The sequence below is a fragment of the Scatophagus argus genome, chromosome 13 (genome assembly GCF_020382885.2).
Source record: "Scatophagus argus isolate fScaArg1 chromosome 13, fScaArg1.pri, whole genome shotgun sequence".
Lineage (NCBI taxonomy): Eukaryota > Metazoa > Chordata > Actinopteri > Scatophagidae > Scatophagus > Scatophagus argus.
The window spans coordinates 9687130-9755788 of NC_058505.1; the positions used below are offsets into that span (position 1 = coordinate 9687130).

Genomic DNA, 68659 nt, shown 5'->3' on the forward strand with positions numbered 1-68659 from the left:
AATTAAACATATACAACATATGCCCAACCTGTCAGGTGGATTATCTTGTCCTCTAACACGGATGTAAACAAATTAGTTAACAAAATGTGAGAGACGCACGGTTTGTATGCATAAAAAAGTATTAGATCTGTTATTTAAACTCATGAAAAATGGGAGCATATTCATATTCAGTAACTATTTCAGTTTTAAAAAATCATTGTAGCTGCTAAAACACCAAAATGTTAGTTTATAATGACAAATCTATGTGTCTGCGCTTTAACCACGCCTGAAGGTGCAGTTATTAACAACCGGATTAGCAACAAAGTACGAACCAAACAATGAAGCCTGCGAAAGTTATATTTAGCCTCTAGTAAAGTCAGCAAAACGAGTATTCAAATGTCATCCTTTATCTGCGAAAGCGATCGGGATGCCTCAAAAACGCGGAAGCAAGTCAAGTTTGGTATCTTCACACAGACATCTCTGGCCAATCCAAATCCTACCCATGCCTGAATGCAGATGAGTATTGAGGGTTGGGGGGGGAGAGAGAGCAGCCCAGTCCGAAACAGAAGTGACCGCTAGCTTCATGTCAACCATACAGACGTTACTCAACTAGCCGGAGCGGAAATCTTTGACAGGGAAGAAGGAGAGGGAGAGATAGGGGGAGAGTGAAGGGTCCCGCTGGAAGGGATACTGCACTTCATTTCCGTGCGTTTGAACCGACTTCATGTTCATATCGACTTGAGTTTTACTTAATTTGAGGAGCTCTGGAATATCAGCTGCAGGAAGGTTAGTTAGCCACCGCCATCTCTTCTCAGTCGGAGCGACCACTGTGTCTTCCACACCATGGGGAACGCTGCCACCGCCAAGAAGGGCAACGAGCTAGAGAGCGGTGAGTATGGGCTGTTGTTTGGCCTCAGCCGTGTTTTATGTTGTATCGGGGCGTTTGACACTTATCGAGCCTCGTCGACGTAGATAGCTAGTCTGTTATAACACATGAACTGTCCGAAGTGGCAGCTAACGTTACAGTAAAACCAAGGAAGGGCCGTCCGTTATCCGCCGCACAGTTATCCCACAGTTATCGTCCTTGAGCCGACGATAAACGATCATGCAGGGAATTGTTTGTGTCGTTTTGTACATATAATTAATAAAAGGCCTAGCTAAGTTAGCTGGTAGCAGGAAGACCCCGTGGATGTTGTGGAGTTCTTACGTGCAAGGGGGTGGGGAAGAGGGACCACTGACAGTGTTAACAGCCTGTAAAGCTTGTTGGAGAGACCTCAAAACGTCGTTTATCGATAAATTCCACCCGTATTGATTTCACACGTTATTGGGCTGTTTGCATGCCAGCTGGAGCACAAGGAGAATCAGACTTGATGGCCAGCTAGCCTGCTAACTTTAGCTGTGAGAGGAAGGGGGGATTAGCCCTCTGAAGGCCCCTGTAATTTCAGTGCCTCTTGATGGTGGTAGCTGTTCAGGCCTGTACACACACACACATACACACAGAGTCAGCCTTGGCGTATAGTCGATTCCCATCTAAAGCCCGAGATAATGGCAAAAAATCTTCAGGCTAGCATCACCTCATCCTCTCCTCCGTGGTGTCATCCTTAACTTGGGTGAATAACAGTCAGGATGCGTTTCTTACTGTATCTTTAGCTGCAGTCTCAGTCAGCACAGCTAGCTGCATCAGACAGAAACTTTGCACTGACGATCTTAAATTTGCAGCAATAAACCACAAACCCATGAGTGATCGTTATAAAAAGGCTATAAACGTTACTCGAAGGCAGTGTGGGGCTGTTTCTGCCCAGGGCTTTACTGCCACATTTCATTCTTGGCTAAATAAACAAAGCTTTCCCTCTGTACAACGCTGTGACCAAATATGGTGAAGAAATGACAAATGCCCTCTTTCCATTCATAAAACTGGGACCTACTACTGTCTTTGCGACATATGCACAAACACGCTTGAGTTCCTGTCCCCTGTGTTTATTTAGAGCACCTTTTCTAATCTTGCTGTGGTAAAGGTGCATCAAGGCTCACTTCTCACACTCAGCTCGTCATTGACTGGAGCAGCTTGTCATCAGACCTTCGTCAGAGGATAAGGGGTATTACAAGCTTTGAAAGGTTTGACGTAACTAGGCCTAGGCAAGTGTTACTTTGCACTTGTCTACTTTGATGTGTGCAGCTTGTCAACATTGGGCATCGCATGTGATAAATCACAAATGTTTCCCTATGTCTGGTTGTAAACATAAAAACTGTAGGTGTTTATTGTGCCTTGCAGAATTAATTGGATTTAATGGCTCAAAATCAAGGCAGTTCTGCACTAAAATTGTCGACTACTTTCATGCATTTTTATAATCTTCAAAACATGCAGGGCATTCAGTTCGTTCAGTTTCATGCAAACTTTGTTGACCGTGGTGTCACTTTATGATGCAGTGAATGCGTTCCTTTTAGATTTATTGCCCTGCTGAGGGAGACCAGGCCGACACAGTGAGCCTTGCCAACCACAGACACCTAGACAGAGATGATCAGATCAGCAATAGTTCCCATACTGCCAAGCATTTCTTTTGAGTGTAACAATGATCCCTAGATCCTGCGGCGTGGCTAACTGTTAAACCTGTTTAAGCTGACACTGTGCCCTGAGCTGCAGATTTACCTGGAGTGTAGCCACTCTGACGAGGCGACCTGGTTACCTACAGTGCTGTATATAAACTAGAGTAACTGTGTTTATTGTATATAGCTGCCATGAGCTGGAACAGTTGGGAGGGGACCAACGCAGTCACACTCACAGTGAGATTAAACAGCTGCCACCATGACACCTGTTTTATTTCACTGTGCCCGTGTATTGTGTTACACTCTGTAGCGTAATAGGACAGACCGACATAACTGAAGCGTGTTATGTTTGATTTTGGCTTTGCTGTCAATAAGCTTGGCCAAATGCGCTGGCTTGGGATCATTTGATTTGTACCTCCAGGTGCGAAATGTCGGTGAGGCGTTACTGCGCTCAAAAAGACCAGATTCTTTAACGCTTCAAAATTTCTGTTCAGATGGGGCATTTTATGGTGTTTAAGGACTGCAGCTAATGATTAATTGGTCATCAGAAAATTAATCAAGAATTACTGAATAGTTAATTCACTGTCAAAGAAAAAATTTGAATATGTGCTGAATTTTACAATATATATTGGTTGGTTGTACATTTTGGGCTCCTGAAAATTGTAATGGTGAGTTTTTTGTTGTTTGTTTGTTTGTTTACAACTTTCTGACTTTGTACAGACACAAACAATTAACTCGGAAAATATATGCCCGGTTGATCAACAACGAAAACAATTTTTAGTTGCATTCTATAAAAAACCAAGAAAAACAGCAAATCTTTACAACTGAGAAGCTGAAACTAGGAAATGAGTGGCAGTTTTACTTTCCTATGGACTATCAAAATATTGATTATCAGAGTAGTCACATATTGTTTTTCCTCTCTACTGCTAATTGTTTCAGCTGTACTGCTAATTGTTTCAGCTGTATTTTTATTATACAGCTGTTATATAGCTGTAATTTTATTTTGAAGGTTTTCTTCTCCAGTACGTTTTATTATCTCGTCAATCTGACCTAATATGCACGACTGAATTTCTGCTACATGGCATTTTGGTACACCTGTTCTTCGAATGTCACAGTAGACACTCTGTCTCTGTTTAAATTCCTCAGATGAATGTCAGCTTTGTTTTCATTCCAGTTGCTTTTATTCACTACATATGCTTCATGTTTGTTGATGTGTTATACTTGTTGTTATGTACATGAACTCTATATTTCTCTCTGTCTTCTCTTCACCATCCATGTGGGTGATTGTTCCTGCAAAACCTTGGTGATCAATAGAGACTTTTGGTATGCTCATTCCTCCAAAAGATGACCAGAATGGCAGAACGGCATTGGTCTCATTGTGACAACTTGCTAGATTTGCTTGCTTTTTATTGTGTGCTTTGATAATAAGTGTGTGTTTTTGTTATCCACACTCTCTCAATCTGGATTTCCCATACATTGGTTTGTCTTTGCTTACCATTTTTACGCTGTTTTTAATAGCCTTTCCCCAAACTGTCTTAAGTGATGCACAAGATGCTCAGAAAAACCTCTCCTGTAATTCTCAGTGTTGTGTTTCCCCTCCTGTTTGAATAATGCTTCTAAATAACAGAAATATACTGAGTGTCTTGGCATGCATCACTAGTCCGCCTGTCTTGGATGTTGTTGTCATGTGTTTGTGTGCTTTGTTCTCTAGAACAAAGTATGTGATATTTTTAGTATCCCATTTGATTTATATCCAGATGAGAGTTGACTTTGCCCATATTCTTCTCTGTTGATTTACACTCCCCACATTTCTTCCTTTCCCTTTAGTACTATAACGTTTGTTTTTTTGCCCGTTAAATCTAAAACCCAATTGTGTTTTTATGTCCATAATCCAGTTTGTATCACTTGACAGGAGCTGTATGCTGACTAGGTCTGTTTTTGTTTCTTTTTTTTTTTAATTTATTTAGTGAAAGAGTTTCTAGCCAAAGCCAAAGAAGATTTCTTACGGAAATGGGAATGCCCACCACAGGTAGGAATGAAAAAAAACAACTTGATATTATTGGTAGCTACGTCTACAGAATAGGTTAACAGGTTGTTGTTTTCACAGAGCACAACGTGCCTAGATGACTTTGAGAGATTAAAGACCTTGGGTACCGGCTCATTTGGGAGAGTCATGCTGGTGAAACACAAAGGAACAGAGCAATACTTTGCCATGAAAATACTGGACAAGCAGAAGGTCAGTGCAAGCATACATCGAGCCTCATGGAACATTTTAAAATAAACAATGTTTGTTGACATGGGGAGTAAATGTGCAGTAACACATAATTAAAAATACCCTTTTATCTCCCTAAGAAAATGACGTTGAACAGTGTTGCTTTTGGTACCAAGGGATACAAGTAAAGTAATTAAGTAAATAAATAAATCACTAAAATCTTCGTTTCGTGTGTCTGCTCTCTCAGTTGCTACAGTCAGTGAGATTTGCCCGACAAGGTCATCTTATCTGCTTTTATCTGTCAGGTGGTGAAACTCAAGCAAATAGAACACACGCTAAATGAGAAGCGGATATTACAAGCTGTGAGCTTCCCCTTTCTCGTCAAACTTGAGTATGCATTTAAGGTACGACTTTTTTTTTTTTTTTTAATTTAATTTGGTGTCTGAAATTCCCTTATTCCCCTTGGAGCGTGGTTGAAGTTGCTTCTTACTTTTAGGACAACTCCAATTTGTACATGGTGATGGAGTATGTTCCAGGAGGGGAGATGTTCTCACACCTAAGAAGAATCGGAAGGTTCAGGTGAGTGCTATAACGTCATCGTGTCATTTCTACTGTGTCTTACACATTGATTAGTTCTTGGGATTGACACATTTCTTTCCTCCTCCTCCTCCATAGTGAACCACACGCACGGTTTTATGCCGCCCAGATAGTGCTGACATTTGAGTACCTCCATTCGCTAGATCTCATATACAGAGATCTGAAACCCGAGAACCTTCTCATTGACCACCACGGCTACATTCAGGTGAGCCTCAAAGCAACACATGAATACGTAATGCTGCTCTGTGTTGTAAGTCCAAAGCCCATGTATGGCATGTATGTGCTCATGACTTTTAGGTGACGGACTTTGGATTTGCCAAGCGGGTAAAAGGCAGGACTTGGACGTTGTGTGGGACACCGGAGTACCTGGCGCCAGAAATCATTCTCAGCAAAGTATGGAGCTCCTATTTTTTAATGCCTGAACAGATATTTTGATTGCAGGAACATTACAGTGTTCATTTACTGTTCTTTGTAGACACCTTTCTGTTTCTTTCATTTTTTTTTTTTTTTGCTTTGCACCAGATTGTTGGTCCTGTGCTAGTTAACTGCAACTGAAACATGGACCATATTTAGTGATGTTGAGGTTTTCCAGCACAGTCACAAAGGAGTTTTAAAAAAGATCTTAGGTGTCTTCATTAAAAGTCAGGCTTTTTTCTAGACTTGATACTATGCCTGATGAAACAATCATACAGGACAAAATCCACTCTCTAAGAGGAACTGCCAGTTGCTTGCATGGTCAGTTGCCTCAACAGACCATAAATGTAATGCAGCAAAAGGACACACCTTTTGTTTTTTTGTTATCTTAATTTTTATCAGTTAGAAAAACTCACTCTATACTATGCCAACAGCTCTCTCTGCTGGTAAGTAAAACCTGCAGCAGGATAAATATGAAAATACATGTACTCACAAGTAAAGTAGACATGTCAAGTTGAGGAAAAACACAACAGACTTGTGTATCATAAATGTATTGTATCTCAGACTGTGGACGGTGGATTTTTCATTTTAGTACATGGGTCTTATTAATAGATTCAGAAATATAATTTGCTAGTTTGTGTTGTTACAGTGCATCACAGTAAAATTACTGATGATAAGCATTTTATTAACGAGTGATTTTTCCTTGCTCTGTGTTTTAATTTGATCTAGCTAGTCACGACGTAAATATGCCGATCAAGTTCAAGTATGAAGTTTGCTCTCTGTGAGTAGTAGATGTTTTGTTTTTATGTCCTCTCAGTTATAGCAGTGTCTTTCTTGAATCCATTTAGGGCTATAACAAAGCTGTGGACTGGTGGGCCCTCGGAGTCCTCATCTATGAAATGGCAGCTGGCTACCCTCCATTCTTTGCAGATCAACCCATCCAAATCTATGAGAAGATCGTGTCTGGGAAGGTAAGCAGGTGTTTTTGGATATTTCTGTGTGAACAAAATAAAAGTCCCTCTTTTAATGTGTGCTTGTAGTTTGAGAATAAGTCAGGTATTGTAAATGTGTGCATGTACACGTACGAGAAATTCTCAAATGGTTTTTTCTTCCTCTTTCTAGGTGCGATTCCCCTCCCACTTCAGCTCTGACTTGAAGGATCTGTTGAGAAACCTGCTCCAAGTGGATCTGACAAAACGTTATGGCAACCTGAAGAACGGGGTGAACGACATCAAGGGCCACAAATGGTTTGCCACAACAGACTGGATCGCCATCTACGAGAGAAAGGCAAGACACCAGTACACATTTTGTAGCGACATCAAACACTGTATCCCCTCTAAAAACAAAGTTGATTAGATATTGATTTGTTGAAATAGATTTACTTTGCTAGTTGGAAAATTCCCAGTTCTGACGCTCCAACAGTATTACTTTATACTGATTGTTTTCTAGAAAGTTATCAGAGGGCCGTTCATCAATTCTCTTTAATTCATGGCCCCATGCGATGGTCATTATTTGCACATATATTTTTGCTTGAATCATAACATTGATTTCACGTCTGGCTAGTCAGATTTTTTTTTCTTTCATTTGGACATCACCCAGCGCCACAGTTAGCTGTGAGCTGTTAGGGCCTCATGCCATTTTGCAGGATGGCAGTGATAATGGAGCTCTTCGATTAATCAAAGTCGATAATTTGCCCTGGCCTGAATCTCATTGATCTGTTGATTCTGTTTAACCTTATTATTACACAGTTAAACTATGTGTTTTTTTTCTTTTGACTGGCTCTTTCTTATCAAAAACACCCATAAACCTGGCCCTTCTGTGGTTTTCTATTTATGTACTCCCCCCCCCCCCCCACTGCTTCCACATGACAAAATTCTGTGGTTTTACATAATGTAGAAACAGTAATAGGAAAGAAGAGATGTTTAACAAGGTTTGACACAGACACCAGGAACTCAGTTTTCCTTAATGCAGACATTTCCAATAATTCCAGAGCATTGTTAAGTCCATAGGTCAATACTTATTAAAAAAAGATAGACATCATTTCCAAAATCTGATGAAATATTCTGCTTCAATCCATATTTTTTGGTCTTTAGTCTAACTGCACCCACTGATATGCACCTGTGATATAAATGGGACGGCCCAGTAGCAATCTAAGAGCACCATGAATTTCATTAATATAACTAGCATAACAAATCAAATCTATTTCAGCTCTGTTACAAAATAAATTCTAATACTTTCTGTTCTGTTTCTGCATTTACTTGGTGCTGAACACCTCATCAAGGTGTCATGCCTTTATTGGATCAGTCTGCTGTTTGCTTGTATTTGGCATGTTAAACTCTTAGTTGATTTGTCAAATAAAGGAATAACTGATTTAATCTGATGAAACACTTTGAAAATACAATAATGTATTACAGCAGGCCCACGTATAGACACGTCTCTGATCCTGGCTAAAGCTGTCCATTTCTGTATCTTTCCACCTTTATTGTTCTTTCTCTGATAGTCAAACACACTACATGTTTAGTAAATACGCAGCTGATGGAGGTGGACTGACAACGTTGAAGAAGCACACACTGACATTTATTGACAACAGACTGAGCTGAACCTGAGAAAAAAGGGTCAGGAGCTTGAATGCTCAGTAAATGGTACACAGTGGCATTTCAGTGAGGTTCACAAGTTGTTTTCCTGAATATAGAAATGTTATGGGAATTAACATTTCTATATAGATATAGTATGAAAAACCATAACCAACAAAGGTGCTCCTTCGAGTCAATGTTTACAGGCATACGAAAACAAAATGGGGTGTGGTTGAGATGAACTAGTTTTTACAAAGTGTCTTCAGACCCCATTTAAAAGCACAAGTGTTTATAGCTGCTTCAGCTTGGCAGCGCTTGAAGGTGGGATGAAAAGCCTGCTGTAAAACAAAGGGGTGGAAGACACGATAATTGTAAAAATGGGGATTAAAGCGCACATTAGAAAAAACAGTGCAGGTCATCGCGTGAATGAAAAGAAAAGCTTGAGGGAGAAGTTTACTTGCTGCGCATTTTGTTGACGGGCGAATCTCCACATGAAGTGGGCCTGATTGTCGGTTTTTGCAGAAATTGTTGAACCACACTCTCCAATCTTAACGTCTAGACGATGCGGAGGGAGAAAGTTTCACACACTGACCACCTGACAAGTACACCTTTTAAGGCATACGGTCCCCTTTGAGCTGTCAGAATTCAGTGTATTTTAGCATCATTCCAGATGCCTTCTGACAGTGAGGTACATTCCTGTCAGCACGTTTGAAGTTTCTTGAAATTTCTCTGTCCTTCCACGGACAAATAATTGCCTTTCTTTCCTCTGTCATTTGTGTTTTTGTGATTGGCAGTGTAGACGTAAATGTGAATCCTGCCTGGTAAAAGATCTGTTGCTGGTGTTGTTGCAGGTGGAAGCCCCCTTCATACCAAAGTGCAGAGGCCCAGGGGACACGAGCAACTTCGACGACTACGAGGAGGAGGAAATCCGTGTTTCTTTAACGGAAAAATGTGCAAAGGAGTTTGCAGAGTTTTAGGATGCGAGAACATGGATATATCAGGGAAATATGGGGATCTTTGCACTCTTCTAAAGACTTGGGATGGAGCAGAGACCATCATTTTTCAGATCTACTACATAGTCCCTTCATTCCATAAAGCCGAATGAGGTCGCCATGATCCTTGGGTGCCGATAACCTCTCACTGTCATGTACACCTGCGTATTAAAACAGACACACCACTTTTTTTTCTTTTTTTTGTACCTACTCACGTTTTTTGTTTTTTTTTAACTTTGAAGCAGTTAGTCTTGGATGTTGTTACCCCTTTTAAAATGTGATTTTTTTTTCACTTTATGAGGAAAAACTGAGACAATGGCCAATAATAGTCTACATAATGTAAATGACTTGTCTAGGGCAGTCTGACACACAGTTAAATTGGTTGTAGACTGTCCCCTGTGGACGTCAGCGGTGCATATTTAACGGCCTGTTACAAGTCCACATTACATTGGCTGTTTGACCATTCTGGCCGGCTTTCAGAGGTAGCATTCCTCCTATGTGCATATCTGTCAGTTTCGTGAGACATTTGAACCCATTGAGTGTTGAAAGCATGACCAAATAGAAAACATTTGGTAACACAAGAAAAGAGGTCCTTTACTTTCTTTGCTTTTTTGACTAGAGAGCTGAGTCCTCAGACCCCAATGAAAGCATCCTTTCACCGTCTTCTTTGTATCCTGACGGAGGCACAGCAAACCATTGCAGAAATTAACAAGCCTTGTTACATTAGTAAAATGCAAATTCGGCTGTTTATTTGATCCTTTTGGATCTTTTAGTTTAAAAAATTGAAACTTTGTCATTTGGTTACTTACTGTTTTTTTTTTTTTTTTGCTGTGTCTAACATTATAGTCATATTGTCCCTAGATTTCAGGTGTGCTTATAAAGACCCTTTGTTATGAGTCTGTGGAACAATGTGATTCAGTAAATGGAAAAGAGTGAGGTGAAATCCTTTTTAGGATTTTTATTGAGTGTAATGTGAAGTTGAGGAGGTTGGTGTGAATAGTGTTGTGGCTTTATGCCTCAACATTGTTAGTGAAACCTTAAAAGAGTACAGAATTTATAATGTATTAAATCAAAGATGTTTTAAAATGTTAAGAAACAGGAAAACAAAACTGCATATTCACCCTATTCTCCTTGAAACCGCCCCCCTCCCGCCTGATGTCTTTGTTTCATTCTTATCAAAGAATGTAGATTTGCAACTTAGAGGTATGCATATTTGAAAGCTTGATTTCAAGGTACAGTTTTCCTCACAATACACTGGTTAAAAGACTGCTCCTTTGTATCACATGTAACCCTATTGTTAAACTCATTACATCATACGTATATACATTGTTTCATATATGTTTTTATTTATACACATTAGAGATGCTAATAAATTTTATTTTTAAAAGTGTTGAAGTTGTGTAACTCTTCATGCATTGTGCGACTGACTGACTGAGCAATTCTGTTCGACTGCTAACAAACTGTATCTTCTGATTTAACCACACAAAAGTCCAGAACAGCTGTGAGGGGTTTCATGTCTTTGTCGCAGTGTAGAGGATGCTAATGAGGTTTACTAATCAGGTTTCCCTGACAGATTTTCAGGGAATTTCAGTAGAAAAACAAACACTTACTTTCACTCTGCAAATGAGAGCAAAGGCCAGTTTTTCCGCTTTCATCGCTGCAAATATGTTCCCGTCACAGTGAATAGTTCTGCTGTTTCATACCAACACGTGAAGAAGAAAATTCCTGACAAAGTGAGAAGAGTTATTAAATGGCTGTTTGTATCCTGTTTGGGTTAGTAGGGCTTCAGCAGGTGCTTGGAACATGTACAGGCGATGTCCTTATTGACTGTGTCAAAGGTGTGAGTGACGAATAAATAAGAGAATTAACAATGAGAAAAACGAGAAAAAATTGGTTATTCTAGTCCACAATTGTGTTTCTTTTTACTCTTTTTTTAATTTAAAGGTTAATTAAGAATCAGTCAACTAACGAGGAAGGATTAGTCATACAACTTTTCCCCCCTTTATGCAGAGTAACAATATATGTCTTATATACAAACACTGCTTATACTAAATGATAACTATATGGCGAAATATGAAACGACTGCTTTGTTTCAAGGGCAACAACAACAAAACCGCGTTCCCAATCCCAAACTTGGTATGTTTTGGGTCGCCTGGCTTGCCGTACTTCATTCAGGGAGTGAGTGTATGGGTAATGCAGTACAGAAGCGGACACGTGGGGTGTTGCGTTGGCGGAAACATGGCGGGCCTGGAGCTGCTGTCTGATCAGGGATACCGAATAGATGGAAGAAAAGCTACCGAGTTGCGGAAGGTTCAAGCCCGCATGGGTGTGTTCGCTCAGGCTGACGGCTCTGCGTATTTAGAGCAGGGAAACACGAAGGCTCTGGCTGTGGTTTACGGTCCACATGAAGTAGGTATCATGGATGGAGGACTGCGGGTTAGCTCACAATAAGGCTGGGAAAAACTACCATTTGACTTCATAGCGGGCTAATGCTGTTGTTTTCGGGATATGGATATGTTTTAAACGCGTACTACACTTCCCATCATGTTGAAGAAGAGAAAAACTTTCAAATTAGAGGTTAAATAGGATGCAAACATCAAATGTTTTGGTCAGTAATACATGTTGGATTAAGGTTCTGAATCAGTACTGGCCCGAATTAATGTTTACATTTCTCTGACTGTTTGATGGTCTAACCGACAGCCAAATAGGACTGGACGATGTAGCTAACGTAAACATCACGTTGTTGTTATTATTACATGATAAACACTTCCTGAGCACTTTATTATCCACAGTTATACGCGTTAATCCATTCCAGTGCTGCAGCTCTGCCACATATTCTGCACGTACTAAGATTATAATGGGCAGTTTTTTGAGGGTTGTTAATTCAACTATATATTCTTAGAGATGTTGCTGTACTAGACTGCATTATGTAAAGAGTTTTTAAATGTGTTTGACAAAACATTATAAACATTCTCAGCATTTTGTTTTCACAGTTGTGTACCCACAGTGTATCCCATTATTGCTTACTTAGGAGCAAGGAAATAAAATGTTAATGGTAATGTTGTTAATGCCACCCATAGATTCGAGGTTCACGCAGTCGGACTCGTCACGATCGGGCTGTTATCAACTGTCAGTACAGCATGGCCACGTTCAGTACAGCAGAGAGGAAGAGGAGGCCACATGGAGACCGCAAGTCCACTGAGATGAGCCTTCACCTGAAGCAGACGTTTGAAGCTGCTGTGATGACCCAGCTGTACCCACGCTCTCAAATAGACATCTATGTCAAGGTTATTGTGGAACAGTAAGAGGTGGATTTGATGTGTTGGGTGTTGATAGTGTAGGGAACACCCAGGGCCAAAATACTGATCCTGTGACTTGTTTGTTGTGCTGAAATGCATGCAAATCTTTTCTTGTCTTGCAAACAGATTCTGCAGTCAGATGGAGGGAACTACAGCGTGTGTGTGAATGCTGCCACTCTGGCGGTGATTGACGCCGGCATCCCCATGCGGGACTACGTGTGTGCCTGCACGGTCGGGTTTGTGGATGAGACACCCCTTGCTGACCTTTCTTATGCAGAGGAAAGTGGAGGAGTGAGCTCTCTTGCTTTAGCACTGCTGCCGCGGGGCGGACAGATCGCTCTGCTACAGATGGATGCCAGACTACATCAGGACCACTTAGAGGCTCTGATCGAAGCTGCTATGACAGCTTGTAAAGGTGTGAGCAAGGTGCTGGATGAGGTGGTTCGACAACATCTCCAAGAAGTTTCTGTGCTCTCCAGAGAGTGAAGCAGGGACAAAAGCTGAACATCTAGATAGGTTATGGTTGCAGACTGGAACCTGTTATTGGACTTAATGGAGAGGAATGATGGGAGCAATTAATCTTTTTTATGTGTTCATGGAAATTCTGCTTTTGTACAGTTTATATGTGGTGAAGCTAATAATAAATATGCTAGTCCAGCATCATTTGTGTGTTGCTTCTTGGTTATTCACTTGTGAGTAGTTGCATCATGTATTAAAGTAATTAAAGGTATAATCTTTAATTGTAATGCAGACAAAATGGTAAAACCGTAAAAAGGTACAAAAAACAATTACAACAAAAGACGTGGAGTTATTTATGTTTTAGATGCTGGTAAATTTTTGTGTACATCAGCATTGCTTCCGAACTGCAATAAAACTTAAAATAATTATTGGAAACCAAATTCTGACTTGGGATCTGTGAGTTAAAATCTAAAACTGTGTATCTAAAATGCGTAATTAATCATTTTAAAAACTCGAATTGTGCTTTTAATATACAAAATGAATGGTTTAACAATTTAAATAGCTGAGAAAGAGAAATATTATAATGTTGAAATCAAAACGAATAAGAAAAAAAACTAAAGCTGCGTTTTTTAAAGTTTCATCACATTTCATTTTATTCCGATTTACAGCTGTTTTGTTTTGTTTTGTTTTAGCTTGTTTCCTTGACCGGAAATCGGTCCGTCGTTTTAGTGTTCCCACAAGAACAAGGAAATTGAAACAGCCGCCACTGCAGTGAACAGACCCCACCTCTGCAGGTGGATGTGACCTGCTTTACCCCGGAAAGAGGTATGCATTCATACATATTATGTGAAATATAAAAAAACTGAACACGCAACTGTCATAAAAATCGCCTTCGTTGAGCACAACTGTGTAAAATACTTTAGCATTTCGCGACGCCGGACAGCTAGCTAGCTAGCAGCAAGCTAATCATTGCTGTTAGTACGATGACAATGGGTGACAAAAAGTGATTTCACAACTCGAGCTGAATGGAAACCCATTTAATGATCTGCACAAATATATTTTGCAGCGAACAGAAACAGATAAAACCCATTATGTCTAATTTTACGGCTGTCAGTCTCAGTATTAATTGATGTATAATATGAAGTGTATAGTTTATAGGTATTTACAGTTACAGCACGTCTGCTGCCTTCAGGGTTCAGTGTATCCAGGCTCCAGTACGTTACAACGGACAACAAGATGGGACTGCTGTCTGACCCAAACAGAAGACGGGCTTTGATTAATCTGCTAACCCGCCTTAATGCCCCAATCTGGTGAGTCAATAGTCGTATCGAGCCTAATGTACAGAAGTGAAATCTGAAATGCACCAGGGCCTTTTTTAAATCCCTGTGTTAATAACTTCAATGATTTTTGTCACTTTTATTCCATCTCTCCACCTTAGTGTTGTCTGCTACATGGCTGGTGTGGCCTGGTTCATGGGGTTAGCATTTGAGCCTTTCACTCTGCGGACATACATGTCAGAGAATGCCATGGGGTCTACCATGGTGGAGGAGCGCTTTCCAGCAGGGGAGAGGGCCCTGGCCACGGCCAGAGAGTTTTCAGCTCATAAAAAGAAAGCAGAGTAAGTAATGTAAAGGTACAAATAAGAAAGATGCAACATGAGTGATTAAGTCAGTTTATAATGCTGATCTGATCATGGTGACTTGTTTTCAAGAGCATGGAGGGTCTGTATTGATCTGTGCCAAATGAAATGGGTTATTGTGAACAACAATCTGTGGCTATTTGAGAATTATTTTACACAGCTGAGTTCAGTGTACTTACTTAAGACTATAATTAGCACATTTGTGTTAATTTATTAAGAATTTAAATTAACAAATGTAAACATAATTTGTTGAATGTGTGATGCTAAGTGTTTCCACACGATTTTAAATGTTTCTATTATTTTGACTTTTAAGTCCAATAATATTTGCTTGATTCCTCCAGTCTAATGTGACCAGCTGTTTTTCTGCAGTGGGATGCCAGTGGATTGGCTGGTGAAGACCATGCAGGCTCGAGGGCTGGAGGTGTTTACCCAGAGGTTCTCTCGCACGTTGCCCTTTCCTGATGAAAACAAAGAACGATATGTGAGTTTGTGATTGAAGATTTATGAAATGTTTGTATTAACGGCACTTTGTCACTCACATTTCTGCTCTCAACTGGTTTTTATAGTATTTTTATGCTTATTCCGTGGCTGCTCTTCATCTTTCTCAATCCTGTCTCCTCTCAGATGGTTAAAGGCACAAATGTATATGGGATCCTTCGAGCCCCCAGAGCTCCACGGACTGAAGCCCTGGTGCTGAGTGCCCCTTGCTCTCCAGGCGACAACAACAACCAGGCAGTGGGGCTGCTGCTCGGCCTGGCACAGTACTTCAGGAGTGAGTGTGGAATCCACAACCCTCTGGGCCGTTTGAATGACATTGAGGTGGCATTTTTTGTTTCAATGGCTGCTGTGTTCCTCAATAGATCAGATTTACTGGGCCAAAGACATCATCTTCCTTGTCAATGAGCATGATCTGATTGGTATGCAGGCCTGGCTGGAGGGTTACCACCACACCAACACTACAGGTAATCACCAGCATACATCAAGTCACAAAACACATCAACAAATACTATTCAAAAAAGTATTTAATTATTCTCCCCATTGCAGATATGTAAAAAAAAAAACTGTATAAAAAAACTGCTCAGTTTACTTTTCTTCTGTAATGGTACATCCAGGTATGGATTGGTCCCCTCTTCAAGGCCGTGGTGGTTCAATCCAGGCAGCTCTGTCCCTCGAGCTCAGCAGTGATGTCATCACCAGTCTGGACCTGGTACTGGAAGGCCTCAACGGCCAGCTTCCAAACCTGGATTTAGCCAACCTCTTCTATGCCTTCTGTCAGAAGATCGGAGTCCTCTGTACCATCCAGGGCAAGGTGAAGGCTTGGGATGAAATGTAGCAGAAATATGACACATTTTCTCTTCTACCACGTGTTTGGTGGGCAGAATGGTGCGATAACTCGAGGTTGTCTTTGTATAGGATAGTTTTTATTCTTTCTTCCGTCTGTGAATGTTTCTGCAGCTGCAGAGGAATGACTGGGACAGTGTGTCGGGCTACAGCCATTCAGTCCAGACCATGATGCTGATGGTGATGAAGCAGGCCAGTGGGCGTCCTTGGGGGGATCATGGGCTTTTCCTGCGATACCACATTGAGGCTGCCACCATCAAGGGCATCAACAGTTTCCGTCAGTACAAGACTGAAGCCACCACTATTGGCAGGTCAGAGCAAGAATTTGCTGACCTTTCTTTGTGTTTTTAGTTTAAAGTTTTCATGCACTTAATCTTTTTTTGTAGATCTCACCTTCGTAGGTTGACGCTTAAGTTTTGGTTTTGTTGTTTCTTTTATTTGTCTGTCCTCTAGGCTCCTGGAAGGAATGTATCGTAAGCTGAATAACCTCCTCGAGCGCCTTCACCAGTCTTACTTCTTCTACCTCATGCCGTCCCTCTCTCACTTTGTTTCCATTGGTTATTACATGCCAGCCTTTGGCCTCCTCGCTGTCATCCTGCTGCTTCGCGTATCCTTTTGCAATTATTCTAATTTCTGTTTGGTTTAATCTAAAAATACGACACAGAAAAGCTAATGAATGTACTCAGATGTACCCAGAGGCTACCCAAGTTATTGATTACGTGATCAGTGTGTTTTTCTTTTGTAGCAACACTGTAATTCACGCATCCTCGATTGCCAGATTTGCCCTTGACTATCATACAGGCCTTAGACCTGTGGGTTCAACTTGCAACTCCACCTCCAAGAACAGAAGATGGAGTCGCTGATGCTGAGCAGGTTGGACACAGACACGTTACATCGAATTGGACAGAAATTAAACTGTTTACTTGTAATGAGTCTGTTAAATCCCCACTTTAATCAAATCTGCTTCCTCTCTCAGATGTCCGGTCCAGGAGTGCTGTCGGTGTTGACTCCCCTGGTGATCAGTCATTTGACTGGAGTAGCTTTGTACACTTTGCCAATCCACTTTCAGGAAATGGCTGTGGAACACTTCCCGGTGTCTGAGACAGAGGCTGTGGTCCTGACAGCTATTGCTGTTTACACAGCCGGCCTTGCTTTGCCACATAATACACACAGGTAGCTACGCTCTGATTTTTGACATTTGATTGAATTTCTTCCTCACTATATGCCTTTCAAAGGTGCATTTTCTTGGTCTGAAAGACGCCATCACAAGTTGAGAGATAATATTTTCTGAGCTGACTTTCTTAACGGAATGTAATACACAAAGGCTAATTTCTTTGTATTTTCTGTTTGACACGTTTGTCAGGCTCCTGTCAGGCGAGGGGACAGAGCAGGGCTGGAAAGTGCTGAAGCTGGTAGCTGTGCTGTACCTGGCTGTGCTGCTTGGTTGCACCGCCCTCATCAACTTCTCTTTGGGCTTCATCCTGGCTCTCACCCTGGTGCCTGTGGCTGCCTTCGTCACACCCCACATACCAAAGTAATACACCTGCACAGACTCTTTGGCCACCGTAACTCCTGTACTTCCATCGTTTAGCCAAACTTCACTGCTCTCCTCTTCTTCTCCCATTAGGTTTCTATCGGCCTTCATCATGGTCATCCTCAGCCCAGCCTGCACGCTTCTATTTTCTGTCTTTTTCTTCCAAGAGCTGCAGGAAATGCCTGTCAGCTTCCAGGAGGGTTGGTTGCTCTACCTATCGGTCATCTCACAGGGCATCCTGGACCACTTCCTGTATGGCTCACTGGTTTACCCACTCATAGCCCTGCTAGTCTATCCTTGCTGGCTGCTATTCTGGAACATCCTGTTCTGGAAATAAATGCCAGCCATACAGGACTGCCGAAGGCTTTCATGAGAAGGAAAACCCTCTGAAGTGTTCTCAGGTTTGTCTTCACTGTGGCAAATGTGAACGACAATTAAATCCACTGTTTGGAAAAGAGGATGTTATCTATAGTTGACTTGTAAAGAATGCAGTGACTCCATTTTTTGGGGGGGGGGATATTTTGTTGGTTCAGTATCAACTTTAAGTTTTCAGTTCTTTAAACACTGGACTGTACATCTAACAAATAACAAGTGAAAGATGGGACGGTCTTTTCACAAGTAACTACAAAATGTTGGAGTTTCATTGGGATTTTCTTTGAGGTACATAAAGAAGATGAACTGCACTAATTTTTTTTTTTTTAGCTCTTGTTTGATCGGGCAGGATGTTGATGGATGAACGGCTGTCGGAATGGAAGAAACAACGTGTTTGGTTTGTTGCCCGTCTCTGTTACGATGTCTCTACATCTGCATCTGAACAAGCCATTACAACATCCAGTATTTTTATACTTGTTTTGGTAACCGTCTTTGAAACATGTTGAGTTCATATTTATAAATGCCAAATTAAAAGATTGAAAAGTTTTTCCTAGTGTTTCACGCATTATACTGTACTTAACCTGACAATAAGTCATGCGATTTTAAAAATGCCTTCAATTCAGTATTTTTACATTAAGGTCTGTATAAGGGTTTTGTGTGTACAGATAAAGCAAAAATTACAGTCGTAGATTATAAAGAGGTGGTTGCTGAAATTCAAAATGTGGGAAAAATTGAACGCTTGAACCTACATTTCCCACATTTCACCACGCCGGCTTCTTTTGGTTAAAAACGTACCTCATTAATGTCGCGTTCACACAACGTGGAATGGATGATGGAGGCGCATAGTTACGAGCTGTGAGCATTTTGTGAACACAGCATGACGCACAGATCTTTCAACTGCATGTGTGAAGATTGGGATGAAAAACTTTGGAGTGCTCCTTTAAGCTGTGCACTTAAAACCTGCTATGTAAACACAAGTCCAGCAAGAAGAATAAATATTTGTTTAGTTCTGTTATGTTTATTCAGTGGATGCATGTTTTTACAGTATTATGTACTGAAAACAAACCATTCTGTTGCTGTCACAGCTGAGAGGAAACTGAGTAAAATTAGATCAACTGCTGGACAACAACTACAACAATTACTCAGTGAGTCTTGTCAAAAATAATACACTTAATACAATGTTATTTTTTAAAAAAAGCACTTAAGAACCCTGTAAACACACCGTCTTTTCTCAGCCATGGCTTCGAACTTTTTTTTTTTATGGCACCAGCAGATGACATACTAACAGACAGAAGAAGGTACAGCACACGAGGCCTCACCTTCACCTCTCGCTCTGCGGATACTTAGAATATCTTCAACTGCAATCAAACGTAAAGAACTCGCGTCTCTCTCACCTAAAATAAATACTAGGCCGTCTGTGTGGTTTGCACCACACGCACCCTGTAAAATAAATAACAAAGAGGTCAGGCCAAACTCAGTATGGCATGGTCATGTCCGTATCAACGGTCAAAGCTGATGCTCTCTGTCAGCAGTTGATCGTCGGAGCCTCGGCCAGTGCCGCTCTGCGTCATGCTACAGTGCTTCAAACGTCTTCAGCAGCCGGCGAGCTGAGGACTCTCAGTGCACTTGCCAGTCTTTGTGTGAGTATTTTGTCGACATGTACATGGCAGATAGCATCCTCACTCTGTGTGTGTTTGATTGTGTGTGTAAGTGGGTGTGACATGGAGACTAGCCGGCGACGGTGGGCAGTCAGCTGCTGCCGCTGCTTAAACCAGACTCTCCTCGATCCTCTCTCCTTCCCCTCTCCTTTGTGACAGAAAAACAGGCAGAGAGGTAACTGTCAGTGGAGGGAAAATGCTACAAGTTGTGCAAAAGCACCGACTGAAGGATATTTATGCTGTACCTGCTGGCTGTGTGTGTCAGGTCTGGCTGTAGCACAGATTTCGCAGCCTGGACGGGATGGCTTGTTGATGAAAGTGCATGAGGGACAAGCCCACTCCGTCTGCTGAGAGGATCATCGGGCTAATTATACAAATGTGAACATCTACTCAAAGTCAGACAAGACAAATGAGACCACTGGAAATACCGACATTTTCCTCAAATATATTATAAAAGAACAAAGAAACGCATGGCTCCAGGAGGAGAAAGTCCCCACTAAAATCAAACATGCCTTAAAGTTAAAGCTCCGTGTTAACAACAGTATAAGCTAATAACATACCTGTGTTTTATTGGCTTTGTTTGTATGGTCATTCAGGTGCAGATTCTCGATGTCGAGGACATCTCTGGCGTCACCTGGTTTGTCGCTTCCTCCTGGAGTTTACAAAAACAAGTTTGAAGAGCTGTGTGCTCTCTCTTGTTTAAAAGCAGTATTTACAATATGCAGCACATTGGATCTGAAATGAGATCCATCTGACTTCACAGCTGAAGTGGAGGAACAATGTAGGAAGGAAGGACTGATTGTTTTTATAGAATGTCAAACAATACTACAGAGAGTTCAAAAATAAAGAAAACTTACTCGAAAATCCTTTTGAATTATTTTTCACAGATTTACACATCTTTGTGGGAACGACAAAAACGTGTTGTCGCAAGACTTTCTGGCTACAGTTCTTACACTGCAGGAAGCGCAGCTCGTTTTAGTTGACATAAGTTAACACAAACCTAAATTATGCCATCTTATTTAAAATTTGATTGCACATCTTCAGCTGAATGAAGTCCACAGATTCACCAGACACTTAATGTGTATCACTTTTCTCCTGTGCCTGTTTCAGTATGTTTCTGAACACCCAAGCACACAAGCTGAGCAGCAGCTGATAATTTATAGCTTAAATCCAAAGTCCCAAAATTAAAATGAATAGACAGAACGGGTACATTCGTTGAACTCACCCTGGTTGTTGTGAGGGAGCCTCGAGGGCAGAGTGCTGTAACCCCTCCAGTCTTGGGAGGTGGGGCCGTTGCCTAGTGGGAGCGGTGGGGCAAGGAGGGCGCTCTCCAAGTCCTGCTGGAACAGCTGGCGGGTGATGCGTGCCTGTCGGGCAGAGATCAGGTACAGGTACGCCGTGTCACCGTCCTTCTGCACCCCGTAGGAGGCCAGCGACCTCGGCTCAGTGCACAGACATTGGCCGATCACCCAGCGCTGCACGCGAGGATGGAAACCATACTCGAGAAACACCTGAGGAACAAGAGTGGTGGGAGTTAGCCAACGAAAACGAACCACAACCATTTAATTGTAAGCAAAGCTGACAATTTTCTGACCTGTTGCTTGAGTGCAGCCACAGTCATGTAAGGAAAGACTTTCACTGTGACGCAACAGGATGACGAAACGTCCTCCACTACCACGGATAAACTGCAACACAAACATGGCATCATGAGCTGCAAAAACCTGGAAGACACGTCAGTCATAGCGACCATGAACACACCACCAACGCTTTTCATTTCTCACTTGATCTCTCCGTCTGCGTAGTTCTTTTCAGACAGCTGGATCGTCAGCGCTGCTTTTTGCCGAGCCAGAGCAGACGCGTGCTGCGAAGCCGCTTGCGTGTCGCCGGCTTTAATCACCCTGGCGAGTTCTAAGCACAGCTCCTCTAAAAACAAAGGAGGTGGCACTCAAATGGGACATATTTAGGACATGTTCTGAGTGGAGGGAAAAAGAGCAAAGCGTGCGACAGTAAACAGAGGCAAACCCACCGGTGAGCGGCAGCGAGGCCGAGCTCCACTGATCCGCTGGTGTTGCTGTCGCTGTCGCTGTTGCTGCTGCGTTGTCGTGTCTGCCGTCAGATTCACATGAATTTGCAACTGTCGGAGGAGGAATGAGAAACTGTGTTACCAAAGTGCTTAACACACATGGTTGCCAACACATACCAATATCAAGTGATTATTCAGTATTTATTCTAGCTGCACTTGACTGATAATTATTATCATGATTAATGTCAGTAACCCCTTTTCCCTCACTTTCAGTTTCTCAGTATGCAGGTCACAGACTGCATATTTAATTTACACCCATTACTCTGTTAGTTCCTTAATATATCCAAAATTTGTACTGAAAGTACTTATTGCAGCAATTGTGTCTGACAAAGGAGAAATTACACCCTCGTATTAAAACACTTAATGGCTTTATATCAGGCAATAAAAAGGTCCCAGGTACAAGGACGTGCGTCTCAACTGCCATGAAGCTCCTCTCTTCATTTGTTTGTTCAGGTTATCAAACAGGCACAATCCAGACAAACCCTCTTACACAACAAAAAAGAAACACACCAGAGAGAAAACAGGGCATCCAGCTGAAGCAGATTTGCAGGCCTTGTAATTTAAAATCAGAATTACACAAAGTTTTTAAAAGTTTTTTTAAAAAGTTTTACAAGCTGCAGGTTGAGGGGAAAAAAGTCGTCAAACCGACCTCGATGTGCCTCCCTCAACGATGACATCACCACCGTGGCCCACTCCTCGGCTTCGCGGTCGCAGCGGAAGTTGAAGCGGATGCAGTCGTGGGGCGGAGCAACGAGACGCATCTCATGGCAGCGTGGGGATTTGACCTCATACTGCACTGAGCGCAGGTCAAACTCTGCAATTAACTGAGGGTTAACAAAAAAAAAACAAAACAAAGTCATTTTTTTAATTAACCGATTGTCATTTAGTCTATAAAACATCACAAAATTGTGAAAATGTCCTTTAGAATGTCTCAGAGCCCAAGGTGACCACTTCAAACTGACTAAAATCCAAGATATTCAATTTACTTAATTTAGCAGCAAATCTTCACATTTGAAATTCTGGAACTCGGGAATGTTTGGTATTTTTAACTGAAAATGGCTAAAAACATTTATGAGTGATCTAAGTAGTTTGCATCAAGACAGTTCATCGCTTTGTGTCTGGTTCCAGATGTTCAAATCTACCACGTTTTAGCTCCACTGTAGCTTTTGTTTGAAAAGCAGTAAAATCCCATTGAAGCCTTTGACTTTTGCAAACACATATTGTAATGTTGATAACCTTTTCTTAATTGTTTATATCCACTACTACATTTGATTTGAACATGTGATCATGGAAAAACATAAAACACAAAAAGTGGGTGCAAGCTAAAACACACTTTGTAAAAGTATTATAAACCGAGGAAAAGTAAATAATCTTCTTAAATATCGGAAAGCAAGTGAAGCTCTCGTTCTGACAGAGAAACGAGTGAGCTTGGCAGTACATGTAATTCTAACGCTCACTGTGGAAATGGAGAGAAACATCAGGGCACTGAAGTCTGCTGTGAGTACACAAAAGCAGCAAAGAGGGATTTGCCAAAGAGTGTGTGTGCATAAACTCTGATACGACTGCGTATGAAAAGTTTGCCTGCTCACACAGACAAGCCAAAAGAAGCTGGGCTCAAAGGGGAAGCGTGCAAATCAAGAATCGTCTCAATCGTCAGGGGAGAAATCTGTCCGACTTTGAGTCTCTGCCAAGATGAAAAGTCGACTCCGAGCCCAACAGATTTTTTTTTAAAAAGGCGGCACACAAAGAACTTGATTTGACAGATTTGAGAGTAAACTTGGGATGAAGAGAGACAGGCAACAGTGCAGTGCAATGTAAGGTCAACCTCAAGCATAATCAGGCCTGAGTGTCTACAGTCGGGACTCATGTGGACAGGGACGCTAAGAGAAGAAAGAAGTCGTGTTTGTCCAGAAACGAGTCCCACGCTGTCTGAGGAAACTAGAGCTGAAATTAACAGTGTGAACCTCTTTTGGCAGCTGAGTAGTTAATTTTCAGTATGAATTAAACTGCCCATAATTTGCTCCATTAACCGATTGAATGAATAAAATGTCAGAAAACAAAGAGGAGAGGTGTCCTCCCTGTCATCTCATAACCAAAAAGAGAGCGCAACAAAGTGAAACTGGCGCAGAAACTGCTTCTTACCAACTACACAAAATTACTTGATGAAAATACCAAAACTTCCCGAAAAACTTGTTTTTCACAGTAACCAGAAGGGTTTTTTTAGTTAAATGTAACCCTGAAACATTTTCACACTAATGCAGCAGAATTCAATTCCCGTAGTTAACAAAATGGTTTGATAACGGTCAATTTTTGAGAGTGTGCAGCAATGCAATGCGACTGTATTCTACATTCCTCAATACACTCCTGTTCTCTTAGAAAGGCTCTACTCACAACCCCAAATGTAAATGTAGAAACCACAGCTGAAAAGCAGTCTCAAAAGCCACCGTTTTTAAAAGACGTAATGAACATTTTTCAGGTTTCACTGACTCACTATTATCTGGTTAGGAGAATCCCTGGAGTTTCTACATCTCACTCCCATGCTTGAATTACCATGTATAAACAGACAACAACACAGGGGGGTGACAGCTGTGATGGCACGTGTACTATAAGCTTATCACGCAACATTTCACAAACAGAAAGCTGAACGCTGGCTGTTCCTCTGTTTGATGAGTTGCCAACTGAGGAGGGAAAATACATGGAGACTCTGAATGCAGCTGAGAATCTCGCCACCTGGTTTCAGGATTTCCCCTGATGATGTATTGATTCTAATAAAAATTAAACATGTTTTGGTTATGAGAAGGCTGAAAATAAAAATGCAACAAAACCCTCTTAGCTACAGTATCTACAACTAAACAGAGCTGGTATATATGGAGTTATGGTCAGATGGATACAGTTAAGGAGCAAATCAAAGAGGACAGCAAAGTGTTAGTGAACTTCACTGCGTTTGGCGGATCTCTGTTAAAGTAGATCCTGCAACTCATCTGTTGTGCCGCGTGTCTTTACATCCAAATACGCACGCATTCAGTTAAACGTGTGACTTTATCCACAAATCTGAAAGTCTGGAGCTGAATCTACTGGGGCTCCATAAAATGGCGTGTAGCGGCCTATGTTGAAATAACATATAGATGTAATTCAGCAAGGCGTTCACATGAAACATATCAAAGCGGGCAACAACAGCACGCTCTCTACACTCAGGTGTTTGAGTGAAATCTCACCACACTGCGGTTTCCGCTCGTATCTCGCAGCGCCAGTCGGAACTCTCCGGCCCGGCTGGGGTCCATGCTAAGCTGTAGACGCAGAGCCTCGCTTCCCGCTCCGGGGAGGCACAGGGGCCGGATTCCGGAATGGCACACCGAAACCCGCACCGACATTAAAACAGTACTGCAGCAAGCCGACAGCGCAGGCCCGCCGCATGCAGTCTGTTGGGACGAGGCAGGGACCGGGGCTGGAGGAGCCCAGCCGCCCGAGCTGAGAGCCATGTCCCGCGGACGCCAGAGGCGGAGTGAGGGTTTCGGAAGCCCCGCAGCAGGTGTTACTGCTGCACGTCGTTTCTGTTTGGTTTATAAATTCCACCAGTGTTTGAAGAGACCGCGTTTCTTCACGGAGAGGCTGTGGTTGTCTCCCCGTCTCGCAAATTCTTCCATGTCGACCCGACCCGAGGAGGCAAGGAGCGAAAGAAAAGCAAAACAGGAAGTACAGCAGTACGTCTCTTATTTATGTCCGTAGAGAAACCTGACTGTCTTCTTCTTCTTTCCTCCTTCTTGTCCTCCTCTGGGTTTTATTGTCGGTTGGCAAACGACGAATTTGTGCATTACCGCCACCAACTAGTGTGGAGTATGGATCAGGATATGTGATATCTACTATGATATGATATCCGCTATGAATAAACAAGTAAACTATGTTCCCGCAGTCAGATGACTGTCTCTAAGACACTTAAATACGGCTTGGTAACATTCATATCTCGACTCCTTTCATCGTATATTTCACAAATGAAGATGTACCTCCGTCTTTTAAAGATTCTGTATTCTCATGTTTCTGACAGTGAACAATGACATGTTCTATTGTTTCATCTTCTCCACAGTAGTCACATTTCCCTGTTTTGTGCTTCCCTGTTATAAACAACTTTCCTGAACTGTATAGAATCGCCTTTCTTTTCTCTCTTCCTCCCACTGCTTTTGCCACCTTTGCCAGTTTTTGTTAAATAATGTCATTTAACATAAATATGTCATTTCTCTCTTGCCAATACTCCCAGTGATATCAATGCATTTCTTTCCACTGACACCTTGTTTTTGTTGTCTTATCTGCTTCCCCATTCTCTTTAATTCCTATATGTGCTAATATACATAAAAAAAGATCATTGTAATGCCCATCATTTGAATTCTAAACAATGCCTGTTTTATTTCAATCAAAATGTCTGGTCTACTGTTGAATGAATGAATGGCTGGAGTGATTTTTCATTATGTAACAGATCTGGTTTTTGCCTGGTACTGACATCTCTGTTTTCTTGGGTGCGTGGTTGGGTTCCGTTTTTGTGAATGGTCTGTTTAATAGATAACTAACTTCTTCCTCATGGTGCAGCAGTTCTTCATGCTCTCTCATTGTGGCTTCCCTCCCTCTTTTCCCCTCATCACTGAGATTATCTGAATTTTTGCTAGCATCCCTGCCTTCTCTTTATCCTTAACAGCTTTTTTTTTTTTTTTTTTTTAGAATTTTGTATTCATATTCTGTTTTATTCCATTCATACACTTTTATCATTATCCAAACTTTATTAATTTCTGTCTCCTTGCCTTTGCCCGCATTCTTTTATATTCAATGAGGTACTGAAAATTAGGATTCGTCTTTAACCTTTCAAAAGATTTTATATTGAGACTTAATTGCTGTATTACATTCAGCGGGGCCTGACTTCTGGCTAATTCATGCTGATTATGCTGATTATCTCCTGATCTCTTGATGGATTTCACACCGCAGCAATATCATTTTTGGTGTTTTTGCCATTTTTTTTTGGGGGGGGGGGCTCCGCGAATGCTTACGGCCCACACGACCCTTAATCCGTCCCTGTATGGCTGACATATAACGCAGTGGCGGCGCTTGCACTTCCCTCACCTGAACTACTCTCCTCCAACCCTGTTTTACTGGTTTTCCTTGCAAACCAGCTTGCCTCTAACCTGCTCTTGTTCCTCTCCTCGTTCACTACTGTGACTTTTGATCCAGTCATCAAAATCCATGTCATCCTCATCGTCTCCTACTCGAGACGCCATCCCGATCCAGTCACACACCAGCTTATGCCAGTCGCCCAAGTCCAAAATCCAAAGACTGTAGTCAGATACGGAATGCAATATCAGTTTCGAGATTGTTGGCGTCTCTGATTACTTATTCTTATTACAGTAAATCACACTAAGTGATTAAAGTCCATGTAGGTCGTCGGTCATCAGGGCCACGGCAGTTAAAGTGCTGGAAGGCAGTCGGATTTCTTTTAGGTTGTCGAAGACGTTTCGTCTTTCATCCGAAACGCTTGGGGCCACTGAGGGGACCTGGAGTGACCTCAGCTTTGCCCCATGCCAGTGTTACAATTTGCTGTCAGAAAGCTGTAACTGATTCATAGACTTTGGCAAAGAGGAGTTAAGACCTACTGGACTGTACTTAAAGCCTTGGACAATGATTGAGAGCTGATTAATTATGATTTTTGTTCATTACATGTAGAAAATATGTAACTAAACTGTTGACTAGATCAAACCTGTGTACTTCTGGGGTACGTTTAATTTCATGCACGTTCAGAAAAAGTTAATATATAAGAAAGAATTAAATTTTTGTTCAGTTGCCGTTAATTAACAAGTAAGTTAATTAAATCAAATGAAATCCTGACAGCATCAGACAGCCTTTATAGTGTTTTCTGTTAATTATTAATAGCCAAATATTTTCCTTTCCTCCATTTTCCATTAACTTGAACTCCTATCTTTGTGCAAATAATTTCACATACAGCAACTTGGCCAATGACTCAGCTCGGTTCAGAGAACATATAAAGATGTCTGTCCTGTACGAAATCAGCCCAAATGTGAAGAAAATGAAGCCTTTGGAATCTTTATTCCTGGCCAGCCAAGCAAAACAGATCATGGAAGAGCTCAGACAGGTAAAAAATAAATAAAAAAGAAAAATTATTGACATCAATTTTCCAACCTGTGTTGTCATATCTTGAACTTCTGCTTTAAATCCATCTGTCCACAGGGAGCCAAAAAGCCATACCAAGGAATAATAGATGTCTCCTGGGGCGACCCGCAAAGGACGGGTGTGAAGCCTCTGTCATTTGTTCGACAGGTAATCTGTGACTTTCAAAGACGTCTGATCTGTATTAACACTGTATGTCAAGGCAACTTCTTTTGTCCAAAAATCTCTGAACCGTACTGCGTGCCTTCTTATTTTGCAGGTTCTTGCAGCATGTATTTATCCTCAGCTTGTGAACAGCAGCAGCCTCCCTGTGGACGTCAGACGGAGGGCTCAGAGGCTGCTTGGGCAATGCCTTGGAGGGAGTATAGGTAAGGGCTGTGTGTAAGGTCTTACAGTGAGCATCGTAAAGAGTCACTTCACTGAAATTACAAAAGAATTTCTAAATTTCTACCAATGTTTACTGGTGCCACGCCAGACACCACACTTTTTATTTGCGCATGTTTTGAGATAACATTATCAGTCTGTGTCGTGCCAGCTCTTTGTACCCGTCTGTGTGCTTTATCGGAATCTGCATTTGTTTTTCAGGTTCTTATACTGCCACAGCAGGCATATCAGAAATAGTCCACGGAGTGTCTGAATTCATAATGAGACGAGATGGTGGGATTCCGTCTCACCCTGAAAACATATTCATTAGCCCAGGCTCTCAGTGGTCACTCGAGGTCAGTATTACTCACACACTGAAAATGTTTTATCCATCACCATTTTCAAGTTAACACTGTCTGTTATTGTGCCAGAACATTCTCAGAGTCCTGGTGAACAGCGAGAGTTCACCAAAAATGGGTGTGCTGACCCCGGTGCCGTGCCACTGCACTACTGTTATGTCCATGACTGGGCTGGGAGCAGTTGCCATTCCCTACTACCTCAGTGAGAAGCAGGGCTGGGAGCTGCAGCTGGAGGAGCTGCATCGAGCGCTAGAGTCTGCAAAGGGGGTCTGTAAACCTGTAGCTCTGTACATCATTAACCCCGGAAATCCCTCAGGTAGGAAAATTGTACCACGATGGAGCTCATCTAGGTGTATTTTGGTAACTAATAGAATATCACATGGGTGTTTTTGTGCCGTGTTGCCTATAGGTTATGTTCAAAGCAGGAAATCAATGGAAGAGGTGATCCGGTTTGTCTCAGAGAACAGGCTCTTCCTTCTAGCTGATGAGGTGGATGTCTTTTTAAGTTTTGTCATCAATCAAAGCACAATGAGAAACTTACAAAAACTGACAAACATGGCAACGATGCTGTGTGTTCTCCTCCACAGGTCTATCAGGAGTGCATTTATGGGGAAAAGAGTGAGTTTGTCTCTTACAAGAGGGTCTTGTCCGAGATGGGCCCTCCTTTTTCCGACACAGTGGAGCTGGCGTCCTTCCATTCAGTATCCAAGGGCTTCATGGGAGAGTGAGTTTTCAGGCTTGTATCTGAAGTGCATCAGCCACTTCGCGCTGGGCGATCACAGAGATTGCAGACTTGCAGACAAAGGCTAAGTTGTGATTTAGGCAAATCACAACAGACGATAGAAAGTTCATTCTTGGCCTTTGAAACAACAGCTGACATTCTCAACACAAGATCAACAAGACAAGAAGTCCTTAAGGTGCTCCAAAAAATTTAAATATGACTTGAAATCTACGTGTTCCGCGACAGCTGAGCAAACTGAAGCGGATCCAAACGCTCCCGAATGGTTTGGATCCGCTAATGTGGTGAGACTGTTTTCTCGACTGCTGTTTCTAGGGTCAGTGATGAACCTTCAGTTTGACTTGACTGCTGCAGTAGATTTTCTGTCTGACTGAAAGCTCTGGAAAGTCTACTAAGAGGACTCCTTTCTTCCCCACCAGGTGTGGTTTGCGTTGTGGATATATGGAGCTGGTAAATCTGGACCCTGCTGTCATGAAATACGTCTACAAATTGTTCGTGATAGACTCCTGCGCACCTGTGTTGGGTCAGATTGCCCTGGATCTGATGATAAACCCTCCACAACCAGGAGATCCCTCATACCCACTTTATAATATTGTGAGAGCAGAGATGTCTAATAGCATGCTTTTCTTAAGAGATTTAGAGTGTTATTCTAGGCACCAGTTTGATTATTCTCTTGTTCTTGCCTTGACCTCCCGTCTTCTGCAGGAGAGACATAATATCAGGACCACAGTGGTTCACAATGTGAAGAGAGTCTCTGAGGTTGTAAACAGTCTGCCAGGTGTCTGCTGCCAACCAGTGCAAGGAGGAGCGTTTGCATTCCCCAGACTGAATCTTCCTCCTAAAGCCATTCAGAAAGCAAAGGTCACATTATCATCCCGTACAACCAAATATTAACCCCAGACAAAAAGACAACAACAATAATAATAATCAAAAGAAGGTATATCATTCAAAATATTTTATTTAGTCATGCTTTTGCTTCTTTCAGGAAGAGGGAATGCAACCAGATACATTCTACTGTATAAAGTTGCTGGAGGAGACTGGCTTGTTGACCAGCCCTGGTTGTCAGTATGGACAAAAGGAGGGCACCTACCACATCAGGTACAATATCCACACACTATAAATCAAGCAAAGTGTGTTTCATAACAAACTATGATTTAATAAGGAAAAGTAACCAATTTCATAAGAGGGGTTGCATCTATCACATAAGAATGAAAAATGTAAGGAAAACACTTTGCTTTCTCTCTGCAGGTTTTGCATTATGATTCCTGAGGATATTATGGAAGAATTACTGAGACGCCTGACCTGCTTTCACACACAGTTCATGAAGGAGTTTTCTTAAGAAAACAAAAATTAGGAGCCAATTTTCTTCTCTCGCTTAAATCTAGCTGCATTACAGTGATTCATTTCAAACCAAAGATCCAGTCATTTTCCTCATGTTGTCATGTGCACATTTATTGAGATATGTGTGACATTATGTACCGCATGCAGTCATCTATAGACCTTTGATTCTTTGTCTTTACTTGTTAAGAGGAAAATCCTAGACTTGACAAATATTCAACCACAGTTCAAAACCCAAACTAGTGGATTTCCTCACGTATGGTGTTCATCATTTACCTCAAAAACAACAGCAGACAGGAGGCCACTGTCTGTTTCTGCTCATCGAGAGCTGTGATTAGTTTTACACATTCACTACTGACTCCAGTAGATGAAAATTAATTCAATAAATAATAATAATATAAAAATATAAATGATACAGTCTTTCTTTGTTCCTCTGCACCAGCCTTCAGATCCAACACACACATGTACAAAGAGCTCAGCGTCATCAGTCCACCTCACTGTCACTGTTGAGGTTAGGAGTGAAAGGGTTTGAGTCTGTATTGTTAAGCAGCTCGATGAGTAAAGAGATGAGCTTTCCGTCTTGAGCAGAGTTGGTGATTGCGTTGCTGGGATTGCTGAGGTTGCGGTACAGCATGGTCTGGATGGAAGTGCGAAGCTCCCACAGCAGCTCCCAGGTCTCAGCTGGCAACTCACAGCGCACCAAAGAGCATCCACGAAGGGATACTTCCACTCTGTCACCGTTCACTGCGACAGGAGAGAAAGGACAGTGTCAAGTCTGGAAATCTAATATAATAGCGTAATAATATAATAAAACGTGTTTGGGATAACGCCTCTATAATGTTTTGAACTGGAATACACTTGTAATACAAAGATTAAGAATGGGGAAATCATTTTCCTGTGCGAGAGTCATAAAAATGGGCTACTGAATTACAAAGATAACTCTTAAATCAGAATATTTCTCACATCACATCAATTAGGCTCCTAAAACTGCAGCTTTTTGTCAGCTGACAATGACAGGACAAACACGTCTGAATATTCAATTCTATTTGTGTTCATCACTACAAGCGACCCCTTTTCAAATTCTTATATTGTTATCATAGAAGTTTAATTTATAGTCACTTTAAGGCAAAATAACTCTTCTCAAGCAGAAAATGGCTCATATGAACACAATGTCAGACTGAATAATGCAAGAAAATTAAATTCTCAAATGTTATTAGACTCAGTACATGTCCTACCTCTCTCTGAGATATCACAGTCTGTGAACAGCAGCAGGGCGAGTGGATGGACCGCAGAAGAGTCTCTGATGAAAACATTCCCATTGGACTTGACAGCACTGAAGAAGGTCAACCACCGACTAGGAAGCTCTTCTTTTCCTCTAAGAAAAAAACAAGAAGATGTTAATACGTTTACATATACACTATGAGAGTAAATACCTGCTTTAGTAGAATTTTGGATCATTTTCAAACCTGTTCACTGTGGAGCGGTGAAGGAGTACCGGCCCGCTGGATGTTCGGAAACTCACTTGGTTGGGCCGAAAGCGCCCATTTCTGGTCACAACACCTTTCTTCACCTGAGAAAAAAGAATGGAAATCCATAGGAAGTCTGACCCACCCACTGATGGCAGTGCAGGAAACAGACTGTATAAAAAGTAGTGCCACAGTAGTCTTTGTTGCCATGTACCTGAATAAGGTTGGGATAGAGTCCAGCCACCAGTACAGCCTTTAGCAGCTCGTCCTCGTTGCTGTGCTTGTTATAGAGAGAAGTATGATGCTGGCACTGACTGGCTTGAGGCACCAGCTCGGCTTCATGCAGGTTCATACTGAACTGAGAGATGAGACCTGGAGAATGATGGCACAACAACAGAAATCACTTTGTGAAAGGTGAAAAGGGAAGAAAAAGTGATTTTAATATGTAATATGACAATGTCTAAAGCAGTGTGTGTTTGTGTTTGAAACTAACCATTGATGAATCTAAGGCTGAACTTCGACAGAACGTGTTTGTCCAGATACTCATCTCTCTCTTCTCTGTCCCCCTCCTGCTGAAGTCTCCTCCAGCCCAACACAGCTCTAATGAAAACCAAAAAGTCGCTGTAGGTGGAGCCACTCAGAGCCTCTTTGACCTGGACAAACACAGCACACATATTAGTACACGATTGCAGTTTGTGCCGTTTTGTTGTTTTAAAAGCACAACAGGTGGGTGTTGAAAAAATCTCACCTTGTTAATGTGTGTTCTGTTCTGTAGGCTGTTATAAAAAGGGTCTCTAGTCAGACAAGCAGCTACAGATAGCATTGGCAGAACACATCTAAACATGGCACTCAGGACCAAAACTTTGCCCAGACGAGGGTCACATGACATGCACACAACACGCTCTCCTAAAGGTGTCAGGGTTTCTGTCTGGTCCAGAACTCCTACAAAAGTAAAAATCGACAGTTTAATCCCACACTGAACATTTGACACTGAACACAACAGTTGGACACATATGATGGCTAAAACCCAGCCCACACGTAGTTGGAAGTCACTCACCAATATTTTGTAGAATTTGGACCGCGTCTCTCACAGCTTCCAGCTCTGGACTGTCCAACACCTGGGATAAGAACTCTATTGCCTAGACATGCATAAAAATAACAAAATCATGCAATAGGTCAAAATATAACCGGATTTTTTAAAAAAAATCCACTGTTCTCATTCAGTACCTTGGAATTAGGACTGTGGATTTTGGCTTGCAAAACTAAACTCTCCAGTGGGGTGCGCAGGATCTCAGGGATGGGGAAGGTAGTCATAGATTCCAGCTGCTTTCGCGGGAACAGGTGGTAAGACTGTCCTGGCTGACATCGCCCTGCTCTCCCTTTTCTCTGCGTGACATTCGAGCGAGATACCCAAACTGTGTCCAGACAGGATACCTGGGAAATTGGATCCCATTTTAAACATGAGTCCATTGAAACAGAACAAATTGCAAACTTGGCTTTTGTAGATCTGAAATGGTTGACGAAGGAAACACTATGACTCTAACCTTAGTCAGTGGGTCATATTTCTGCTCTTTGTGAGTTCCTGTATCCACCACATGGACGATGTCATCTATAGTGATTGAGGTCTCAGCAATGTTAGTTGAGAGGACGATCTTCCTTTGGCCCACCTGAGGGCGCTGGAACACTAACTGCTGGTCTGCTACCGATAAACTAGAGTGCACTAAAAGAAAAAGAGGAAAGCAATCACAAATGCATTCTATCAGTGGACAGAAATCCCATCATCTCAATTAATGTTTGTAAATTTGTCTGCACTCTCTTACAAGGCAAGATCATCTGTGACCCCGAGGAAAAGTGGGGCCTCGCCTCCAGAATCTCTTGAACTGCTCTGATGTCCTGCCATCCAGGGAGGAAACACAACACTGCACCTGAAGCATGAGGAGAAATAACTGTTTAAGAAATGAATGTGCCATCATATTAAACACAGCTATAAAATCATAATTTTAAAAAAAGCAAAAGTGAGTGTCCTCCAGTTACCAGGCTCTCCATGTCTGTCAATATGCTCGATTACATCAGCCACTAAATCTAGATCTGGTACAGCCTCTTGTCTTCCTCCCTTAAATGAAAGATAAAAATACAAATTCTTGAGATTCAGGACAAGATAAAAAAAAGAATTTGAAACACACAACATACTAAAGGGGGATGAACCTGAAGATAATGCAGCACATGAAATCACCTGCATGTCTGTCTCCTCTCTCCTCTCTGTCTTTGGCATTGGGCGACCCATCGCTGCCAGCACATCCTCCAGGTATCTGTCCCTGACTGGGTGCATGAACCCAGGTACATTTATGACTGGGCAGCCTCCAAAGTACTGCGCCAATCTCTGCTTGTCCCCAGTAGCGCTCATAAGCACCACTCGTAGGTCGGGGTTCTCCTTTAAGCTGGAGCGCAGCAGAGCCAGCAGCAGGTCAGTGTTAATGTCTCTCTCGTGAACCTCATCCACCACCACATGGCTGATTCCCTTCAGGGACGGGTTTGACTGCAGCTTCTTCAGCAGGACGCCCACTGTGAGGAACAGCAAAGCTCCTCCACTATGCTCCGGTGGTCGGCTCTCAAGTCTCACCTATGCACAGTAAAGAATTCCTGACCTCTTGGACAAAAATGTCTAAATAGTAACAGATTTATCTATGCAGTCATATTCATAGTATGTCTAGATGTCCTTTAGCAGCTGTCTCCTTACATTTAACTAAGAAAAGTTGTGAGTTAAAACAGTACCAATGCCATAGATTTAAATCTGACAATTACTCACATACAGGAAACTTAATTAAACTGATATTTCTGCTTCTGTGCCCTCATCATGCAAATCAGTATAGAACAGAAGGCCCTCCTTCAAGATATTATATCTAACTATTGCAATAAAAATTGTTATTGATACATGATCATAGGGTATCTACCTGATATCCCACAGACTGCTTTAGAGCTGGACCCATCTCATGAGCAACACGATGGGCCACGGACACTGCGCTTATCCGTCGGGGTTGGGTCACCAGGATGTTGCATTCAGCACCCTCACCACCTCTCACGGCGTCCTCCAGCAGGAAGCGGGGGATCCGTGTTGTTTTTCCACACCCTGTCTCACCAGCGATCACAACCACCCTGGAGGACTGCACCGCCGAGACCACGCGCTGACGGTGGGCATCGGCTGGGAGCTCCACGCTCAGCACAGGGTTGGCCCTCTCCCATTTCTCCTGTAGGTGGGTGCTGAGCTGCTGGGCTTCCAGTTTTGACAGAGGCCTGTACGGCCTCCCTGTGATGGCATCTGTCACCAAATCTTTCTCCTCCTCCTCCTCCTCCTGTTTTGTGGCCTGCTGTTCTCTAGCCTCTTCTTCCTCCCAAAGGTTCTGTACGTCCGTTGCCACGGGGTACTGTTACAGAGATGAACACATTAGTTTTGACATGATATTAATAAATCACTACATGGCCAAAAATGTTGATCATTGAACAAAACAACAATATGTGAATGATCAACATTTGGGGTCTTTCATATGTCGCCACAACAGCCTCCACACTTCTTGGAAGGACGTCTACAAGAACCTGGCAGCGGGGACTTGCTGGCATTCTAGAACAGTTGGTTGAGGTACTGATGATAAAGCATCGTTTAAACCAACTAAAGTACCTTTGAACAGTGAACAAACTACCTAGTGATTACAAATCTTCATGAACAGGAAGAAGTCTTATAAAATTGGAAAACATACGCAGTGTTTCTTTGTCTTCATATCTCATGATACTTAAAGCAACAATGTCCCCACTAACTCAGCCCTCTTGTATTGTTCTTACAGTCTTCAGTCTGGCTGAAGCACAGAATAGAAGGGACTTCCTTGAGATGTTATCAAACATCTCAAAAATGTTTGATGGATTTGAGGTCAGGCCTCTATGTAAGCCAATCAATTCTCCCAATTCTAAAGTCAAATAACCATTTTAAGATTTAAGGGCATCGTGCCGAAAAACAGTCCCAGACCAAAAATACAAACAAGTATTCACAAACTTTTGGCCATATGGTGCACACACACGCACACAGTAAGAAAATCCATCTGTCTCAGATGAGATGAAGACTGACCTGTGCGAGGTACTCCCTTATGCTTTCCTCCAGGTACTGTGGGATTTCCAGGGGAAGGGGGCGCTTGTGTTGCTCTCCGGCCTCACGCACCTCCTCTTGATGGTACTTGGCATGAGTCAGTGGGTTGTTGTTTTTGTCTAGCAGCTCCAACTCCTGGACCAGGAGACATGATGCACATGTTAACACAGCTCTAACATGTTTGATAAAAGCGCGGTAGGTTTCCAAAAATGATCCTCGCCTTCAGTTTCATGCATGCAAGAGCTGCAGCCATCTTCTCTGCTGTCACTCGGTTTCGGGCTGTGGCGGAGAAAGTCATCTCCTTGGGCCAGCGGACAGTCAACTCACACCTCTTTAGCTTCCCTCCTGTTGTTCTGACCTTCATTAGTTCCTGTAAATATAGAGTGTGAGTAGTTTAAAACTCAAGTAGGATCCAGAGTGTTTACTTTTCATAGTTTAAATGATGAGCGGCTACCAACCCTCATTCTGTTGGATGATGTGGCCACCTGAATGACCCTGGTGAGGAGTGACTTAGGTTGTGGAAACAGGGAAAGAGCTTCATCTATTTTGGAGGTTTCTTCTCTTGGTGGTAGCCATTGCTTTGGTTCATCTGCTTTCATTCTAGACACATGGACAGTTTCTGCCCAAATGCCATTGTTATCACTGTCAAGAGCTGAAGACAGTGGCCGTCTGCCTCTGCCAGCTCTCGCAGGGAGCTGATTATTTGGACCGATGACACCCATTTCCTGCACAAAAACAAAGAGGGTGAGGGAGAAAATGACCAACAATCACTATGCATTAATAGGTCAGGAGGGAAATTATGAAAATACTAATTTTTTATTATTACTATCATTATTATTTCTCACAGTGATTGCAGCTTACTTTGAGTCTGAGACAAGCAGCAGCTGCAGCACATCGCTCTGCATCGATCTTCCTAGAGGCAAGACCCTCCTCTTCAATCTTGCAGGGCCACAGTAGTGTGACAGTGGCTCTCTACAGAAACAAAGTTACAAAACAAAAGTCAATTCAGTCACATTATCTCTCTAGAAACCCCATCTCTTAATGACCTTTATCCTGACCTTGACACCCGCATCTTCCGTGCAAGTGTACTGGATGTACTGGGACAGGTCCTGGACTCCCAGAGAACGCGAGATGGTGTTATTCAAGAGACCTTTAGGATCTGGAAAGTCCTTCAAGAGTTTTGAGCCAGCGTTACCTAAACAGTAGAGGGTCAAACAAAGCGAGATCATGGTTATTTTATTTCCACTACACCCTTAGAATTTGCTGTAAAGGAAGATCCCGGAATAGAAGCACAAATGAGGTGTTTTTACGTGATGGGTGTCCTTGAGGTTGAGCACTGAGAGGGCTGTCACCTGTTAGCTAAGTTAGCTAACGACTGCTTTCACTCACCTCCTTCAGCCTGGACATGTGACGCACCGTCGTCGTGAAGGCCTCGAGCTTTTGTCATGTACCACCGCATTTCTCTGCTCCAGCCCAACGCTGTTTTCTCTCCTGTATGAACACATTTAGCAATATTGCACAGCGCCCTGAGACGCACGAGTGATATACCGGCATGCGCCATATTAAACCACAACTTCTTCTTTTGCGGCGATGCGCTGACGTACACAGCGCGTGTTTACAGCGACACCCTTTGGCTAGGAGTGTAAATTGGTATTTTGTTTTATAAATTCATCTTCTTGTCGAGTTGCATTGATATTAAAATAACACAAATATTTAATTGATATATGTTCATTAATTTGAAAAAAGAAACTCAAAAAATACCCGATTTTCTGAAGCCATGAACTAATAATTTGCGTAACTTAATGTTCACAATAATTGGGGACATTGGGACTCATGTTGAAACAAAACCTGTCAAAAACATGATTTCAAAGCTGTTATTTAACAAATTAAGCTACATGACTCGGTTAAATTGACACATAGATTTAGGGCATTTGTTAAAATCCCCCAATAATCAAGTTACTCTTCTATATTTCAAAGCTCTTAATAAACAAATTAAAGGGATTTTATACCTGAATTTCCTAATAATCAGTCATCAGATTAAGATTGAATAGGTTCCTTTTTCTTTTCCTCACTGGTTTTTGACTTTTCTGTCGGTACACGGAGGCTCTGCCACCTGGAAAATACGAGGCAAGCTCTCAGGCTGTGTCTGGTTTGGTCTGGACTGCTGCCCATAAATATCTCTGCATAATCAGCCAGTTCTTCTGGATGAATGAGAGATGAAACCGGTACTCATCTTCCTCCTGATTGTTACAGCTGGTGAGTTTCATATTCACATGAAGTGAATATGAAACAATCACGTATCATTAAGACAGTAAATATGTCCATGAAAAAGGTGTCTAGACCCTGAGAATTTTTGTCAAAGAGCAGCTGAGTGAATATAAGTTTTGTGAATGTAAATGAACAAGTCAGCTGTAGAAAAACAGGCCTTCTGCACACGTAAACAGACTCTGAGCAAATTTTAATTTTGCTGTTTTTTCTGTGAAGCACACAACCAGCCCTGCTACGTCACACTCGGGTCGTCTCTATTGTAAGACTTCTTGCCAAGTCTGCCATCACTTGTCTCATGCGGGGACAAGTGCTCTATTGTGTAAATCAGAATGTTTCATTACTCTAAGACCTGAAGAATAATGAGATGAGCTGTTACATAATTTTCTCTTTAGCCAGTCTTCAGGCGACCACGCGACAGCAGACCCTGCTTCCTGTGGTGGATCACACTATCTGAAGCCAAAGCCACTGGGAATGGGGGAACAATAAACTGCATAATGACACTTTGATAGATTTGTCTTGTATTCCATCAAAATATATACAGATTATAAGAAACAAATGTTATAATGAGTTTAAACAATGTTTGAAAACACTGAAAGGACAGGACAAAGACAAACCAAGACATACTTTAGCGTTGAACATTTAAGTATCTGATGTGGAAACACAAAGGCGTACTGCATATTTTTACTTATGTGAAATGACCAAGGACTTTATTATGGACATATCTAGAAGTAAATTAACTGTATATGGTTTGTGTATAATTTCTTGAATATTCAAAAACAACTGACTGAAGTAAAATTGAAGATAAATTTGAACATAGCATGATGGTTGACTGATAAACTTCATCAGTTCATCCCAACAACCCACCATTTGACAACCCATTACAACAAGCCACATCAGTCATTACAACAGGTCATCGTGAGTCTGAAGGTGTCCAGGTGAAGAAGTTGATTCCCTGCAGCTCCTCGGGTAGGTATTCTTGCTCTACGGGGCCACTGAAGGCTGGGTTGTATTTGTAGCCTTTAGAGTAGCCCAGTTGTTTCATCAGCTTGGTGGGGGCATTGCGAAGGTGCAGGGGGACAGGAGGCAGGGGGCCTTTGTGGTTCCTCAAGCAGGCCTTCACATTAGCATAGGCTTTATAGATGTCCACGCACTTGGGTGCTCGTGCCAAATAGACTGCACACTGAGCAAGGATCACCTGTTGAGTAGCGGGTAAAAGAAAGAAATGGCAACGGAGGTGAAGATTGACTGAAAATTAGATGTTTAGACTGAGGACTCGAAACCATCACTGACTGGTTAACTAATCCTACCTCACACTCAGGCATCCCAATGAAATGACAGGCTTGGAAGGCTGACACAGCCTGAGGAAGAGCTGAGGGATCTGCCAGACCTGAGACAGATACATGAGACAAGAGAAGGAGGCCATCCAGTCAGACTGCATTAAAAGAAACTTTTCTTACTCATCATCTTTTCTTTCCAATTTTCTGTATCTTTTCTGTAATAAAGCAGGACAAGCTGTTAAATATGGTCACATCTAATAAGCAGCTGACCGGTCAGAAAATATCTGAAGTCTTCAGGTTCAGCAGACAATGTTAAAAAGTGCTTGTTCTGAAAATTGGAATAACAAGTGCAAAATAAGGTTAATTAATACCTTTAATAAGACTACATTACACACAATAAAACTAAATAAATTTACACATCATGAAGTCAAAATGAATCAAAGAGCTAACTGTACTAAAATAATTTATGACTATTTTTGATTTTCTTTTTATTCACTTTTTTTTCCAATTAAAACATTAAATTAATTAAATGTAATTAAAGAAATCAATCACAAAACTTTGGCATAAAAAAATGCTTCAAAAGCCAGCATTCACTTTTAGCCACAAGCTGGGATTTAGTCATTTTATCAGTTTGGTATTCATTTCACTTACCCACGTCCTCGCTGGCAAAGCGAACCAGTCTGCGAGCCACGTACAGGGGGTCCTCACCGCCCTCCAGCATGCGGCCCAGCCAGTACAGAGATGCATTCTCATCGGAGCCTCTCATGGACTTATGCAGTGCTGAGATACAGTTGTAATGCTCTTCACCTTTCAGCAACACAGACAAACATTTTCATACAGCATTCTTCAGGTGACGTCTCCCATTTTTGACAACATAACAAAAATGTGATCAGACCATATAAAGACATAATGAAGGGAAGGATAGTGTCTCCATTAAGGTCATTAGTAAAGCAGGGCGGGGAGCAGTAAACCTCGATCTTTCGGGACAGCTGATGAGTTATGTAACAGGACAGGGTGGAGGGCAGATGTAGTCTCAGATGGGATGAGTGAGCTATCCATGGATACTCAGGGGGAGAGCGGTGGAGTGAGAAAGTGTAACTGACTCGGGGAAACTAGGGGAAAGAGTAAATAAATGTGTGTATTGTGATACCCTTTAGCAAACACGCACGCATGCAGACAACAAACACTTGGCAACTCCTAAGTGACCATAAGCACGGCTATAAACACTCCCAAGTTGCATGCGTTGTAGAAGTTCTTCCCCTCTTATCATTCAATGAAATTCAGACGAAAGCCTCCTGACAGGACAGTGATTAGAGTTTCTGGGAAGTAATATGATACACCTTTTAATGTCAAAACCTGGAGTTATTCAGATCTTATTTAAAGTGAAGCTATAGATGGCAGGTGTTATGCTGAGACTTCCTGAGATGATTTATTGCTGTGGATTTGTAAAATATGCAGCAATGTGTTAACACAGGAATACTGTTGTGAACTGTGTGAAAAGGTCCCTTTAACGTCTTGATTATACTGAAACTATCTTTGATCCAGGACTACTACTGCATGAATCCTCTTTGATCTGAGGCACTTGTACCTTTGCCATATTACAGACCACCATCCACCTATTCTCAACAAGCTCGAGCCTGTGGGCTGAATCGTTGAAAAAATATGACATGATGACAAAAAAATGTAATTTCTTTACAAAAAAAGCTGGTAATCATGGATTATTGTGGAATCACAGAATAATGGATTTTTTTTCTTATAGTCTCTTATAGCCATCATTAGCAATACTTTAGTAATAATAGAGATAAATGCATATTTTACAACAAATATTATAAGACACTTGGTGCTTTGGAAAATCTAGGGCTGCACAGGGCACCTCTCAAATCACTGGGATTCAAAAGGGATTACTTTGCTTGACAAAAAAAAACTAACACTGACAAAACAGGAACATCTGGGCTTACCAGCTTTATCATACAGAATATGGGACCTCTGAAGACCTTCCTTAATGTGCTCCTCCTTCACCAGTATTTCCTGAGAACTTTCTCGTCCTAACGAGGCGGTCCGGGCCAAGTTCACCTGAGCCTGAACAGCCAGCTGCAGACTATTGAGTCCTGTTCTTGCGTCACCATCGCAAAGGTAGGCTATGGTGTCCAGAGCTTTTTGTTCAATGAAAATCTTTGGCCTAGGGCGAGAGTAACATATATAGGTTACAGTGTATCAACGTCAATAACTTTAAATATATAATCTGCTTTTTTTGTAAAGAGGCAATATAAAGGGAACAAAATCCCCTGAATGAATAGTGACAACAGATATTTCACAACAAATACCAAGTCAGTAACTACACATAAAATAAGGACGACTTAACATTTGATGGATGTATTTTGCCAATGGTATAAGTTAATTATGTTGATGTCGCATCAGTGGCCTATTCGAAAAACATGTATTCACTCTTCTTCGCCCAAGATTTTTTTTCCATGTTGGTGTCTTGCATTACTCTGATACAACAATCACAGAAAGAAAGTGAGTGATTCTGCTTATCACTTATGAGTTTATTGTAAATGTATTTCTTGTCCAAGTCTGGATCCTGGAGGAGCGATGGCTCATGTCGTTTACATGTTTTAGTCTGTTGCTCTGAAATTAAGTTGCTCCTGAGTGGGTTAGCTGGGTAGCGTAGGTTACCATGCTAATATAGACCTGATAAAAGTGAGCCAGTATTGACACAAATATTCGATTGTATCTCTGGAGTTCATCAGCACATACCATCTGCAGATCTGCAGCCAGCAGTTAACAGCTGTCTCACTCTACACAACTCATTTGCAAATTCTTTTCTGTCAACATATCAGACCAGACCCAAGCTTAAGGGATTTGCTGTGTGGCTCCAACAACCACTCATACACTCCCCCCATTTATTATCTAACTGAACCCACTAAGCCAGGACAGGAACAAAAAAAGAGACCAGTCCTCCCACTCAAACCAAAGGATTTTGAGTTACAGGGTCTCACCCAGTTTGACACTGAGGACTCTGTCCCCAGTGAAGCACTTACTCGTATGCATCTGATTGGTCTTGATCTTTGGGATATGTTGCATCTCCTCCTAGGACCTTGATCCCCAGTGCGGCCACTGCCCTGTTAAGGATCGACGCCATTGCGTCCACAGAGAGCTTCTCCAGAACCAGCACCCTGCACCTGCTCAGCAGGGCAGAATTCACCTGGAAGGAGGGATTTTCTGTGGTTGCCCCGATCAGAGTTACCGTCCCGCACTCCACATGAGGAAGGAAGGTGTCCTATAGATACACACACATTGAGAGTGGGGAAAGCAGACATCACAGCAAACTGAAGATAATGACTAACTCTGAAATGACAAGTTGAGTAAGTATGAATATGATACTTCAGTGGTTTATGTGCCTACTATGACAAACAAGACAAGACAAAGTAACTGACAACAATGGGCATTTGATAGCTGTGTCTTTTCATGCTTTGATTCTTAACAGCCAGACAGTTTCCTTGCAAGCTGACATGGATTCAGATTTACAGTCATTTTGTGAATAAACTACACTGTTCCAGCTGGGGGGATAAAAAGACTGGTTCTATTGGCGCTGAATATTGATTTAAGTAAAAAATGACTTATCCGTCACATATTCAGTTTTAGAAGCAAATTAGCTTCTAGCTGTTCTTTTCCTGACTCTCACACAATAATATAACTTTTCCAAGAGTAAAACAAAGGAGCTGGTGGGAACTATTTAAGAGGGGATCAAGAGAGAGTTTATTTTGATAGACAGGTTAGGCTACAAGCTATCCGCTTATTCCTATAGACAATGTTTTTTATTGTGGTTTGCCAAGAGGAAAAGCATCATAAAACATGATTATCTTAGCAGTGCAACACATAATCCCCTTTACTTTCACTACCTGTCATTTCCACACTGAACAGTCCAATGTATTTCTTCTTTTGCCATATCTGACACAGATACTGAGGAAAAATACAAATACTGGCTTGATAAACTGTAATGTTATATGACCAGTTTTGCCATTTATCCAGACTGGTTATTTTAAACAATGGCTGAATTGTGTAGTTGCAGCTTACAGTACAAACACTGATCAGAGCACATCTATCTGATACAATACTCCCACCTGTTGGGATTTGTTAAAGCGGTGGATTTCATCAATGAACAGGATGGTCTTCCTCTTGCACAGTCGGAGCTCATTCTGCGCTTGTTTAATCACCTCTCGGACGTCATTGGTGGACGCGCTGGTGGCGGACAGAGAGACAAAACGAGCTGTTCCCTTCTTTTTACTGTTGCTGGCGATTATGTGAGCCAGAGTGGTCTGTAAGACAAAACTCATACAAAGTAATTTGATCAAAATGTGGAACTGGAATCTAAGTAAGCCCAGAAGATAACTCCAAGAACCAGTTATTACCTCACACCTACAACAAAAATAAAAAAGAAACATTTCCTAATTAACGATGTGGGGATATGTCAACAATTGCGAGCACCTGTATGGAATCTACAAGCTCCAATTTCCGAACCGTTCAATTGATTCATCCGCGTCATATAACGCCCCTTTCCTTTGAGAGCCTCATAAATCTTCATTGCAAATCCATGTAACAAGCTCCAAAAATAACCCTTCAACTGTGAAACCCGAACATTGCACTGAACTGGGAGAGGGAGTTAAAGAGGTAAAGTGTTACTAAAGCATGTTGACAAAGTCTGGGTATGGCAAGCCGCTCTATGACAATCCACCTCAGCAGCTTGACATGCCGAAGAAGTCATTAACAGGCTCTGTGTTCAGGTATGGAAAACAACAGTTGCGAGCACTAACTTACACTTTTAAAATGCCATAACTGCTGTAACTCTCTTTATCAAGTGCAATAAAAAAAACACAAAAATCTAACCTAAGAGAAAATGTAGTAATGTCAAGTTTGAGTTGGAAAATTAAATAAAAAACATTAAAGGCTGTGTAGGCTGTCTGGTACTTAAAGTTTCAAAATGAAAAATAGCATATTCGTTGATTGTACTTTTTTAATGAGGGCAGAGTAGACGTAAGATGCATTTATTCAACAAGGTAACTTTTTTTCCTTAAAACTTGAGAAAAAGCTACATGCGTTATATATTAAACAGAGGGGGAAATGAATGAAAGGCAGAGGCTGTTGCATCACGGATGTCTCCGCCGTCATCATCGGCTCACCTTCCCGCATCCGGGCGGTCCCCACAGGATCACAGATGGGATTTCGTGGGCGTCCAGAAGTGACCTTAAGAGCGTTTGCTGGCCTACAACTTTACTTTGACCAAAATATTCCTCCAGGGTGTCTGGTCTCAATATATCCGCCAAAGGCTTGTTTATGGTCAGCAGTGTCTGTGGCGATAAATCATTTGTTGATTTCAAAGTGTGTTTGTTTGATCCAGAGGGTTGGTTCTCGGTACTTATTGATCCAGGTTCTGCTTCGCTTGGCAAATTACGTTTAATTCCCTTGTTCGCAGCAGTGACAGTTGTTTGTTTACTTGAGAATGACCCACTCCGTTCACTTTGTACTGAAACTTTGCTCTTGTTGGTTTGAAAAAGAGAAAATACCGCAGATGACGGCTTGCTAGCCATGGAGGAGGAGCCAGCCACAGTTTTGTTGACAGTAGGAGTGGGTGGTACAGCTTCCGCACGAATGCGAGATTTCTTTAAAGGAGGTTCGCTTTCGTCTGTTGTCGACGGGCTGCTGTCGGTAACGCTATTGAGCAGACACACATCGAGGTGTCCGTTAATTTCCGCAGCTGTAAATTCTTTAAAACACACGGGACACTGCACCGAGTCGGGTGCTGTGGCTGTCATCTCGTTCGCCATCTTGATTCCCGCGAAACGTTTGACCTTTAATCACGTGACCAGTTGTGTATGGAGGACCGTGAGAATCACGGAAATAGAACTGAAGAATTTCATTACTTTCATTATTAGCTAGTTGTACAATACAAAAAACAACAAAATCATTTTACAAGTTTATTTATGAATCTATAAATCAATAAATAGACTAAATGTCAAAATAATTAATTATTTAATGTTTTAATTGGCAATAAAATAAAAAAAATCTAAAAAGAATTGACTATATTTTAAAATGAAGTTTAAAAGTAGAAATAACTGGATTCACAAACACATAATCAGACATTAAAAAAGATACATTTCCTTTTCCATTTACAATTCTGTGCACCCATAAATTACTATGGCGATGTGATGAGAAATACAAGAGGAAATTGATAAAACTGTCATGAGTCCCCAAAATTTTAAAGGCCCCAAACGTTTCAGGCTTATTGTGTGTCAACGTGTACTAATGTTAAGTGAACTGAAACTGTGTATTGTATTGCTGAATTAAATAGTTTTTTCTTTTGTGTTGCATTTCTGTACATTGTGTTGAATCAAATTACTACATCGCAAACTTGGGGTGAGGTAGAATTACAGCACAGACAAACTACACATTCATTCACTGTGAGGAAAGTGGCTAACAGGCTATCTGAATTTTAAATTTTCCTTACTAAACAATAAAAGGGCATTAGTAAAAATTGAAAGAATTCCCTCCTCGGGGATAAATAAAGGAATTCTGATTCTGATTCTGTAAGGGTTTAAAACGAATTATTTAATTAAATGAAGAAGAGGTCATGTATGTATAAATAATGACATTAAACAATCAAAACATAAAAGAAATAAATTACTTCAACGTGTAGGGATTTTGTTATTATGATTATTTTTTTATTTTATTATTATATAATTAATTATAATACACACACACACACACACACATATGTATGTATGTATATTGACTGATATCACATGCTTATGAATGACTAATGAGTATTACTTTATAGCAGTCTTCCTTCGCTCCTCTGCTCAGATAAACAACCTGGCCAACAAAAACTCACCAGAGAGGTCAACCAGGTCAGGAAAACGGAGAGGAAGCTGAGAGGGAAAGGGCTGGCAGCCAAGTGTCCCCCTCAGGGACAATGGCCAAGCTGAAGTCAGTTCATCACTGTGCCCAGCTGGACTTATTCCCTGATTTGGAAAAGGTGAACACCATGCATTGCTTCTGAGAAATGAGGTTTAAACCAGAGGTATATATGTAGCTCTTGAAATGCATATTTTGTTTTTGTGAATCAGGCTATTGAGTTTGTAGGAGCAGCAGCAGAAGGTGGTAAAAATCACATTTTTAAACAGGAAACCTGTAACAATGTACTCCTGAATCTACCAATCTACATCAACTTTAAGCAGAAAGTACACTGGTGCTGCTCTCTTTATGGTAAAAATGATTTTAAATAAATTGAGACATTTTGTATTTTCAGCAACAAATTGCTAAGGTTTTACCTTGATGGTCCAAAATTAACAACTAAATATTTACTAGTATATAAATGGAAAAATATGACGCCATGACGTTACTCATGCACTCACACTATATAAGTGCCAAAGGTCAAAGGCAGTTGATAGCTTTGATTATGTCAGATATGTCAGATCAGTGATATTCTGCCAAATGATGTGCCAAAAATAGTATAAAGACTGTACTCAGGGATTCAGTTAATCACATGTTGCAGTTGTAACTTAAGTAGTCTACTATAAAGCAAACTGAGACATTGTGAGTAATCAAAGACTAGTTTTGCTTTTTTTCCCACCTTCATGGTAGCCAAGACACTCATTTGAGCAGTGAGACCACAGCTGCCCTCCAGAAGTGAGCTCATTATTGTATTTGGCAGAGCCAGTGGTGAAGCCAGAAGAGGCCTGGGAGAGTTCCTGTCATGCCGCACATAGCTGTGATTGGCTGCTGTCAGCCAGTTGATGCATTCTTGGCTTTGAGGCCATATGGCTTTCACACCCAAGGTGTCATTGTTGCACAATATGGATTATGTGGTTGAGTTAAAATGTCCTCAGAGATAACCAGCCCTCATTTATGAAACAATCTGTGCCTTAGTTGTTCATTTGGATTGGCATTAAATAATGTTCTATTTGTATTTACCCAACATGCTGTAATTCAGTGTTCAAACTACAAAAAAAAGTTTGCTCAATATAACATTGCCTCAGTTGACAGTGTTGAGTGTAAGCACCCATGTGATAGTCAGTGTGACATTTGGAGCAGTAATCCAATAGCATAGGCTATTTATTTATGCCACGTCCAAGTGTCTGTGTTGACAGGAAGGCTGGACCCCCTATCTCAATTCTCTAATTTTTCAATTCCAGTACTGTGTTGAAGCTTAATTATACTCCTTCATTATACTATGCTGCAGTCTGTGTCTCATAGTTTCTGACGGGAGAATAAAAGTCCGCTTCCTGAGTTGAGGTGGATGGATTAGATAAAGTGAGAGAGCGCTTCTCTCTCAGACACCCATTGCTGGCACCTGTCACTTTTTTGTCATGAGGACAAAGTGTCTGTCCTTTGGCTCTAAGTGTCGATGGGAGTTGGGAGTTGACTGTATTAACAGAGCCTGTGGGGGGATAGTGTAGTATTAATGTTTGGGCTGTCTGTACCCTGGGAAGGAGCTGACATCTCCCCTAAGTTGCCACTTGAGACTCTTTCCCCTAAGCTCCAAGAGGTCCTTCATAGTTAAAGATAGGAAAAGCAAGGCTATAGAAGACGAATGAAGAGTAGAGTTAAAGCCATGGAGAACTTTGTCACAGGTTGGGATATTTGGCTAGTCAACAGCATGTGTCTGGTCGCTTCCTACATCTGGCGCAGGCTGTGCAATTTACTCTGCTACAGGAGGACGCACAGAGCATCCACTTCACCTGCCATTCAGGTATATACAAGGCTATTTGACTTGTTGAATATTGGCCAAACATGAGCTGAGGAAGATATTTTTGCTTTCTAAAAGGAACCTAACTTGAATATTGACCTCTTAGCATAGTTGTTAATTGAGAAGGTTATGTATATTTTGCATTTTATTTAATATGTTTCATGGACAACGGATTCACAAAACCTTCTTCCATTTGTTGCTATGTGTATGTGTTGAAATGTTGTTTCACCTTTGAGTACACTACAGTTGTATTCGACCTTATTCCATTGAAAATCTACTTCAGTTTTATTGTTGCAGTTGTTACATTGTCCTACAGAGGGAATGCACAACACAAACTCACTTGTACTTGATTCTTCATTAAGAGGCTGCTTTAAAAGTTTTTTAAATAACAAAACTTTAGGTGGTATATGCCTTAACATACTGTATGTTTCATAGTTACATAGTACAAATCACAGCGAAAAATAGGAATGTAGTGTATACTGAAAAAACAAATCACTATATATTCCAGAGAATCCAGTTTCAAGAGCTCAGTTTGCTTTTCTCTGAAATAATGAATAATAGTTTTGTGAATTCTCCTTGATGTTAACATTGTGGGACTGTCTTCAGTAAGGATGGCAGCAGCGAATGGAAATCCAACCTTTAATAACCTTGCTAATCTCTGTCCAAGGAATTTCCAAAGAGGCTGAAATTGCATTTCAGAATGCGTTTACTGACACATCGTTTTGTTTTTTCTTCTTTTCCTTATTTGCCTTCACAAACTGTTTTCACTTCTTAGTTGATGCTCTGAGAAACATCTAGACTTGCAAACTGTGAGGTACAGTGCTGGACACCACGGACACTGATGTTATTCTTAGTTTTCCGTGAAAGATGCTTTGAATACATGATTTATAACTGATGCACGACAAGACTTTGAATTCTGTGGGCAAGATCCAGCTCACCAGCTCTATTAAACACAACACGAGTTGCCAACGAGCAGCAGAGGCATGGTGCTGTTGTACTGTAGCATCAAATTTCATGTAGAGGAGACTCTCTGACACTTTATGATAGAGACAATTCTGGTGACTGATGAACATGGGTTTCCTGTACAATATTAGCATTATAATTACTTAGACCATGACAACAAACAAGCACCGCAGACACTTTGTACTGCCTGTTTATGCCTGTATTGAATTAGGTTTATTTGACATGTATAGTGCACTCATTTTTGTATTATGCCCATATAATGGTTTGACATTTTCTTATAACGGACATATTTCCTGTCTACTTAAACTTTCATTTCTGTTTTATTAAGGGAGCTGTAAGCACTTACCTGCATATTAGGCCTTCTTTGGGTTGTCTTTTAAAGCACATTTTATTTGTGCACTATATGGCCAATTAAGTGCTCACTTTTGCACTCACTTTTCCTATGTTATCCTGCAGCTAAATGCCACCTCTAATTCAATTAGTCTGCTCAACATATGGCGAATAATCCTTTCAGCGGAAATATGACGCTCAACATCTGAGTGAAAGGTGAGATGAGTCATTATGATGCATTTATGCTTTGCTGTGTTACTGAAAGCAGCAGGAAGGATAAATCATAAGATAAGAGTTTATCTGTATGAGAGGATGCAGTGAGCTCTAGTGGTAGAGCCTGATAGGCACACCACATTGTTTCAAGGTGGTGAAGCTGCTTGGAAATCCTGCTTTTGCTGCCATCTAGTGATTCAAATGGTCTATATTGCCTCTATGATGTAGCTTTGCTTTGCAGTACAGTGGTGACATTGGAAGCACAAGATATATATATATGTATATGTATATGTATATACAGGACATATATATATATATATATACAGAGTCAGCCAAAATAATGCAATGTATACACATGCATTTTTCCTGATGTGTGTATACATTATTTTGACTGACTCTGATATAGACATAGATATAGATATATATACAGGACAGAGAATGAATATGAATAGTTTGCTGCAGAGAGCTCTCACCCTCTCGTGTTTCCATTCCACTCTTGGCATTTAGGAGATCCACACTGACATTTAGTGTTGTAGATCCACGACTATGTGACCAAGCTTTCTTTGCATTTTGTCACTAACTTTTAATACCCTTTATGACATCCTCAATGTAAAGCGCTTCTTACATTTCCATACTGATAATACCAATGAATCTGGGAATACCTTCCTCAAGTAGACACGGCAGACTTGGCTCAAAATATTTCGCAAATAGATGGAGAGGATTACTTGTGCTGAATAGAAACAAACCCAGTGGTTTGAAATTTGTCTTGGGAGCACTTTCTCACATAAGCCATTTTAAATGACCAATCTTTGTGAAACTCAGTGATGCAACTTAAAGCTGAAATGATAAGTTGATTAACCAATGAGGCAAAATATTGTTGGTAAAAAAATGCTTAAAAAAAACGCATTGATTTTAGCTTCTGAAATGTGAACATTAGCTGTTTTTCTTGTCCTCTGTGGAAGCCAACTAAATACTTTTGGGTGTTCAACAGTGGGCCGAACATATCTATCACTTAAATCATGTTAACCGGGGCTCTAAGAAATTATTTTTCAAAAAGAAAAAGTGGGCCAAAACTTTGTAGCTTCCCTGCCTCATAACCATCTTCTCTGCCGTACATGAGTAGCCTAATATGGCTAAAACTCTGTCACAACACTCACACGCAATCCCGTGTAGCTCAAAACACTGACATTTGACCTTTGTTTTCAAATGTTAGCGTCCACCTCCTGCTCTGCCCCTGTTTAGGTGGACTTCGCTGTATTAGGAGAAGTGGATTGTGCCGCAGGAGTAATTTGAATAGTTTGTCTTTACTATTTCTGTTTAGTACTTTTTCCCATCATTGCAAAATTTGTCACTTGGCTGTTTTTACAGCCAAATTGTCGGGTGTTTCAAACTCAAAGAATTTTTAGTGTAGTTTCATTTTACATCTGACTTGAGCTCCTGAATGTCATTACAAATCCTTTGACAGATGCCCCCTGCTGTTCCAAATAAAAACTTAATCAGTGAAAAACTAGCTGGACACATTAAGTCTGTATATCCTTATGCAATCTCTGAAAAGTTGGATAATTAAACTTGTACATTTATTAAATTGTTCACAAGGCAAACAGACATGTATCTGTTTGCAGTGTGTGTGTGTGTGTGTGTGTGTGTGTGTGTGTGTGCGTGCATGGGCGGAGTCAGTGTCTTGAATCAGCGTAATGTAGCCCAATATAGTTTTTAATGACCTCATTTAATCAAAACCAAGAAGTCTGTTAAAGTGCAGCAGCAAAATGTGTTTCTGTGCCAAGACAAAACATGAGATGACAGGGAAAGAACAGAAGAGACGTCTTAGACATTAGCACGAGGAGTTAAGTTTCACGGCTGCCACACACATTTAAGCCCACAAGTTTCCAAGAGAAAGCGTAGCCAGCGCTGACAGACTGTGCGACGTGTGTGTGTGTGTGGAGACTCGGAGAGGTGACTGGACAGTAGCCACGGCACACAGCCCCAGTGCTTCCCAGGACATTGTGTTCTCTGTGTTCAGGAGGCAGTGCTCCATTTTTAACCATTCACCTTGTCCCTGTGCCAAACAAAGAGGCTAATAAAAGAGGATGCCGCAGGTCACATTATTCAGTCTTATAACCTCTGACAAGTACTGATTGTTCATACTATCTGAACTAAAAACATGGTGTATGCATTTTAAGTGTGTTTTTTGCCCTTTTGCTCTTGTGTGGACTCATAGGAGTAATGCCGAGGCAACTGTACAAAAACTTATGATGCTTTACGACATGTTTAAGAGTTAATGCAAATGTTTACATACAAATAAGTTTCTGAGGCCTCAGTTCATTTGACCGTAACCAGATCTTCATTTCAACTCTTGTTGTTGATTGTTGATAATGTTAATTACTGTTTTATTATTAAAGTGGCAATACTAGTCAGTTAATTGGTTAGTTGATTGGCATGAAATATGCAACTGTTTTAATAACTGATTAACTGTTTTGAGGGATTTTCAAAGTAAATATGCCAAATATTCTCTGTTCCCAGTTTCTCACAAGTTAGGATTTAGGATTTTCTTTCTCCTGTATCACCGTAGAGTGAATGTCTTTGGTTTTGGGGCTTGTCAGACAATGGTATGATTTCAGGTCGGGAAACTATGATGGGCAATTTTTTTCACTATTTTTTGATTTTTGACTTTTTGACCAAGCATTTCAGCAAGTAATCAATAGATAATTGGTAGATTGATCAGTAATAATAATAAAAAAAATCCCACCATTAGCACTTTAAAAATATCAATTATTTTCAGACTTTTCTATTGACAACATAGAAAGACAGGAAAAAACACAGTATACTGGTTTAATGACTAGTAAGGTTAAAACGGCTGCATGGTGACCTTAAAAGTCTGAAGTTTTACTATTTAAAGAAGTTAAGCCTTCTGCTGTATATCATTTTACCTTTAAATTTTTTCCACTCTTGTCTGTAGGTGTTTAAACCACAAGGTCAACTAGGACACACACACACACACACGTAAACAAACACACAAACATTGAATAATTTATTTATTATTTGCTTTCGGGGCTTTCAGGAGGTATTTTCATCAAAATACCTCCAAACATCTTAATAATTTTGCTGTCACATTAACTAAACAACATTTTAATCATGCACCAGCCGGCAGGGCAGTGACTCCCCAGCAGCCTGTGCACATACTTGTGCTTGGCAAAGAGGGTGAGAGAGGAATCTGAGCACTGATCATGATGCTGTTACTTTGTTTGGCATTAGTTTCACTGTAAAGTGTAAGTGATATATGCTCAATATTTGCTTTGTCTCATAAGCCTCAAGGCCAAGGGTCTGTTTTTATCCCCTGCAGTTTGATAACCTTAAGAGGCCCCCCTACTTCCTAGCAATACAAGATATGATAGCACCATCACAGTCATGCATGCTAACCTCTAATGTTGCAGCAAATAAACTGTTTTAACAACGCTATGTTGCAGAAGCCGTTTCTTTACCTTTCTTACTGTCTTTTTTAACTTTTACCTTCTTTTAGTGTGTGTGTGGGGGGGAAATATCAGTCTGTCCTTTGCACACCACTGCATGAGAAATTTGACTATCCCTGCCCCTCAAATTAACACAACATGCTGCAAATGACCTGTGCTGTCTGTCATTTGTTGGAATCCAAGGACAGGTGTCTCTCCCTGAGTGATTGATGGCTGGTTTCACTCCCATCTGTTTCTACTCTGTCAGAGCCACTTGTTCTCTCCACTGTAGCCATCTTGCGCAAGTGAACGAGGGTAATATGCAAGCTTGTGTGATGACTTGTCATGAAACATGAACTGACAGGTGAACTCCGTCCCTTCCCTCACCTTACCGCGCTCGACTCCTCTTTATCTGGCAGGTTCACATCCTTCCTTAATTCCTGGACCCATGAACACAGATTTTGGCTTGAGCCACTGGAGTGAAGCGAGCTTAGCTTGGGCTCGTCCTGGCTCAGTTCGCAGTGCCTGTATTGTCGAAAGTTTTTCATGGTGGCTTGAGCAAAGCTGGATTCCTCCTAGGCTCTATCATCCATGAATTTATGAAGGCCAAATGAGTTTTCAAAGTTTATGAAGCAAAAATACAGGAAATAGTTTTAATAACCAACTCTAAATGTACTTTTGACTACAGCATTTATTCTCTCATGTAGCTCAGTGTTTACTCAGGGATTTAATATCTGTTTATACCCCGTGAGTTGACATAACACGTCTGTTTTTGGAATAAACCATAAATATTCTGATTTACATGGAACACGGATTCTGGTCATATTACAAAAGCTAAGTTAAAACTGATCCCTTACTCTCTTAAGGGAGGTTATCAGTGGATGTTTTTGTCAGTGAGTAGGCAACGCATAAATCACCCCTGTCAGCCATCTCTTCTTTCAGCAGAAGGACTAAGCATCTCACTGTAGGTCCCTTTGGCCAGGAACCACAGGCTTCCTCTTTGCTCCAACACTGGGTGCAAGTTACAGACATTCAGAGAGATCAAGACGGAATTTACTTTGCAACATGGTTCTCATTCACCATTGTACATGGAGAGACTCACGTGCAGCAGTGCCACATAACTCGTTGCAGAGTCCTCTCTGACATTATCCATGAAAGTTATTTGAATATCACCTTTTTATTGTCAACACAACTTGCACTTCAAAATTACAATAAAATATTTTCTTTTACTTTGAAAAAGAAATTAATAAACAAGATTCTTCTCTTTTTAAGGACACCTGTCCACTGAAAAATGTGGATCAGACATGTCCATCTGTTGCAACTGGTTAATGTCATTGTCGTATGAAAAAATTGTGCAAATGAATAAGCACTGACACACTGAAGAAGAAGAAGTACTGTGTACAGTGACCATTTTAACACCTAGCAGGCGAGTGACGGTGGTGGGTTTAACACTTAAAGGCTCTCAAATGTCTCATAGCTCCAAGCAGTGCCAAGCCCCCACCCCAAACACTTGACCCCTGCTGACGTAGGCTGTCCATTTACATTTAGGGACACCGGCTCACTCCATTCTTAATACTATTTCTAGTGTGGAGAGAAGCAGGCACCGGGGATAAAGTGTGAGAGAAACAGAGAAGAAAAGCTCACTTTACTTGAGTTTTAAGTTTTAGAGATTTAACAGTTTTATCTGTTTTGTTGGTGGTCAGAGATTTTTGATCTTGAATCACTTCTGTTCCACTGTTCCACTATTCTGTGTTTTAATTAGTTTGCACACCAACGGTCAGCGCTGAAGGGTAGAACTGGCTACGATTTTTGAGAAAGGCTTTTTGTCTGTTTCACGGACGCTCTTGTTCCGATTTTCATCTCGAGTTGGTGTCTTAACGTGATTTTTTTTATATCACCTGAAGCCATGAGTTCCTTGGTCACGAGCACAGTAGGAGATGGCAACAGCTCAAGCTTTGACCTCATCCAAAATCGGATTGAGTCACTGAGCAGCAAGATGGACAAGCTCATCAACATTCAAGAAAAGGTCCTGTACCGACTGGATGGGATGTCTCAGGACATTGATGACATTGAAAAGGATATGGAGAATATTAAGGTTGACAAGGAGGAGATCCATCTTCCACCCAGGATGGTAAACCAGACCCAGGTCATGGGGCGAGAGGTGAGGGAGATATGTCAGGAGATGAGCACCATAATGTCAGTGGTGAACCAGCGCTCCGAGCAGCAGGCTCAGAAGCTCGAAGGGATGGAGAAACTGGTCCTCAGTATGCAGCAGGTGATTAGCTTCATCGGTGAGACAGTGAAGAGTTCGAGGGTTATGGAGCTGGTGTTCAAAGGGCCTACAGCTCGGAAGGGCTCTAAACACAAAGACAATAAAGGCAAGCAAGCAATTAAGAGGAAATCGTCTGCAGAAACAATAAACAAGAAGCTTGACAAGGTGAGACTGAACAACATATTGACAGTCAGAAATATCTTTGCTTTCATTGTGTACCTTGAAGTGTGTTTTGGAGAAGTATAATCCCCAATTTATCTCAGCTGAATTAAGGGTTTAATATTATGTGAAATACTAGGCTCCGAAGTGTGCATTTCCAGGTTTCACAGCCCATGCATCTGTTTGGACATTTAATCTTGTTCTTGCAGGAGATGTTGTACATTTTCCATGCCCACTTTGATTTGTTAGATCTTAGTTGGTCTTGGCAGAACACGTGAAAATGATCATAGCAGCAAAGCTGACCAGTTCTTTTGCCTACAAATGTGACTTGGCTTGTGTGTTACATTCCCCATATAATTGGGGCTGGTGTAATAGGTAGCGTCTGAGACTTGGCAGGTTTACACTTGCCAACTGCTGATTGAAGGTAAAGTAATCAAGAGGGCTAATTTTATAGTGTCGTGTACTGCACAATAAATCTGTCATATATAGCTTATGTAAAAGCCCAATTAAACCCACATTTTCACTTGCTGGATTTCTACCTGTGCTGGGTGTAACATGGCCTCCTTGGCATTAGGCCCACTCTGGGACTGCCGTCCCCTGTCCCACAGCAGGGCACGAGAGGGCTGGTGGGAGGCCAGGGGTGAAATGTGAGTAGCCTGGTTTAGAAATGCTGTTTTTGGACTGGGGTCTACGGTGTTAGTCGTCTAAAAGAGCTTTAACCCCTTCAGCTCATCAGGAATCAGTTGTCCAGAAATTGTGATGAGTCAGTCACCCTCCCCATCTCTCCAGTTTCTCTCACTGACTCACATATCTGCCTTTAATCTGTCTAACACTGCTGCTCTTACTAGTGGGCAACTCAAGTCTGTGCCAGCTACAACATGGTGTGATTTTCATTGCCAGTTTCCAGTAATTACCCTTTGTTTTAAAGTGGATAACAGTGATTACTACCTAAAGTCTCTGCCATGTGACTCTGCAAATTACTTAACTTCCTGCAGCGTAAAATAGCTCTTCATAAAATCTTTATGGCTGTCCTGCTGATAATGCTGCCACAATGCCTTTGATTTAGAGGTTCCAGTAAATGTCTGTATATAACAGGGCATGCAGTGCTTCAGGAATTGCTGGCGCAGGTTCATAAAAGTAAAACTGTACTTTAAATATAATCTCAGTGAGATTGTTGTTGTTCCACTATGCTCTGCACACGTCACGTATGTTTAACCTAACGTCCTAAGTTTAAAGTTCTTTTTGGCCTGATTTACTTCACGCAACTCTGAAGTCACCTCTGTATCAAACCAGAGGGGTTTTTATTATACAATCACTGGACCGACCATGACCCTGTATAGAGGTCACTAAGAGCTGCTTGGCATCGAAGGCGTGAGCTGCATTTTCAGACCCCCCTGAAGCACATTATCACCACACTCCAATTACTTGCGTAGCTGCAGAGGTTAGAGTCCTATCTATTTTCCTGTGACCTACAAGCAGAGAGCAAACTCACCTGAGTGGTTGTGACGTCATGTGACAAGGTTATCACCTACTTCATATTACAGGGCGCAGTGTTCGACAGTGCAGTATTGTATTGATAGTCATGTTAAATTAACTTATTGAATCTAAGTTAATTAAAAGTTGGGTTGGGTTATATATTATATCCTGATGATTAATTACCACATACCAATCTGGTGGCTTCAGTGTGACTCACATTTCAGGGAATTTCTGCGATCGTCAGAGCGCTTGTCAGGTGGTTGCTATATCTTCCTCCATCTCCAGAGGTGTGAGATCTCTTACATATAATCTCTGCTACTTTGGCCTCTCACACTTTTGCCATTCTCCCAATCAGAGTTTGGAACTCCAGAAAACACTGCTGTCACTGGGGAAACTCTGCACTTTAAATACCCCCCACCCCGTTGTTTATCTCACAGCAACATTCAGAGAACAAATGTGAGACACTCGCTGGTTCAAGACAGCTTTTTCCATGTCCACCTGATCAGAGAGTGTTTAGTGAGTTTCCTCAGCAGAGAAATTTGAACAACAGCCTACAGTCACTTGTAATATTTTCCGCTCAGGGTCAGCATTGCATTCCATCGCTGAGTGTGACAAGTGATAAGCTATAAATTCACTGCCACCGCTGCTGTCCATCCATCTGCCGTGAATAATCAAAGGCATGCCATCAGACAAGTCAGTCTGCGCTTGGAGACGTGCAATAAATGTGCTGATCTGTGGGCTGAAAACAGATAAAGTTTAACTTGTGTTTTGCCTTTTTAAAGTGTTTTATCTGTCATTTGTTGAATTAATTTGTTTTGACTCATCTGCTGTGTTGTGTTTTACATGTGAACCTAACTTCTTCAAATCAAACTGTCGCTGTTGTTTCAATGGATTATTAATTTGATATAGTCATGTAGTCACATAGTCATGTGTGATGTGTGTTTTACATGTGAAGCTAACTTCATCATATCAACTCCCTGTCTTTCATAGTGACTCTTGATTCTTAACATGTGATATCTCATCCATTCTATGTGCATTCATATAACCCTACTAAGTATTGCCATTTTGTCTTTTTATTAGAAACCTACCTCTAATATAGCCAGTAAAAGGACTCAGGAGATAATTCCTGCATGTGAGCCCACTTCTCCACAGCCTTCTCACAAGATAAAGCTCCGCGGACCAAAGCATTTCCTCGCCTCTCGCAAATGTGGAAACTTCGTAGGTTTATTGTGTTTACAGTCTGTATGTATACAGTTTTAGCTTAAAGGGCTGTCTTCATACTGTGAATATTATTTTTTGCACTTTATTGACAATAAAGGTCTAATATCATAAAATACTTGCATAGCCATACCCGAACTATGCCTTTTAACATTTGGCAAAGAAAAAAATTTCCTTTCATTTTAGCTTTGGGATAGTAAATCGTACCCAGTGTGACCAGTGTGACCTAGGTGAATTGTTCATTTTGGATAGTAATAATACAGTATAAAGTTCTGGCGAAAGAGAAAATCCTACCAACATTCTACATATCACAGATTTGCTTAATATAACATTTAGACTGTCATAATTTCTTTGAGAATGTAAAAATGTATTATCATATTGTCCAGATTTCTCTTTTCACTCATTTTTGTCTGTATTTGACAGTTGAAGGACCACAAAGGTAAAGATGGGACAGAAAAACCATGTTTGAGCCCCAAAGGTCTGAAAGCTCAAAATAAGATGAAGCCGCCTGACACAGCAGGTGCTGAGTAAAAAATATTTGATGTTTATGCATCTTAATATATTGCAAACCCATGACTGATATTAAACATGTTAAGAAAAACTAAATCCAAACTTTGTCTGGGTGTTTTGCAGAAAACATTTCCCTTAAGAAGCAGATGTTGCTTCTCCAAGAGGTGCAGAAACTCAATAGGGAGAATACAGAGAAATCAGGTCAGCAGCTCACCCTTGGATTTATGGATCTGGAGGCTGGAGTGCCCCCTAAAGAGCAACAACCCGATGCCCCTGCTTGTAACTTGGTGAACTACCTGCGTGAAGATTCCCAACTGGCTGTGGTGGAGAAAGATGAAGTTGCTGGGGCAGTGATTAAGGAAGAAGTTGTGGAAAAGGTGCAAGAGGCAGAGGAGGTAACAGTTGCAGAGAAGGAACCCAAGCTTGATGTGGAAGAAAGAGAAGAAGAAAAGCTCCCAGTCATAGAGGAAAAGAAAGAAGAGATTGTTTCTCTTGATGAAGATGAAAAAGAACAGACTGCTACAAGGTATTCTGTGATTACTCTGCAATGATTAGTCAGTAAGTCAGTGAATCCATAAGCTGATCAACAGAAAAAAGGCACATAACATGCTAGTATACAGAAATATTAAACTTATTTGTACACTCATGTTAATTAGTTTCTTTAATTCAGTGATTTGGTCAAATAGAGTCATTAACCTGTTGCTGATGCAGGCATATTTGAGAGATCCTACAAAAAGTTTGGGCTAGACAAAGCTGATGTGTGGGAAATTTTCATTCTCATTTTAATTTTCATTCATTATTTTTTATTAGTCCTGTTCCATTACATATACTGTATGTTTTCAATTCTCCAGACATTTCGTTGATATTGTGACTTGGTTCATAAAGATCAATTGATCCAAGATCAATTAAATTGTGTCTTAGCCACATCTGCAGTATGTACCATAAAGTACTCGAGCAATAATGAAATAAAACATTTTTATTCAGCAGTGATGACCAAAAAGATGCATCCCCATCTCCAGAGGCCACCAAGCAGGACCAGATGTCAGAGGTCAGCAGCACAAGTGCCCAGTCCTTCGTAACTGAGGAACAGTTTGTAGTGGAGGAACACACAGAGAGCCAAATGGTGGTGGAGGAGGAGGAGAAGGAAGACAACGAGGAAGACGAACAGAAGCTTGAGTCTGACGGCTGGGCCGTCTTCAGGGCAGACGGAGTTGAATTCCAGTTAAACTTAAAACAAAGGGTGGAGAAAGAGAGAAAGGACAACGATGCCTTACAAGATACAGAGGAAGAAAATGATGACAATGCAGAGCGGTATTTTATTGGTGAGTTGTTAACAATTTGAATGATTTGATGAATTACTTTTTTAGTTTTAGCCCAGTTTTTATTGTTGTTGCTGTTTTGTTTTTTAGTAAGCAATTCAGTCAAATGAAGATAATCATTATAAACTCTACGTGTTAAAGAGTCAGTGTGTGCGGATTGAATTTTGTACAGTTATTTGAATTAACACTCTCAAATGTTAGAGTCTGTAATTGTTTTATAAATTACTTCATACCAGAGCTAACCTGATAAAGGCCAATATTAGTTTATTGCAGGTATTTTGGAATTGGAATTGGAATCTGGTATGTTGGCAAGTAAGAAGAAACTGCAGTACACAAATGATAAATATTAATTTAGAAACAGTGTTTCCATTTCATACTTTGTCCACCAGAGAGCACTGCCAAGTGGATTTTTCACCTGTAAAATGTTGTAATAGTTGGTAGGTAGGTTGTCTTGGTCAAAACCCTTAAAACCAAAACAGATCTAAGGAATCTGTATCAAAATTGTTCATGCTGGGTGTTTTTGTAAAGAAGATCAGTCAATATATTGTTGCCTTGAGGATACAAAGCTGGTACAGCTTTGTAGTGTCAGTAGAGACAAGACACTTAAGGATGGTGTTAAGTTGTGCTTAATTAATTCTCAGTAATATTTAGACAACAAATACACCTGCAGTCGATGTTTATCATAGCACACTAATTCAGAATTGTGCAAACTTTGAATATAGCAGCCATGCACCCTTTTCAAAAGCCTCACTGTTGCTGCAGTTCCTACATTCGTTCCTACATACGTTCCTACATACGTTCTCACATTCCTCGTAACTTATTAAAACGGATTATATCTATTCTTTGGTTCCCCATCCCATTGTAGACACCACCCCTCCTCCAGCAGCTCCTTTTAACCACCGCATCGTTTCTGCAAAGCCCAACCAGATCATCAATTTCTACACCATCAACTGGCAGGAGGTCCTGGGAGGGTGAGTGCTGGACTGGAATCTCTTTGTAATAAAAAAGATGAATTCTGTCGATGCCCAGTTGATCTATCACAGATGAAAGGCATTTAGAAAGAGGTTTTCAGTTCCCATGAGGCCTAATTGTGCAACTCCCTCCCCTTCCACTCTCCTGGTTCATAACTTCAGAGTCATGGCAGTTATTTTTACTGCAGGACTGAGTGGTATGTGAAACTGTATCCCTGGTGCCAGCTGGTAGCTAATCACTAAGTGTTAATCCGAGTCTTCAAAGAGGAGGTACAGCCCTGCTCAGATTTAATGAAATAACAGATTAGGTACACATCCACACACACACACACACACACACAGAGTCCTACAGTAAAATGTCTCCGTTTGAAGATCAGTTTTTGATTTGTCATGGAAATATAAAACACTATCTCCTGTTGCATTTGCGCCAGTGTTTCTGCCAGGATTTGAGGTTACTGTTACTCTGACAATGTAGAAATCAGATTTCTCTCGCTCTCTTCAAGGGGTCGTTTTGGCCAAGTCCACAAATGTGTTGAAAACTCTTCTGGTCTCACTTTGGCAGCAAAGGTCATCAAAGCCCGGAGTCTGAAAGAAAAGGTAAGAGCACCAAATGTTCAGAGTCATGTTCTTGAATTCATCCTAATTTTATACTACAATGAGAGTCACGCCATACGATACATAAAGCACAGGGCTCAGATACAATTTTTAGTACAGACTTGTACACTACAAGGCCTCCTGGAACAGAAGCAGAGAGAATACTTCTCACCTCGGTGAGAAATATTTGACCTAGAAGAGAAGTTGCATTGTCTCATAGCAGAGAACAGCTGAAACCTCTCATCGTGTCCGTGTGTGTGTGTGTTTTTCTGTGCGCGTGTGTGCACGGGCGCTTGTCTGCTTGTGTGTCCGTGTTTGTCTGCGTCTCTTTGTGTGCTTCTGCATCTGTCTGTCTGCGCCTGTGTTTTTGGTAGGAGGTGGTGAAGAATGAGATCCAGGTCATGAATAATTTGGACCATGCCAACCTGATCCAGCTCTATGCAGCTTATGAGTCAAGGAATGACATCATCCTTGTACTTGAATAGTATGCCCTTTCTTCTACATTTTCAGCACACACGTTCATTGAAAAACTGAACATCTTATAGCAAGTAGTTGTCTTTCATAGACTTAAGAGTAAATTTACTAATTAAATTGCCGGTAGAATTTCAGTTAATTTATTTATTAAGTTTGATATTAATGTTATGGTTTGTGGATAATAATGTTAATATAAAACAATACTTTACATTGAAAATACTTTAAATGTGGGATGTTTAAGTGGTGTTTTCCTATGCATTTGTCTTTAACTTTAGTGTTGGTGGAGGGGAGCTGTTTGACAGGATCATTGATGAAAACTACACCTTGATGGAGCTGGACGCTGTGGTGTTCATCAGGCAGATCTGCGAGGGCCTGCAGCACATGCATAAAATGTACATCCTACACCTGGACTTGAAGGTAGCAAAGCAACTCACATTTGTTGTAATAATTTTTTGAAAACACTGTCTCTTGAAGCTATGTTACTTAAGTTAAATTGTTTTGTTTGTTGTGAATTTCAGCCTGAAAACATTCTGTGCGTGAGCAGACTCACGAATAAAATCAAAATCATCGACTTTGGTCTCGCGAGGATGTAAGTGCTGATATTTGCTTGTATTCTCTTGACTGCTGTAATCATACAAAGTGTAATTTTAGTTATTTTCTCCACTTAGATACAAACCAAGGGAGAAACTGCGAGTGAATTTTGGCACTCCTGAGTTTCTCGCACCCGAGGTCATCAACTACGACTTTGTGTCATTCAACACAGACATGTGGAGCCTCGGCGTCATCACCTACATGCTGTGAGTAAACACACGAACACATGCACACAGGTGCAGAGAGAAATGTTAGTAACAACTCTGTCTCTTCCTGATAGTCTGAGCGGTCTCTGTCCATTCCTTGGTGACGACGACAACCAGACTCTGAACAACATCTTGGCTTGTAAGTGGAACTTTGATGAACCAGAGTTTGCAGATACATCTGAGGAAGCCAAAGACTTTATCTCCAGACTGCTCCTCGTGAATAAAGGGTACAAATCCATCTTTTCCTTCTGTTTTGCTGTCTTTCTGCGTGCTGAGGTCAACATGTGGTGGTTTTTAATATATGCATGACATTTATGTGTCATTGTGTCTGTCATTAGTTGGAGGATGGGAGCATCTGAGGCCTTAAGACATCCTTGGTTATCTGACCCAGTCCTCCACCATCGCCTTCATACAAAGGTAGAAATACACAGTCCTGTCCTGCATATATAATAAAACGAGAAGTTGCTAATCTTGAACTAACTTAATAAGGGGTTATTTGAGAAAACATTTAACAGTTAAGGTTAAACACACTTTCTGAATCTCATATATTGAAACTCATGAGCTAAAATGAATTTCATAAAAAATATTACTTAAATAAATTGAAAGCTATAATATGTGCCATTGTACTTTCAATCATTCTAATTATTCCTTGACTTTTTTTCTTTATTTCCCAGAAAACTATGTGCAGATCACGGCGATCATCATGCGTGCCCACAACAGATAGTTGAGGTTGGTATGGTTTTCTTTTTCTATCTTCCTTCTAAATTTTTAATATTTGGAAGAAAGGAGATCAAGGTGTCAGTTGAATGCTTTCAATACATCCACAAGGGGGAAGCATGGCTCAAATTTTGTGCAGAGTAGCGTGGCAGAAACAGGAGATTCAGACTCTTACTGTTACATACATAGTGACTGTAGCTTTCTGAAAGTGAATAATCTCATTTACTGTCCTTTCTTTAGGGCTACAATGATGTGATGGCTTCAGCTGTGGCCACTTGGACCAACCCTCCTGTACATGTAAATTCAACCTGATCTTGATTCCATGCACCTGAGGCATGGGCTGAAACTCTGGCTACCCCACAAACATTTTCCTGACATGTGAGCCACTGTGCTGTGTTAATGTAAGCAGTACACAGACAAAACAGTTTTGTTTAATCGCAATTTAATAGTGGGTAGACTTCATGAAAATGTCTTTTCCACGTGTAATAACATTTACTTAATTAATCATAACTGTAAAGCTGGAGAAAAATAACAAAAAAAAAAAATCTCAGATGATTAATTAAGCCAGTAAAATACAATAAATACTATGATGTTCAGTTGTATTTGAAACTGTGTCAGATGCCAACTCAGTTGTTTGTGGTGGTGATGCATTGGATTGCATTACTTTGTAAAGTGTTTCACCCCCTTTTATACGGCATTTCAAAACGGTGCTAATTTCATAACTGGTCTCACTTCATCCGACATGTATTAGCTTGACTGTGTGTGGCACCTTTTCCCTGTAAGTTGCATGAACCCAGTGTCCTACCTACTTCACTTTAAAATATGTTCTCAGTAAGCCATCTTTATACACCTCTAACCAAACAAGTGTTATTATTTGCTGCTGTTTTCAAATTTTTTGATAGTTAAGAACTGTAGAAACATACCTCAACTGCTTCTGTATGAAGGCTGCAGCATGACTCGTATCATGTGACTGGTGTAATTTGTGTTGCCTTTCTCCCTACTTAGTTACAGGCATTATCTGCTATCTTTTTTTGGGCTGTAAATATATACTGATATAACTTGTATATCTTACATCTTAGGAGACAAATTTGCTGAATGTGCATTGTACGTATGGACAGAATGAAATTTGTGTGGTCGGTGTCATGAGTTGTAGTATGTGCACTTTATAATGTTATTTATTTAAACATAGATTACACGTGATGCTACCGTAGTTCCACTGAAAAAGTTTGTGCGGTCATATCTTTTTCATCCTGCTTTGCCCACATGTTTATAAAGAAAATACATTTTTACTTTATCACAAACAGCTCACCAGCACAGTTTATGTCTTATCAGCATAGTGTACTATTTTAATTCTTTGCTGCATGTCTCTGTGTGTTTTTTTAAAGCAGACACTGAAGCTTAAACTTGATACACAGAGAAATAACTTTTTTTAAACTTTATTTTTTAATCGTATCGTGTGCTTGAGCTGTCGTACCATTCTATTGCCACTCTAGCTGCAGATTCATGCTACTGTAGATGCTTTTTCCACTAGAAATGTATTGTCTTTGAAATGCCTTCTGTGAAGGTCCATAACTGAAAGTGCTACATGACCTACCTAATGTTGCTAACATTGATGAACTGTTGTCAGAACCATGTTTTAATTTAACCTCATGATAAATGTCACATTAACTCTTTTTGAACACAGAGTGCTAGTAAAAGAAGTTGTCCTCACAGAGTGTTAACAGTTACAAATTCAGCATGTATTTGAGAAGTGTGTACACGTCCATTAAACTTAAATTGTGTCTTAAATAAGAGTGTGTTTCCCTTTATTACTTTTGTCTGAAGTTCAGTTTTATTGCACGCGGTACAGCTGAAAAATCCAGAAATTTGGATTTATATTCCTGAATTTACATTGGGCAAATTGAAAATATGAAAATAAAAGTGCATAGTTGTATTTAGTGTTCAGTAAATACTAGTGCAATACAAAACAAAAGTAGAAAAACCATATAATTTCATCTGATTTGCCCTTTTAATATCAAAAGACATAGAGGTCTTAATGAAGGCCCCTCTGCAGTGTGACACTTGATATCTATGAATAAAGTATTTTTATAGTACAGTATTGTAAAAAAGAAAAGGGAGCATTTTCAAATTGTCATATATCCATATCCTTACATACACAACTGATTTGATGTCATGCTCTATATATTAATAAGTTTGTTGTCTCTAAAATTAACCAAATTTCTCTAGATGATGCCTTGGTCAACACGCAGTCTTCATAAAGCATTTTTTTCTACCTTTGTCTGTAACAGTGAACTATTTTTTGGCGAGGATTTTATAATCTCACCAGAGGTCCATATAAACCCTAAACACACAAACACACACATACTCAAGATGAAAGTACAGCTGATTCCAGGAGCCTCACAAAAAGCATCTGAGGGAGCCAATGTGTGCGATACAGTTTGTTCACCTGAGAAAATAAACTGTGAGAGTGTGGTATGATGATCATACTGGGGGAAGTGGGGATCTTACACAGCTATTTTGAAGAAAACAAGTGGCTATAGACAGTTTTCACAAAGGTCACAGGAAGGGCTGAGATACAGAAAAAAATGAATAGGAATGACAGTGATGAGAAAGCAATGTGAGTTTGTGAGGCTACATTTTAAGCTACATTTCCACAAAGTATACTTTAACTTTCAGCCTGCTTTGCGCTTTAAAGACAGTAAGGTCTCATTTTACAGGACCCACAGGATTAGTCAGGGATAAGTGCAGACTTTATGGGGGAGAAGCATGGGTAACATATATTTAATTGTACAGAAATACCAGAAAAAGGGTAGAAACCCAACAGTTGACTGCTTTTACATCCAGTAGTTTGAGCCTGTCATGGTCATAAAATTGTAAAAACAGACAAAATAAGTCAGATTTGGGTTATTTTCATTTTTCATTTCTTTCAGCCTGCAAAGAACAGTGACAAGAGATGGATGAGAGAGACAATCTATCTCCCATCCATATAAAAACCTGAAATTGACTTGAGCTTGAGCTCCTTTTCTGAAATTTCTTTTTAAAAGTGGACAGGAAGAGAGATGTGCAACTGAAAATAGAAAACCATTTCAGGAATATAATGATCAGATATCAAAGTCAAAAGAAATATAAATATGTATTATGAGATATTAAGTTGCAAAATAACTTTAAACAGTATCTTTAAACAATTTTAAAAAAAGCAAAGAAAAATTAAAGTCCGGTCCTTTTGTGCTTGTGAACTGGCTTTCTGAAATGATTTGGAATATTTGCAGGAAAAGTCAACTGAAAAAAGTTTGTAAAACACAAATTCATAGCATAAGATTGCATTATAGCTTTCCTTTAATTCACTAAATAACTGGAAACAGCCTTCAAAGACTTCAAAGTGAAAAAAACAGTTTCCATATATTCTGCCTGTTACAAAAAACTGTATGAATCAACAAACATCTGACATAGCCTTGATTCAGTGATGAGGACACACAAACATGGGTTCACAGGTACATTTGACCAGCTGGATGTAGCTAGCTAGCTAGTAAAATTTTCATGTTAGTTTCTGTACACGTACAATCATTAACACACATATATATGGAACTTTGCTACATAGGTTGGCTTTGTTATTGGAAAAGATTTCTTCTGGTGTATAAGCATTAAAAATAAACGTAAGTAAATAACTCCACAAACATGAATTTCGAATTACCCTTTTTCCATCCTTACTATCTATAAAGGTCTGACAGCTTTAGTCTACTATTTATTTTCACGCATCATTTCGCATGACACATAAGGTCTCATGTCAAGAATGGTTCAGAGAGAGTTCATACTTTCCTCTATTGCAAACACAGGCAGTCTGAGTCAGTTAATAGCCATTACTCCGAACATGCAAGTCGTTTGGCAAAACAGGTGATACTGATTTCCTCCAAGTATTTTTCCCCCTCTTTCTTACTTTTTCAGCATAGCTTTTCAGGAGCCTGAGGGTTAGAAGCCAAATGCGAGCTCTCGCTCTATCCCTGGTCCAAGGCCCAGGTTGGAATGGTGAGAAATTCAATTTAAGAGGAGAAAAAAGCCTCCTAGAACTGCTCCTCCACCACCCCGCCTCAACCCTAAGTCCCCTCCATCCACATCTCCAGGGGCGATCTCGAGGAGCCAAACCAAAACCAGATGGAATTATTTGGCCTAAAGATAACAAATAGTGCCTGAGTTCCTGTCAGTTAGAGACCACCGAAGCTAAGAAGCTGAGGGTGAACAAAAAAGCTTACCAACATGTCTACTTCTTTGTCCGTCTGTATAAAATATCATCAATATTGACATGTATTGTAATAAGGTACATGTGAATGTAACAGAGAATTTGGGGATGAAGTTGGTTTGTTGGGTCTGGAGTGAGGCTGGTATGACAGGGATGCTGACGATACAGTTTTGATGCTGGTATATGTGTTATAAAGGGGAGCTGCATTTACAGACCAGGTGCCATTTTGGCTTTGTGAAGGTATGCTGTCAGCAGTGACCCGAATCTCTGGGTGGCATGCTCTCCAGTTTGTTAGCTGATACCTACCTCCCACACACACTTAGTAAGAAAGAACAGAGAAAAAAAAGAGGAGGGTGACCCCAGAACTCCTCACAGCCTCCCCACAGATTGACTAAGAAAGTGTCCTTTGTAACAGGAGTT

General features: G+C 40.8%; 7 protein-coding genes and 1 pseudogene across 11 annotated transcripts; 5 read left to right on the forward strand and 3 right to left on the reverse strand.

Annotated features, from left to right (window-relative positions):
• The first annotated feature begins 337 nt into the window (after positions 1–337).
• Positions 338–10703, forward strand: prkacbb (protein kinase, cAMP-dependent, catalytic, beta b). Its single transcript, XM_046408745.1, has 10 exons — positions 338–868; positions 4491–4552; positions 4631–4759; positions 5041–5139; positions 5232–5314; positions 5411–5537; positions 5630–5725; positions 6595–6717; positions 6869–7033; positions 9171–10703. The coding sequence occupies exons 1-10, from the start codon at positions 823–825 to the stop codon at positions 9294–9296; spliced, it is 1056 nt and encodes a 351-aa protein (XP_046264701.1). The 5' UTR covers positions 338–822; the 3' UTR covers positions 9297–10703.
• Positions 10704–11514: 811 nt separating this feature from the next.
• exosc4 (exosome component 4) lies at positions 11515–13273 on the forward strand. The gene is made up of 3 exons (XM_046408746.1): positions 11515–11720; positions 12392–12598; positions 12737–13273. Exons 1-3 carry the CDS (start codon positions 11550–11552, stop codon positions 13094–13096), a joined length of 738 nt encoding a protein of 245 aa, XP_046264702.1. The 5' UTR covers positions 11515–11549; the 3' UTR covers positions 13097–13273.
• A 470-nt stretch (positions 13274–13743) lies between these two features.
• On the forward strand, positions 13744–18501 carry gpaa1 (glycosylphosphatidylinositol anchor attachment 1). Of its 2 annotated transcripts, XR_006845037.1 has the most exons (14): positions 13744–13894; positions 14262–14379; positions 14508–14687; positions 15078–15189; positions 15333–15480; positions 15569–15670; positions 15821–16017; positions 16164–16360; positions 16503–16656; positions 16851–16922; positions 17026–17222; positions 17413–17583; positions 17677–17984; positions 18286–18501. XR_006845037.1 is itself a non-coding variant. In XM_046408220.1 (13 exons), exons 2-13 carry the CDS (start codon positions 14306–14308, stop codon positions 17918–17920), a joined length of 1848 nt encoding a protein of 615 aa, XP_046264176.1. In that variant the 5' UTR covers positions 13744–13894; positions 14262–14305; the 3' UTR covers positions 17921–18501. The 2 variants fall into 2 exon arrangements, 1 of the variants encoding a protein (XP_046264176.1); XM_046408220.1 differs by having other exon boundaries at positions 17677–18501.
• Positions 18502–18953: 452 nt separating this feature from the next.
• sharpin (SHANK-associated RH domain interacting protein) lies at positions 18954–25403 on the reverse strand. 2 transcript variants are annotated; one of them, XM_046408223.1, is made up of 9 exons: positions 24912–25403; positions 22346–22520; positions 21640–21747; positions 21395–21536; positions 21208–21298; positions 20839–21124; positions 20174–20265; positions 19859–19957; positions 18954–19761 (listed from the first exon to the last, which is right to left on the reverse strand). In XM_046408223.1, exons 1-9 carry the CDS (start codon positions 25173–25175, stop codon positions 19705–19707), a joined length of 1314 nt encoding a protein of 437 aa, XP_046264179.1. In that variant the 5' UTR covers positions 25176–25403; the 3' UTR covers positions 18954–19704. The 2 variants fall into 2 exon arrangements, with proteins under 2 accessions (XP_046264179.1, XP_046264178.1); XM_046408222.1 differs by having other exon boundaries at positions 19859–19960; positions 24912–25401.
• LOC124069416 lies at positions 19440–30708 on the forward strand (annotated as a pseudogene).
• A 36-nt stretch (positions 30709–30744) lies between these two features.
• dhx30 (DEAH (Asp-Glu-Ala-His) box helicase 30) lies at positions 30745–37863 on the reverse strand. The gene is made up of 19 exons (XM_046408219.1): positions 37645–37863; positions 37314–37450; positions 37117–37227; positions 36714–36980; positions 36476–36625; positions 36238–36390; positions 35075–35545; positions 34357–34743; positions 34158–34236; positions 33944–34048; positions 33668–33843; positions 33351–33557; positions 33181–33262; positions 32872–33065; positions 32617–32776; positions 32338–32495; positions 32124–32227; positions 31893–32032; positions 30745–31401 (listed from the first exon to the last, which is right to left on the reverse strand). Exons 1-19 carry the CDS (start codon positions 37814–37816, stop codon positions 31142–31144), a joined length of 3513 nt encoding a protein of 1170 aa, XP_046264175.1. The 5' UTR covers positions 37817–37863; the 3' UTR covers positions 30745–31141.
• A 1166-nt stretch (positions 37864–39029) lies between these two features.
• On the reverse strand, positions 39030–45665 carry wrnip1 (WRN helicase interacting protein 1). The gene is made up of 7 exons (XM_046409287.1): positions 44981–45665; positions 43925–44119; positions 42842–43080; positions 41759–41979; positions 40452–40607; positions 39831–39910; positions 39030–39718 (listed from the first exon to the last, which is right to left on the reverse strand). The coding sequence occupies exons 1-7, from the start codon at positions 45623–45625 to the stop codon at positions 39434–39436; spliced, it is 1821 nt and encodes a 606-aa protein (XP_046265243.1). The 5' UTR covers positions 45626–45665; the 3' UTR covers positions 39030–39433.
• Positions 45666–54826: 9161 nt separating this feature from the next.
• Positions 54827–65483, forward strand: mylk4a (myosin light chain kinase family, member 4a). Of its 3 annotated transcripts, none has more exons than XM_046409367.1 (15): positions 54827–55935; positions 58486–58623; positions 59047–59143; positions 59257–59659; positions 60121–60455; positions 61318–61423; positions 61927–62020; positions 62392–62501; positions 62767–62908; positions 63010–63080; positions 63160–63288; positions 63363–63515; positions 63627–63705; positions 63963–64017; positions 64246–65483. In XM_046409367.1, the coding sequence occupies exons 1-14, from the start codon at positions 55405–55407 to the stop codon at positions 64014–64016; spliced, it is 2442 nt and encodes an 813-aa protein (XP_046265323.1). In that variant the 5' UTR covers positions 54827–55404; the 3' UTR covers position 64017; positions 64246–65483. The 3 variants fall into 3 exon arrangements, with proteins under 3 accessions (XP_046265323.1, XP_046265322.1, XP_046265325.1); XM_046409366.1 differs by having other exon boundaries at positions 54828–55935; positions 60118–60455; XM_046409369.1 differs by lacking the exon at positions 58486–58623 and having other exon boundaries at positions 54828–55935; positions 60118–60455.
• The last annotated feature ends 3176 nt before the right edge of the window (positions 65484–68659 follow it).

Excerpts from the sequence above, each read along its gene's own strand:
- prkacbb (XM_046408745.1), top strand. The coding sequence starts at position 823 with ATGGGGAACGCTGCCACCGCCAAGAAGGGCAACGAGCTAGAGAGCG. Across the intron at positions 5,315-5,410 it reads AGAAGAATCGGAAGGTTCAG|TGAACCACACGCACGGTTTT; the intron begins GTGAGTGCTATA and ends CCTCCTCCATAG. Across the intron at positions 6,718-6,868 it reads AGAAGATCGTGTCTGGGAAG|GTGCGATTCCCCTCCCACTT; the intron begins GTAAGCAGGTGT and ends TCCTCTTTCTAG.
- exosc4 (XM_046408746.1), top strand. The coding sequence starts at position 11,550 with ATGGCGGGCCTGGAGCTGCTGTCTGATCAGGGATACCGAATAGATGGA. Across the intron at positions 11,721-12,391 it reads TGGTTTACGGTCCACATGAA|ATTCGAGGTTCACGCAGTCG; the intron begins GTAGGTATCATG and ends TGCCACCCATAG. Across the intron at positions 12,599-12,736 it reads AAATAGACATCTATGTCAAG|ATTCTGCAGTCAGATGGAGG; the intron begins GTTATTGTGGAA and ends TCTTGCAAACAG.
- gpaa1 (XM_046408220.1), top strand. The coding sequence starts at position 14,306 with ATGGGACTGCTGTCTGACCCAAACAGAAGACGGGCTTTGATTAATCTG. Across the intron at positions 15,481-15,568 it reads CCTGGCACAGTACTTCAGGA|ATCAGATTTACTGGGCCAAA; the intron begins GTGAGTGTGGAA and ends GTTCCTCAATAG. Across the intron at positions 16,361-16,502 it reads GAAGCCACCACTATTGGCAG|GCTCCTGGAAGGAATGTATC; the intron begins GTCAGAGCAAGA and ends TCTGTCCTCTAG.
- sharpin (XM_046408222.1), bottom strand. The coding sequence starts at position 25,175 with ATGGCTCTCAGCTCGGGCGGCTGGGCTCCTCCAGCCCCGGTCCCTGCC. Across the intron at positions 22,521-24,911 it reads CGAGCGGAAACCGCAGTGTG|TTAATTGCAGAGTTTGACCT; the intron begins GTGAGATTTCAC and ends GTTAACCCTCAG. Across the intron at positions 20,266-20,838 it reads GCTCCCTCACAACAACCAGG|GAGGAAGCGACAAACCAGGT; the intron begins GTGAGTTCAACG and ends TGTAAACTCCAG.
- dhx30 (XM_046408219.1), bottom strand. The coding sequence starts at position 37,816 with ATGGCGCATGCCGGTATATCACTCGTGCGTCTCAGGGCGCTGTGCAAT. Across the intron at positions 34,049-34,157 it reads TGACAGACATGGAGAGCCTG|GTGCAGTGTTGTGTTTCCTC; the intron begins GTAACTGGAGGA and ends CTCATGCTTCAG. Across the intron at positions 32,496-32,616 it reads CAGCCTTAGATTCATCAATG|GTCTCATCTCTCAGTTCAGT; the intron begins GTTAGTTTCAAA and ends ATCATTCTCCAG.
- wrnip1 (XM_046409287.1), bottom strand. The coding sequence starts at position 45,625 with ATGGCGAACGAGATGACAGCCACAGCACCCGACTCGGTGCAGTGTCCC. Across the intron at positions 40,608-41,758 it reads TATTCTGTATGATAAAGCTG|GTGAAGAGCATTACAACTGT; the intron begins GTAAGCCCAGAT and ends TGTTGCTGAAAG. Across the intron at positions 39,911-40,451 it reads CTTTGCCAGCGAGGACGTGG|GTCTGGCAGATCCCTCAGCT; the intron begins GTAAGTGAAATG and ends TATCTGTCTCAG.
- mylk4a (XM_046409366.1), top strand. The coding sequence starts at position 55,405 with ATGAGTTCCTTGGTCACGAGCACAGTAGGAGATGGCAACAGCTCAAGC. Across the intron at positions 60,456-61,317 it reads TGCAGAGCGGTATTTTATTG|ACACCACCCCTCCTCCAGCA; the intron begins GTGAGTTGTTAA and ends ATCCCATTGTAG. Across the intron at positions 63,289-63,362 it reads GGCGTCATCACCTACATGCT|TCTGAGCGGTCTCTGTCCAT; the intron begins GTGAGTAAACAC and ends TCTTCCTGATAG.